General features: G+C 43.8%; 3 protein-coding genes across 3 annotated transcripts; 2 read left to right on the forward strand and 1 right to left on the reverse strand.

Moving 5' to 3' along the window:
* Positions 1–1,228: 1,228 nt before the first annotated feature.
* On the forward strand, positions 1,229–4,978 carry ZNF594 (zinc finger protein 594). Its single transcript, XM_059908172.1, is given in 1 exon segment — positions 1,229–4,978. A coding segment is annotated over 1 exon segment (1,992 nt). The 3' UTR covers positions 3,221–4,978.
* Positions 4,979–14,398: 9,420 nt separating this feature from the next.
* ZNF232 (zinc finger protein 232) lies at positions 14,399–31,535 on the forward strand. Its single transcript, XM_059908171.1, is given in 7 exon segments — positions 14,399–14,912; positions 18,328–18,473; positions 26,809–27,134; positions 27,766–27,840; positions 28,190–28,667; positions 28,943–29,069; positions 30,732–31,535. Coding segments are annotated over 7 exon segments (2,277 nt in total). The 5' UTR covers positions 14,399–14,548; the 3' UTR covers positions 31,493–31,535.
* A 14,849-nt stretch (positions 31,536–46,384) lies between these two features.
* On the reverse strand, positions 46,385–57,252 carry ZFP3 (ZFP3 zinc finger protein). Its single transcript, XM_059908173.1, has 2 exons — positions 56,969–57,252; positions 46,385–48,122 (listed from the first exon to the last, which is right to left on the reverse strand). The coding sequence occupies exon 2, from the start codon at positions 48,112–48,114 to the stop codon at positions 46,603–46,605; it is 1,512 nt and encodes a 503-aa protein (XP_059764156.1). The 5' UTR covers positions 48,115–48,122; positions 56,969–57,252; the 3' UTR covers positions 46,385–46,602.
* Between the last annotated feature and the right edge of the window lie 2,089 nt (positions 57,253–59,341).

The following is a 59,341-nucleotide window of genomic DNA, read 5'->3' on the forward strand; positions in this document are numbered from 1 at the left end:
TACATAGTGCTTTCTATATGCCAAGCATGGTTCTAAATGTTTTACATATATTTAATTCTCATAACAACTCTATGAGGTAAATACTATTATTATCTCCATTTTAGAGATGAGGAAACAGGCACAGAGAGCTGCAGCAACTTGCCTAACATCACACAGTCAGTAAGTGATGGAGATAGGATTCAAACCCAGGCAGTTTGCCCGACAGTCAGTTAAGAATCCACACTCTTAATCTCTATGCTGTGTTGCCTCTTATTCATTGCAAAAAGATTACTGACTAGAGTGTTCCAATCCCCCGGGCCAAGGTGAAATGGCTCTCTCAAGGAGCTCAGAAATGTGTTTTTGTGACTGGGCAAGGTCAGGGATTTGATGATATGAACACTCAAAGGCAATAAACTCATCTGTCTTCCAGTTGCAGGAGGATACAAAATTGCCATACAAAGGAGGCAGTTCCACCAGAATACCAGAAAGAAAAATGCCAGGTCTGAGAAAGGGAGAATTGATTTCTATTAAAATGGCAGCCAAGCATTTTTATTCTGAGGCATAGTTTCATATTTGTTTAAATATGTCATGATATATTGGGAGGAATGGTTAGTGGATCAGTTATTAATTTATCATATCTCAACTCCAAATCTACCCTTCTTTGCTTTGCTTAAGTTACGGGATATGGACCATTTCTCCTTTGCCAGCTGGTACAAGATTTAGATTTTGTCAATAGAGGATGCTGGAGGGAAATGCAAGGCCATAGGAAAAGGAAGGAACTTCTTTTCCTGGTGCTGGTGTGCTATTTTATTTTATTTATTGGTGTGGCTCCCAGCAGATCAACTTGTGGGAGGCCTGGTGGCAATCACCCTAGTGAGTTGCTTCCTGTGAACCCATTCTGGCCTGGCCTCAGGGCCCAGCAGGTTCCTACTCCATCAAACAGGCCACTTCCAGCTCCAGACTGCCCACCTCCAGTGAATTCTTCCACCACCCTGCAGGCCACCCACACACACCAGCTCCAGCCTGCACCCCGGCAAGTTTCTTCTCCACCAATAGGGTGTGTGTTCCTGTGGTAGCCACAATCCCTCTGAAAAACGTCTGAATCTCAGCTCCAGCAGGGAAGAGTCTTCTTCCAAGTTCCTTGTTCCTCCCTCTGAGACTTCCCAGTGTAGGAAAGAGGTGAAATTTTGTATTTTAGGAATTATAGAATGGTCTACTTATTATTTCAGATTCTGAGACCAAAAATAAGATGAAAGATTGAAAGACAAAGATGGAAATTTCTGAAGAAAAAGATTCAGCAAGGGCTGTATCAGAAAGACTCCAAAGACAGATCTCCCAGGAATGTGGGTTAGTTGAAACTGGTGATCCTGAGGACAGGTTATTGAGGTATTGGGTAAGCCCCTTAGAGGATGCAGTGGGACATCCCCCTTCCCAAGAGAGAGGTATCAGGGAAGTGAATCTGATCCCCAAGAAAGCCATTGCAGGAGAGAGAGTCCATGGATGTAAGGAAAGAGAAAAAATACTTTCTGCAGGAGAAAGATCCCACAGATATGAAGTCTGTGGCCAGAGCTTCAAACAGAAGTCAGAAATAACTGAACATCAGAAAACTGGTAATATAAAGAAAACCTATGAATGTAAGGAATGTGGAAAAACTTTTAATCGGAGCTCAAACCTGATTGTACATCAGAGAATTCATACAGGAAAGAAACCATATGTATGTAGTGAATGTGGAAAAGACTTTAATCAAAGTTCAAATCTTATTATACATCAGAGAATTCATACAGGAAAGAAACCTTATATATGTCATGAATGTGGAAAAGACTTCAATCAGAGATCTAACCTGGTCCGACATAAGAGAATTCATAACGACGAGAATCCCTATGAATGTAAAGAGTGTGGAAAGGCCTTCAAGGGAAGCTCAAACCTTGTCCTGCACCAGAGAATTCACAGTGGAGGGAAGCCATATGTATGTAATGAGTGCGGGAAGGCCTTCAATCAAAGCTCAGATCTTATTATCCATAACAGAATTCACACTGGAGAGAAACCCTATGAATGTTATGAATGTGGACAAACCTTCAGTCAGAGTTCACACCTTGTCACACATCAGAGAATTCATACTGGAGAGAAACCCTTCAAGTGCAACACCTGTGAAAAGGCCTTCAGGCAGCGTTCACGCCTCACAGAACACCAGAGACTCCACAGTGGGGAGAGACCCCATGAATGTCGCAAATGTGGGAAATCCTTCAGTGGGCGCACAGCCTTTCTTAAACATCAGAGACTACATACTGTAAAGGAACCTGAATGTGAAAAAGCCTGCACTTCTGACTTAGCTCTTATCCAACAACAGAAAATTCACAGGGAAGAAAAACCTTATGAATGTACTGAGTGTGGAAAAACTTTCCGGGGAAGTTCGGATCTAATTCGGCATTGGATAACTCACACTGGAGAGAAACCCTATGAATGTAGTGAATGTGGGAAAGCCTTTAGCCAGAGGTCGCACCTTGTTACACATCAGAAAATTCACACTGGAGAGAAACCCTATCAGTGCAATGAATGTGGGAAAGCCTTCCGGCAGCGTTCACTCCTCGTCCAGCATCACAGAATCCACAGTGGTGAGAAACCCTATGAATGTAAGGAATGCGGAAAAGCCTTCATCTGGCGCACGGCTTTTCTCAAACATCAGAGACTTCATACTGGAGAGAAACTTGAGAAAGGTGAGAAAACATTCAGCAAGGAAGAGTTGCTTAGAGAAGAGCGGAGAATTTGCCAAGAAGTGAAAGCTTATCCGTGCAATCAGTGTGGTAGAACTTTCCGAGGCAGCTCAGACCTCATCCAACATCAGGTAACTCATTCAGGAGATAAACCCTATGAATGTAAAGAATGTGGGAAAACTTTCAATCAGAGCTCAGACCTTATGAGACATCACAGAATTCATAGTGGAGAAAAACCTTATATGTGCAATAAATGTGGGAAATCTTTCAGGGGCAGCTCAGATCTCATTAAACACCACCGTGTTCATACTGGAGAGAAACCCTATGAATGCCCTGAATGTCGGAAGGCCTTCAGTCAGAACTCACACCTTGTTAGTCACCAGAGAATTCACACTGGAGAGAAACCCTTTGAATGTAGCAACTGTGGGAAGGCCTTCAGTGGGCACACAGCTTTTCTTAAACATCAGAAACTTCATACTGGAAAGGAGCTTGGGGAACACAAGAGTGTCCACATACAGGACTTATTCTAATAGGTAACAGAGATCTAATGAACATAGGAAAAACCGGATGGAGACCACATCATATTGCACAATAGAAGGTTTTTATTGCTGAAAACTCTTTGAAGGTAGGAAAACATTAGAAGAGCCCTACTGGATGGAAAACATATAAGTGTAATGTGGGAAAGCTCTTGGACATAATCACCTTTTTTCTGCCTCAGAGTTGACACTGGAGTATGGTTCCCAGGATAAAATTAATTGAGAATGTTTTACGGTACTTCCATTGTTAATAAAATCATTAGAAATCACTTTGTCAGCAACCCCCAAACTAAATTCTTCATGGAAGGAGCCATTTCAATCTCAACTACCTAGTCCAGTGACAAGTATAAATCTGTTTTAGGTACTTTAGAGTGATTAAATCTTTCTCTGGGATGAGTTCTTCCCGTTAGATATATATTTTATACATATTCCCCTTTTATCTCCTTATAAAAATATGCTTATGCATATGTGATAATACTAATTAGAATGATCCATTAATTCAGGGGTCCCCAACCTCTGGGCTGCGGATGGGTACTGGGCCGAGGCCTGTAAGGAACCAGACCGCACAGCAGGAGGTGAGCATCGGGCGAGCGACTGAAGCTTCATCTGCCGCTCCCCATCGCTCGCATTACCTCCTGAACCATCCTCCTCCCCCTCCACCCCTGATCCGTGGAAAAATTGTCTTCCACGAAACCGGTCCCTGGTGCCAAGAAGGTTGGGGACCACCGCATTAATTGAGAGGAAACAAAAAATAATAGAAATGACTTGACAACAGGAGAGCTGAAGGCCAGGACACAAGAGCCAAGTGAGGTATTCCCCAGAGAAAGAATGGTGATGATTAGGAGTATCAGGAAATGAAAGAGCAAAGAAAGGACAGTGGGTGTTGGGAATAGGAATAGACTGAGTGCCAGGGAAGAGCATTTAGGTGACCTGAGTTACTGGGAATTAGAAGAAAGCAACAACTGTGAAAGGTCAGGTGATTAGAGGAGAGTGGTTTTATCTTGAACCAGGGCTTTGTAATTATTTGAGAACTGGAGAGTCTAAGTAGAACTCTGAAAGAGATCAGTGGGGGGTGCCTTCAAGATGGCAGAGAAGTAAGACGTGGAGATCACCTTCCTCCCCACAAATACATCAAAACTACATCTACATGTGGAACAACTCCTACAGAACACCTACCGAACACTGGCAGAAGACCTCAGACTTCCCAAAAGACGCCCTCAGGCGACCTACACACAGAGGTGGGGCCAAATCCAAAGCTGAACCCCAGGAGCTGTGCAAACAAAGAAGAGAAAGGGAAATCCCTCCCAGCAGCCTCAGGAGCAGCGGATTAAATCTCCACAATCAAATTGATGTACGCTGCATCTCTGGAATACCTGAGTAGACAACAAATCATCCCAAAATTGAGGTGGCAGACTTTGGGAGCAACTGTAGACTTGGGGTTTGCTTTCTGCATCTAATATGTTTCTGGTTTTATGTTAATCTTAGTTTAGTATTTAGAGCTTATTATCATTGGTAGATTTATTGATTTGGTTGCCCTCTTCCTTTTTTTATTTTATATATATATTTTTTTTTTTCCTTTTTCTCTTCTTGTGAGTGTATATGTGTATGCTTCTTTGTGTGATTTTGTCTGTATAGCTTTGCTTTTGCCATTTGTCCTAGGGTTCTGACTGTCCGGTATTTTTATTTGTTTTGTTTTGTTTTTTTGTATAGTTTTTAGCACTTTTATCATTGGTGGATTTGTTTTTTGGTTTGGTTGCTCTCTTCTTTCCTTCTCTTTTTTTTATTACTTTTTAATTTTTTTATTTTTAATAATTTTTTCTATTTTAATAACTTTATTTTATCCTTCCTTTCTTTCTTTTTCTCCCTTTTCTTCTGAGTTGTGTGGCTGACAGGGTCTTGGTGCTCTGGCCGGGTGTCAGGCTTGAGCCTCTGAGGTGGGAAAGTCAAGTTCAGGACATTGGTCCACCAGAGACCTCCAGCCCCCACGTAATAGCAAACGGCGAAAGCTGTCCCGGAGATCTCCATCTCAACGCTAAGACCCAGCTCCACTCAACGACCAGCAAGCTACAGTGCTGGACACCCTATGCCAAACAACCAGCAAGACAGGAACACAGCCCCACCCATTAGCAGAGAGGCTGCCTAAAATCATAATAAGTTCACAGACACCCCAAAACACACCACTGGACGTGGTCCTGCCCACCAGAAAGACAAGATCCAGCCTCATCCACCAGAACACAGGCACCAGTCCCCTCCACCAGGAAGCCTACACAACCCACTGAACCAACCTTACCCACTGGGAGCAGAAACCAAAAACAATGGGAACTACGAACCTGCAGCCTGCGAAACGGAGACCCCAAGCACAGCAAGTTAAGCAAAATGAGAAGACAGAGAAATACACAGCAGATGAAGGAGCAAGGTAAAAACCCACCAGACCAAACAAATGAAGAGGAAATAGGCAGTCTACCTGGAAAAGAATTCAGAGTAATGATAGTAAAGATGATCCAAAATCTTGGAAATAGAATGGAGAAAATACAAGAAACGTTTAACAAGGACCTAGAAGAACTAAAGAGCAAACAAACAATGATGAACAACACAATAAATGAAATTTAAAATTCCCTAGAAGGAATCAATAGGAGAATAACTGAGGCAGAAGAACGGATAAGTGACCTGGAAGATAAACTAGTGGAAATAACGAATGCAGAGCAGAATAAAGAAAAAAGAATGAAAGAAATGAGGACAATCTCAAAGACCTCTGGTACAACATAAAACTCACCAACATTTGACTTATAGGGGTCCCAGGAGAAGAAGAGAAAAAAAAAGGGGACTAAGAAAATATTTGAAGAGATTATAGTTGAAAACTTCCCTATTATGGGTAAGGAAATAGTCAGTCAAGTCCAGGAAGCACAGAGAGTCCCATACAGGATAAATCCAAGGAGAAACACGCCAAGACACATATTAATCAAACTATCAAAAATTAAATACAAAGAAAAAGTATTAAAAGCAGCAAGGGAAAAAAGCAACAATTAACATACAAAGGAATCCCCATGAGGTTAACAGCTGATCTTTCAGCAGAAACTCTGCAAGCCAGAAGGGAGTGGCAGGACATATTTAAAGTGATGAAAGGGAAAAACCTACAACCAAGATTACTCTACCCAGCAAGGATCTCATTCAGATTCGACGGAGAAATTAAAACCTTTACAGACAAGCAAAAGCTAAGAGAATTCAGCACCACCAAACCAGCTTTACAACAAATGCTAAAGGAACTACTCTAGGCAGGAAACACAAGAGAAGGAAAAGACCTACAATAACAAACCCAAAACAATTAAGAAAATGGTAATAAGAACATACATATCAATAACTACCTTAAATGTAAATGGATTAAATGCTCCAACCAAAAGACGTAGACTGGCTGAATGGATACAAAAACAAGACCCGTATATATGCTGTCTACAAGAGACCCACTTCAGACCTAGGGACACATACAGACTGAAAGTGAGGGGATGGAAAAAGATATTCCATGCAAATGGAAATCGAAAGAAAGCTGGAGTAGCAATTCTCATATCAGACAAAACAGACTTTAAAATAAAGAGTATTACAAGAGACAAAGAAGGACACTACATAATGATCAAGGGAATCCAAGAAGAAGACATAACATTTGTAAATATTTATGCACCCAACATAGGAGCACCTCAATACATAAGGCAAATGCTAACAGCTATAAAAGGGGAAATCAACAGTAACACAGTCATAGTAGGGGACTTTAACACCCCACTTTCACCAAGGACAGATCATCCAAAATGAAAATAAATAAGGAAACACAAGCTTTAAATGATACATTAAACAAGATGGACTTAATTGATATTTATAGGACATTCTATCCAAAAACAGCAGATTATACTTTCTTCTCAAGTGCTCAAGGAACATTCTCCTGGATAGATCATATCTTGGGTCACAAATCAAGCCTTGGTAAATTTAAGAAAATTGAAATCATATCAAGTATCTTTTCTGACCACAACACTATGAGACTAGATATCAATTACAGGAAAAAGTCTGTAAAAAATACAAGCACATGGAGGCTAAACAATACACTACTAAATAACCAAGAGATCACTGAAGCAATCAAAGAGGAAATCAAAAACTACCCAGAAACAAATGACAAAACACAACGACCCAAAACCTATGGGATGCAGCAAAAGCAGTTCTAAGAGGGAAGTTTATAGCAATACAGTCCTACCTCAAGAAACAAGAAACATCTCAAACAACCTAACCTTACATCTAAAGCAATTAGAGAAAGAAGAACAAAAAAACCCCAAAGTTAGCAGAAGGAAAGAAATCATAAAGATCAGATCAGAAATAAATGAAAAAGAAATGAAGGAAACGATAGCAAAGATCAATAAAACTAAAAGCTGGTTCTTTGAGAAGATAAACAAAATTGATAAACCATTAGCCAGACTCATCAAGAAAAAAGGGAGAAGACTCAAGTCAATAGAATTAGAAATGAAAAAAGAGAAGTAACAACTGACCCTGCAGAAATATGAAGGATCATGAGAGATTACTACAAGCAACTCTATGCCAATAAAATGGACAACCTGGAAGAAATGGACAAATTCTTAGAAAAGCACAACCTTCTGAGACTGAACCAGGAAGAAATAGAAAATATAAACAGACCAATCACCAGCACTGAAATTGAAACTGGGATTAAAAATCTTCCAACTAACAAAAGCCCAGGACCACATGGCTTCACAGGCGAATTCTATCAAACATTTAGAGAAGAGCTAACACCTATCCTTCTCAAACTCTTCCAAAATATAGCAGAAGGAGGAACACTCCCAAACTCATTCTATGAGGCCAGCATCACCCTGATACCAAAACCAGACAAAGATGCCACAAAAAAAGAAAACTATAGGCCAATATCACTGATGAACATAGATGCAAAAATCCTCAACAAAATACTAGCAAAAAGAATCCAACAGCACATTAAAAGGATCATACACCATGATCAAGTGGGGTTTATCCCAGGAATGCAAGGATTCTTCAATATACGCAAATCAATGTGATAAACCATATTAACAAATTGAAGGAGAAAAACCATGTGATCATCTCAATAGATGCAGAAAAAGCTTTTGACAAAGTTCAACACCCATTTATGATAAGAAACCCTCCAGACAGTAGGCATAGAGGGAACTTACCTCAACATAATAAAGGCCATATATGACAAACCCACAGCCAACATCGTTCTCAATGGTGAAAAACTGAAACCATTTCCACTAAGATCAGGAACAAGATAAGGTTGCCCACTCTCACCACTATTATTCAACATAGTTTTGGAAGTTTTAGCCACAGCAATCAGAGAAGAAAAAGAAATAAAAGGAATCCAAATCGGAAAAGAAGAAGTAAAACTGTCACTGTTTGCAGATGACATGATACTATACATAGAGAATCTTAAAGATGCTACCAGAAAACTACTAGAGGTAATCAATGAATTTGGTAAAGTTGCAGGATACAAAATTAATGCACAGAAATCTCTTGCATTCCTATACACTAATGATGAAAAATCTGAAAGAGAAATTAAGGAAACACTCCCATTTACCACGGCAACAAAAAGAATAAAATACCTAGGAATAAACCTACCTAAGAAGACAAAAGACCTGTATGCAGAAAACCATAAGACACTGATGAAAGAAATTAAAGATGATACAAACAGATGGAGAGGTATATACCATGTTCTTGGATTGGAAGAATCAACATTGTGAAAATGACTATACTACCCAAAGCAATCTACAGATTCAGTGCAATCCCTATCAAACTACCAATGGCATTTTTCACAGAACCAGAACAAAAAATTTCACAATTTGTATGGAAACACAAAAGGCCCTGACTAGCCAAAGCAATCTTGAGAAAGAAAAATGGAGCTGGAGGAATCAGGCTCCCTGACTTCAGACTATACTACAAATCAAGACAGTATGGTACTGGCACAAAAACAGAAATATAGATCAATGGAACAGGATGGAAAGCCCAGAGATAAACTAACCACATATGGTCACCTTATCTTTGATAAAGGAGGCAAGAATATACAATGGAGAAAAGACAGCCTCTTCAATAAGTGGTGCTGGGAAAACTGGACAGCTACATGTAAAAGAATGAAATTAGAACACTCCCTAACACCATACACAAAAATAAAATCAAAAAAAATAAAAAATAAAAAAAATAAAAAAATAAAAATAAAATAAAAATGGATTAAAGACCTACCTAAATGTAAGGCCAGACACTAAAACTCTTAGAGGAAAACATAGGCAGAACACTCCATGACATAAATCACAGCAAGATCCTTTTTGACCCAGCTCCTAGAGAAATGGAAATAAAAACAAAAATAAACAAATGGGACCTAATGAAACTTCAAAGCTTTTGCATAGCAAAGGAAACCATAAACAAGACGAAAAGACAACCCTCAGAATGGGAGAAAATATTTGCAAATGAAGCAACTGACAAAGGATTAATCTCCAAAATATACAAGCAGCTCATGCAGCTCAATATCAAAAAAAAAAACCCAATCCAAAAATGGGCAGAAGACCTAAATAGACATTTCTCCAAAGAAGATATACAGATTGCCAACAAACACATGAAAGGATGCTCAACATCACTAATCATTAGAGAAATGCAAATCAAAACTACAATGAGATATCATCTCACACCAGTCAGAATGGCCGTCATAAAAAAATCTACAAACAGTAAATGCTGGAGAGGGTGTGGAGAAAAGGGAACCCTCTTGCACTGTTGGTGGGAATGTAAATTGATACAGCCACTATGGAGAACAGTATGGAGGTTCCTTAAAAAACTAAAAATAGAACTACCATATGACCCATCAATCCCACTACTGGGCATATACCCTGAGAAAACCATAATTCAAAAAGAGTCACATACCACAATGTTCACTGCAGCTCTATTTACAATCGCCAGGACGTGGAAGCAACCTAAGTGTCCATCAACAGATGAATGGATAAAGAAGATGTGTCACATATATACAATGGAATATTACTCAGCCATAAAAAGAAATGAAATTGAGTTATTTGTAGTGAGGTGGATAGACCTAGAGACTGTCATACAGAGTGAAGTGAGTCAGAAAGAAAAAACAAATACCGTATGCTAACACATATATATGGAATCTAAAAAAATGGTTCTGAAGAACCTAGGGGCAGGACAGGAATAAAAATGCAGACATAGAGAATGGACTTGAGGACACAGGGAGGGGAAAGTGTAAGCTGGGACGAAGTGAGAGAGTGGCATGGACATATATACACTACCAAATGTAAAATAGATAGCTAGTGGGAAGCAGCCACATAGCACAGGGAGATCAGCTTGGTCCTCTGTGACCACCTAGAGGGGTGGGATAGGGAGGGTGGGAGGGAGATGCAAGAGGGAGGAGATATGGGGATATATCTATATTTATAGCTGATTCACTTTGTTATAAAGCAGAAACACACCATTGTAAAGCAATTATACTCCAATAAAGATGTTAAAAAAAATCAAGAACTAAAAAAAATAAAATAAAAAATAAATTAAAACAATAAAAAGCTTGTGAAAATGTAAAAAAAAAAAAAAGAGATCAGTCATCTTTAATCTGATAACTGATATTGGTAATTAGGCCCTGCATTTATATCTGTGCATTGCATATCTGTGCAATCAAACTCAATCGTCAAATATTTCTTGTACCCTGAGCTACTGGTGGATTGTATATGAACTTACACAAATCAGCAGATAAGAAAGTTACTGAATGGGACAGTGTAAGGCAAGAATTTCAACCTCATATCTTTCCTCAGTGGGAGTGGCTTGTGAGATGCACAGAGGTGATCAGTGGTTCTCAGGGGGGGTGATTTTGCCTCCGAGAGGACATTTGGCAATGTCCAGAGACATTTTGGTTGTCGCAACTGAGAAGAAAATATTGGCATCTAAGACCAGGAATGTTGCTAAATATCTTACAATACATAGGTCCTCCCCAGCAAAGAATTATCTGGCCCTAAGTGTCAATAGTGCCATGGTTGAGAAACCCTGCCCTTGGATATTTAGAACACGTCACCTGGGGCCACTTAAGCAAGCACTTCAGTGTGATGTGGGTGGTGGCAGTGCATCCCAAGGGGAACCCAGAGTCTGATAGAAAACTGTAGTTTGATGAACTGTTTCAGGAGAAGCAACGTGGTGTAGTAGAGGGAGCACAGACGTGGGTTTGAATCCCAGTATGACATATTGGCTTCAGGACCTGGAACAAATTATGTAACCCTTCTGATCCTTATTTTCTTAATAAAATGGTGATAAAATTATCTACCTCATGGTGTAATTGTGAGGTTTAAATGAGAAAACTGAAATTACTGTTGACACATAGAAGGGCATCTAGAGCGTCAATCATTTTAAAACAGAAGATGAAGTATTTACAAGCAAAATATATAATGTGTAAGATACAGTGGTGTCCCATGGCTGGTGTAAAGAATATGACCCCCTGGGACTTCCCTGGTGGCACAGTGGTTAAGAATCCACCTGCCAATGCAGGGGACACAGGTTCGAGTCCTGGTCCGGGAAGATCCCACATGCCGTGGAGCAACTAAGCCTGTGCGCCACAACTACTGAACCTGCGCTCTAGAGCCCGAGAGCCACAATCACTGAGCCCACGTGCCACAACTACTGAAGCCTGTGCGCCTGGAGCCTGTGCTTCACAACAAGAGAAGCCACCGCAATGAGAAGCCCGCGCACCGCAATGAAGAGTAACCCCTGCTCGCCACAACTAGAGAAAGCCCGCGCACAGCAACAAAGACCCAATGCAGCCTAAAATAAATGAATAAATAAATAAATTTATTTTAAAAAAAAGAATATGACCCCTTAAAGTTCAAAGCACTGGGGGCTATGGCTTCCCCAGAGGGGCATCCTGAACAGTAGTGGGATGTCTTGAAGTGGAGAAGCCTATCCACACCATCCCTGAAAGCTGGCTGCTGGGGAATTCCCTGGCGGTCCAGTGGTTAAGACTCGGTGCTTTCACTGCCCTGGGACCAGGTTCAATTCCTGGTTGGGGAACTAAGATCTCCGCAGGCCGTGCGGTGCAGCCAAAAAAAAAAAGAAAGAAAGAAAGCTGGCTGCCTGCCTGTGGATGAAGTATGGCACAAGGGGTCCAGGAGTCTGCCTGCCCCCATCACCTGCCTCAAAGGTTTAAGCTCTTTAGCATCTTCACATAAACTGAATAATCTTTTTATATCAGAATATCTTTAAATATATTTGAGATGCAAAAGGAATTCAAAATAGCTATCCTCAGTGATACACTTGGATTAAAAATTAAAGATACTTAAATTTTTTGAGTTATCCCAGATTCTAACTATTCAAAACCTTTAGCTAACCAGAACATATTTGCCTTCTATTTTTATAAAAGAAAGGAATTAGGAATTTATTCTGAAAAGCCTTTCACTGTCTCCTTTACCTGTATTTATAGTGCTGTACAGTGAGAGTGATGTTTTTTAGGATAAGCAGGATATTGAAAATGGACTTGAAGGTAATCTAATGCAGTGGTTTCCAACTTTTAAACACCAAAGCCCTCTTTTTTAGTCCCTTGTGCCCTGTGTTTCAAAAGCTTTTGTTTGCCAAACTGCATTTATTAAAGAATAATCCTTTTATTTTTTGTTATTCAAATTCATGTATAACCACTAATCATACTTCTGATTGGTATGACATAACCAGACTTAAGTATTAAAATTCCTGTCCAATTCGTAAACCTGAGTGCTACAGAATAAGATCTACCTGTTAGGGAGTAGCCTACACTGGAACTTTGGGAAAAGAGCCTGAAGGATGAAAATTTACCTTCATGAGACCTTAAAAATCTAAAGAACTAAACTCAGGACCAAAGCTGAGAGAGCGTCAAATCTCTTTGAGGAACAGGGGTGATTGGAATGTGGGTTAAGCGTTTGCTCCATGTAAATATTTCATAGGAAACAAGACTGCTACAACCTGGGGACAGAGTGTGTGAATATAGTAGAGGAAGGGAATGTTACCCAGTAATCTGCCAATTTAGTCCACTTTTCTTAATTTTTGATGCCCTTACTTACAGAAGCCACCATCTTCATCTCGTGTTATTACCACAGCCTCCCTGCTTCCATTTCTGTACAGAGCAGCCTGAATGATCGTTCTTTAGAATAAATCTGATAGTGCCACCCTCTCCAGACTTCTGCAGTGGTTTCCCACTAACCTGAGCCTGAAATCCAGTCCTTAGCGGGGACACATGTGTTCTGATCTGGCCCCATTCACCCACTCCTTCGATAAATATTTATTGAGCTTCTAATATACCACAAGCACTGGGGGGTATGAAGAGCAAAAACAGACAACAGTCTCTGTCCTGGAGCTTATTTATAATAGCAGAGGAGAGATTAATTAGAATCTTAAGTTAAATTACAACCATTGCAAGTGGCACAAAGGAGAGGCATGATACTGCAGTGGGGACCTTTCTGCAAAGTGCTCACCTTTCTAAACCCAACATTTACCCCTGAACTATCTGCAGTTCCCCAAAGACCTAGGCACTACCCTCCTGCCTTTCCACGAGCTGTTCCCTCTGCTAGAAGGGCTCTCTCCCTCCTTACTAGCTCCACTATTTTTTTAGTATTTCCCATGTGTTGGGTACTGTGACAAGGACTTACCACCAAGTAAGTTTCCTCTTGCATTCTTATTTCCTCTTGCATTCTTTGGCTCAGTCTTAATTGGTGGGTACTACTGTTATCCCCGTTTTCTAAACAGGAAATTAAGGTCAAGAAGGCAACGTAATTTGCCCAGAGACCCGAAACTAGTACGTGAAGAAACTGGGATTCAAACCCAGGACTGCCTGACTCCAAAGCCCATTTTCTTAGGCACTTAAGTACTGTGTCTCCCAACTCCTTCACGTTCGCCTCATTACCCCCCAGTCGCCTTCCCTGACACACACCCAGTCGAGTTGAGCGCTTCCACTCTGTTCCCACTGGCCACAGCCACCACAACACAGTAATTTTAATTTTCTAGTCGCACCACTAGACGGAGCCCACCCTAGACAAAGACGCGGTCCGCATCTTTGCAAGCTCAGCGACTGGGGAGGAGACTACAGCTCACGTGGGCGGAAGTGTGGCGCCCCTCCCCCCCCCCCGGGCTTGTCTAGGAAGACCGGAGGACTGGACTTGGTGGCCATCCGGTTCTGGCGCCCTGGGTGGGGCGGGGCGAGGGGCGGGCTGGCCTGGCCCCGAACCTCCCCTGGCTGGCCGCGACTCCACCCGTGACAAGTTGCTGGGGGGAACACAATGGCCGAAGCGGCGGAGGTAGCACTAAGTGATGCGGACACTGAGGGTGGCCCGGCGGCGAGGCCCCGCAGTGGCGGTGTGTACGGCGCTGGGCTACTGGGCCCAGGTCTCTGGCTCCGCCAGTCTGGCCCAGCCGCCAGGGCCCCAGTCAGTCACGGTCCCATCCCGTGGTCTCCCGCTCGCAGCCCCAGCCTGCAGCTTTGAGGTCCTCCGGGCGGCCCACCCAGCCCGGGTAGGCAGGATGGCCCTTCCTGGCTCAGCGCCTCCAGGGCTGTTATCTACGGGAGCAGAGCCCGTACGGGATGCGGCCAGGCCGGGTGCGCTGCCAGTCCACGCACAAGGCGGTCTCCGAGAGAACCGAGTGCAGGAGAGTGAAGGGGACCAGGTCATGCTGGGTAAGGAGCTTCTTCAGTGACTCCAAGAGTTATTTATGGGGACCTTGTGACCTTCGCAAAACGAAGTTTCTTCTGGGTTGGATGAGGGTCAGGGTGTTGGCTTCTTGGATTTGGAACAAGCATCACAGACCTCTGAATCCCTCTGGGATACAGAACTGTCTCTGTTCCGTTTTGAACTATTATCTAAAAAGTCAGGCTCACTGCGCCAGTGCTCGTCCCTCCCACCCCCACCCCCAAAAAATGCCTCTAGCAAATAAAATGCGACATCCTGATGCCTTGCAGTTATTCCTGCACTCAACTAAAGTAAGTTAGATTTGGTACAGTAATACACAGAATTAAAGGTTTCTGAACAGTGATTAACATGACGAAAGTGATGCATAACTAACAGCATTGTCCAGTCTGAACTGAAGCGGGAAAATCTTGGTGTCAAGATCATTAACCAAGTAACAAAATTTAAACTATCCATTATTTATTGAGCGCTAACTCTGCCAGGTGTCATTTTAAGCACTTTACATGTATTTAATCCTCACAAAACCGCTTTTAAATGCTATTACTGTCCACATTTGACAGATGAGGAAACAGAGGCACAGAAAGGTTAAGTAACTGAAGGTCACACCGCAAATAAATGGTAGAGGCAGACAAGGCAGCCTATGTCCAGAGCCCATGTTCTTAATGACTATGCTCCAGTCTTTATGGTAATCTACTGAAATCCGGAAAGCCATGAGTGGTGCCAGGGGGAAATTACAGGAATGGAAAGAATGACATTTTTTTCTGAAAAATTAACTGGACTTCATAGTAAGCGTATTAGTTTCCTAATTACCACAAACTGAGTGGCTTTAAACAACAGAAATTTATTCCCTCACTGTTATGGAGGCTACAAGTCCAAAATCAAACTGTTGGCTGGGCCATGCTCCCTCTGAAGCCTCTAGGGAAGGATCCTTTCATGCCTCTTCCAACTTCTGGTAGCCCTAGGGGTTCCTTGGTTTGTGGCAGCATAATTCCAATATCTGACTCCATCTTCATATGGTTGTCTTACTTCTGGTTCTCTGTCCAAATTTCCCTCTTCTTATAATGACACCAGTCATATTGGATTCAGGGCCCACCCTAATGACATCATCTTAACTTGATTACATCTGCAAAGACCCTATTTCCAAATAAGGTCACGTCCATAGGTGCCAGGTAGACATGAATTTTAGGGGGACACCATTTAATGCAGCACAGTAGGGAAAAATTATTCAAGAATAATGTAAGATTAGGAACTTGGGGCAGGGCATTACCAGAGACAAGAATATTAGAAAAACATGCCAGTTTCAGAATTGTAAATTTAGAAATAATCTGGTTTCCAAGAGAAAATTTTCACCATTTCATTTGGTTGTGAGGTATAGATTTTGTCCAGGAAGTCCAGCTGGCTCTTTAGCTGGGCCTTACGCTCTGATCACCAGATTTCAGGGTCTGGTCCTACACTTTCCAGGTCCAGAAATTTTACTTTGTCAGTGTACCTATCCAGAATTATTCAGGCCAGGGAAACAGACTTACCCAAACCACAAGAGAGTGGTATAAAAAACAGGGGAAAATACAACTGCCTGATCAGAAATTGAGTGGGCTGTCAACACATTTTCTATCTAGGAAAACCTATAGAGGAAGGTAAATTCTAATCAGAAGTTTGCTTAGGGCTTCCCTGGTGGTGCAGTGGTTGGGAGTCCACCTGCCAAAGCAGGGGACGCGGGTTCAAGCCCTGGTCTAGGAAGATCCCACATGCCATGGAGCAACTAAGCCCATGCACCACAACTACTGAGCCTGCGCTCTAGAGCCCGCGAACCACAACTACTGAGCCCAAACGCCACAGCTGCTGAAGCCCACATGCCTAGAACCCGTGCTCAGCAACAAGAGAAGCCACCCAATGAGAGGCCCACACGCCACAACGAAGAGTAGCCCCCGCTCACGGCAACTAGAGAAAAGCCCGCGTGCAGGAGCAAAGACCCAAGACAGCCAAAAAAAAAAAAAAGGAAAGTTTGCTTAGTGGGCATGGAAGCAAAGCAAGGGCATTGTCAGGTAATATTAATGCAGATGTCATCCTGCTCTGATCACTTGGTATATCTACGTGCTCTTGGGAGGAGGGCAGGTGTCTGCCAAGGGGACAGAGAATACCCCCATGAGCTGGAGTGAGCACCCTCCCCTGAACCAGTGCTGGAGGCACAGGCACATTTTTGCTCTCTGAGTCCATCTTTTCTAGATGTAGAAACCTAGTGTTTCTTCATATCGGGTTTAAAACAATTGATTAAGTTCCCCTGTCTTGATTATTATAATCATACTCTATCCAGTGCTCCTCTGAAACCAGGTCCTGGTAACCGTGATTGGACTTAGGAATTCCAGGATTTCCTTACCTCTTTGAGTTATTTCTACATGTGGATAATTTCAGCCATTATATGTTGATACTTGCTGGTTTATTATTAAAGAGTAATCTCTTCCAAGTTCTATTGGCATCTTTACTTTGCTCCTTTGAAGGGATAGCAAGCCCACCCATCCTTCCTTTACCTCCACTACTCTCTATACTTCCCCACAGACTTGTGTAATCAGGCACAGTGCTGTGTTCTTACTGGGCCCAGAGGCAGCCTCTGCATTTAAAGTGGTGCTTTGAGGCAATTACTTTTCAGTCCTTCATGGTTGACAGTTGAGATAAAACTACTTGCCATTCTTCTCCCTATTTATTGGGTATATCCACTAAATGGCCAAGAAGATGAAACTGTAACTAAGGGTCTCACCTCTCAGGCAAAAATATGTCATAAACAACTCTTGAAGTATCAAGGCTGCTCACCATGATCCACCTGACTGCCCTTCTCACCTCCAGAGGTGGGCTCCCAGCAACCAAGTTTATCCCGTGTGATACCCCCTAGCCCCTACCACCACCGATTACAGTCAAAGTCAACACTTGACCTAAACTGGGACAACTGATCCTCTTTTCTAAGATTTTGGAAGTGGAACTAAAGAAATCTAGTTAATACAGGGCTGGTCTTTTGCATAAAGGAAACTTTAAGATCCAGGAGCTAAGGTACTAAAGGAAAAAGACAGTTTGCCGAGAGAATGATGTGGACTCAAAGTCTGATTCAGTAGCTCTCCCGTGTGTTTCTGACAATCCGCCGAGTTTGGGAACTGCTTTTACAGACCATAGAGACCAAAGTTAGGTTTAGAAGCCTTTCTCTTTCCCAGATTATAACACCATTTTTGAGAATCTAGAAGCTCAACCCAATCATAGAAATGTTTTACTTTGAACATTTGTTTCCCCTTCTAAGAATTTCTTTTCTCCTAGCATAGTGGAGGGAAGCCATATATATGTAACGAATGTGGGAAAGGCCTTAAATCAAAGCTCAGATCTGATTATCCATCACAGCATTTATACTTTTAACTTATGTTTCAGATAATGAAAAGAAAACTGAGAAGGAGGAATGGAAGCTAAAGCAGGAAATTTCTGAAGAAACAGGATCAGGACACCCTGTACAAATACCCCATGGATCTAAATTCTTAGGACCCAGTGAAAGTGAGAACAGCTTGGAGAGGCAACAGGTAAACTCAGCAGAGGCTGGACTGCTACACTCTTCTTTTGAGGAAAAGGGGTTCAGCCAAGTGAGCATTACCCTTAAGAAAACCCTTAGAGGAGAGGGAAAGCTTGACATTAATAAGAAAGTGAGAATTTGTGATCTGACCCCAACCGTTACACATCAGAGAGTTTCAACAGAGGAAAGAACCTATAGGTGCAAGGCATGTGGCCAGAGCTTCAAATAGAAGTCAGGACTTACTCAGCATCAGAAAATCCATACCATAAAGAGAATCTATAAGTGCAACAAATGCGGAAAGGTCTTCAGCAGGAGCTCTAACTTGTTTATACGTCAGAGAATTCACACGGGAAGGAAACCTTATGTTTGTGGTGACTGTGGCAAAGACTTTAGCTGAGCTCCAATCTCATGCGACATCCGCGAATTCATACCAAGGAGAACCCGTATGAATGTAATCAGTGTGGAAGAGCTTTCAAGGGAAGCTCAAACCTTATCCTGCACCAGAGAATTCATAGTGGAGGGAAGCCATATGTATGTAATGAATGTGGGAAGGCCTTCAGTCAAAGCTCAGATCTTATTATCCATCACAGCATTCACAGTGGAGAGAAACCCTATGAACGTAATGACTGTGGGAAAGCATTCAGTCAGAGCTCCCATCTTGTTAACCACCAGAGAATTCATACTGGGGAGAAACCCTATGAATGCAGCGAATGTGGAATAGCCCTCAGGCAGAGTTCCCTTCTTATTCAGCATAGTGGAGAGAAACCCTACAAATGCCCTGAATGTGGGAAAGCCTTCAGTGGGTGCACAGTTTCTCTTAAACATCAGAGACTTCATATTGGAGAAAAACTTGAATATGAGAAAGCCTTCAGTTCAGATTCAGAACTTAACGGACAGGAGACAATTCACAAGGAAAAGAAATCTTATGAATGTAATGAATGTGGAAAAACCTTCCTAGGCAGCTCAGATGTTATTAGATATCAAACAATTCACACTGGAGAAAAACCTTTTGAATGCAGTGGATGTGGAAAGGCCTTCAGCAGGAACTCAGTCCTTATAGAACATCAGAGAATCCATACTGGTGAGAGGCCTTATAAATGCAGTGAATGTGGGAAAGCCTTTAGGGGGAGCTCTCAACTTATTCAGCATCAAAGAATTCACAGTGGGGGGCTTCCCTGGTGGCGCAGTGGTTGAGAATCTGCCTGCTAATGCAGGGGACACGGGTTCGAGCCCTGGTCTGGGAAGATCCCACATGCCGCGGAGCGGCTGGGCCCGTGAGCCACAACTGCTGAGCCTGCGCGTCTGGAGCCTGTGCCCCGCAACGGGAGGGGCCGCGATGGTGAAAGGCCCGCGCAACGCGATGAAGAGCGGTCCCCGCACCGCGATGAAGAGCGGCCCCCACTTGCCGTAACTGGAGAAAGCCCTCGCACGAACCGAAGACCCAACACAGCCAAAAATAAATAAATAAATAAATAAAGTAGCTATAAAATTAAAAAAAAAAAAAGCACAATGTGAGAGTTGCAAGTTAAGTTTAAAAAAAAAAAAAAATAGTGGAAAAAAGAATTCACAGTGGAAAGAAACCCTATGAATGCAATGAATGTTGCAAGACTTTTAATCAGAGCTCAGACCTTATTCGACATCACAGGGTTCATAGTGGAGAAAAGCCCTATGAATGTAATGAATGTGGAAAAGCCTTCAGGTGGAGCTCAGACCTTGTTAGGCATCAGAAAATTCACACCGGAGAGAAAGTTCATGAATGTAATGAGTATGGAGAAACTTTCAGTCAGAGCTCAGGTCTTAGCATCAGAGACACCACACAGAATCCTAGGAAGACAGTAATGATAAAATGTCTATATATATATATATATATATATATATATATATATATATATATATATATATTTGTTTTTAAATACTGTTGTGTCTACCTTTAGCCATCGTAACTATAATACTTGGAAAATTCTAAGCTTCTTAAGAGCGATTTTCATCTGATTCAGTTTTGAGTGTTCAGCCTCAGGCTGTGTGCAGATTTGTCCTTCCTAAACACTTTCCACAAAGACCTTGATGGGGTAAGCCTTTAATTACATTTTCACTCCTTACTTTATCATCAGAGGTTCCACACCACAGGGGAATCTTGCAAATGGAAGAACTTGCTTGTAAAGCACCTACATCATCACAAAATTGTGTCCTCGTGTGTCCTCTTCAGCAGCACCAGGAATCTAATAACTTTTCCCATCTTTTTATCCATAATATGAACTGTACCAAGGGAATATAAGATAGGTGTGATATCCTGAACTCTAGAATGAATGGTTCTTCCTGGGACAGAGTCTAATCCAAAAGTCTGAAAATGGTCCTGATGTTTTCTCATTAGAATAAATGTCAATATATAGAGTAGATTACGGAGTTTGAGCTTGTTCTTCCATTCCTAGTAAAATCAGATACAGAAGCAGCTAGTTTAATTAGGAAAAGGAAGTGACTAGTAAATCATAGGACAGTTACCTTCTTTCATATAAGGGTAGAAGTTGTGATGAAATCTCTTCTGTAGGATTTAAAAGTATAATGGCACTTTGGAGTCTGACATACTGAAATCCAGGTTCTGTCACTTTTGATCTATGTAATCTTAGGCAATTTTTTTTTGTTTCTGAGCCTTGGTTTTCTCATATGTAAAATCAAGATAACGATACCTCCCTTGGGCTATCTTGAAGATTAAATGAGACAATTTTGTTAAGCACTTAGCAAAGTTCTAGACACATAGTATACAACAAATGATAGATGTTTTTATCAGTAGTTCCTATGGGCGGTGATTATCTAAGGCATTTTGAAGGAAAGGAGACAACATATTCTCCCAGGCTAAAGTCTTCTGGAAAATTACATGATTCTGCATTTCCTGATCCTACTTTAAGTCAGAAGGGGCTTGGCTTAGTGTAAGTAAATGGTAAGGATTGGGGAAAGCGGGGGTGGGGGGGATTTATACAAATGTTCAAGGATGCTGTATCTTTTTTTTTCTTTTATTTTTTTTGTGGTAAGAACACTCAACATGAGATTTACCCTCAGCAAATTTTTAATTGTATGACACAGTCTTTTAACTATAGGCACAGTGTTGTACAGCAGACCCCTAGAACTTACTCATCTTCCATAACTGAAACTGCACCTGCCGAATAGCAACTCCCTATTTCTCCCTCCCCCCAACCCCTGGCAACCACCTTTCTATGCTTTGCTTCTGTGACTTTGACTATTTTAGGTACTTCGTATAAGTGGAATCATGCAGTATTTGTCCTTCTGTAGGATGCTGTATCTTGGAATAATAAAGTTAGCAGTGAATCTGAGAAAAGTTACTATAGCACTATAGAGTTGAATTAAGATTTTTCTTGGAGAGGCTAGCGTTAAGCTGAAAGTATTAAGAGGTCAAATCAATAAGTATCCTGCAAATATGATAGTGAACTTTAATTCCTGTAGGTGGCTTAACTGGTTTTGAGACAGTAATAATCAGAGAAAATAAGGAGGTCTCAACTTTTTCACATGATAGAAAGCAACAAACAAAAGTCCAGGACCAGATGGCTTCACAGGCGAATTCTATCAAACGTTTAGAGCAGAGTTAACAAAACCTTGATACCAAAACCAGACAAAGATATCAAAGAAAGAAAGGAAGGAAGGAAGGGGGAGGTAGAGAGAGAGAGAGAGAAAGAAAGAAAGAAGGAAAGGAAGAAAGGGAAGGGAAGGAAGAAAGAGAGAGGGAAGGGAGCAAATTACAGGCCGTATCATAAAAGGCAAATTGTAGTGAGTTGGAAAGGCTCTTTCGACCATCTGAACTATTTCAAAGGAGTCAAGTCACTGTTGTATGCTTTAATCTTTGTGTTCTTATAACTCATCAGGTCTCCAGTCCAGTGACCTTTCTATCCATTGTCCCTCCCTGGTTTTTACGCTTTCCTATTAGATACCTCTGTCCAACACTTCAGCCACTCTTTTACCAATATCCTTTTTGCCTCATTCTTCAGTCACGTGTACCTAGCCAAAACAAAACTACCATGGACAGTCCTAATTGTCCTTTCCTGAGCCTGCATCTGGGTTGAGGAAGAAAATCACAAACCTAGGGAGACTTATGCCTTTGAGCACTCAACACTAATGCAATCTCTAGTCGGCACTCTCTCCCATTACCTGTAATACCACTTAACACCTCCCCCTCTCTTTGCACATCTAACCACCCACCCACCACCCTTCTTAGCACGCAATCTCTTCACAAAGAAAGCAGAGACCTTTGCACAGAAACATTTTCAACTTTTTTCTTCCATTCCTTTCCCTCACACATCTCTCATATACTGTACCCAACTTTGCTCCCTTCTTAATAGAACTGCCTTTTCTCATATCTAGGGGGTCATCTTTCTGTCTGTGCTTCCTATCCCACTCCCTCTGGGACCTCACTCCATCCCATTATCCCATCTCCTTCCTGTATCTTCACCTCTCTTCTCCACTGCCCCTTCCCAGATGTGTACAAATATGTTCAAGTATCTTGCATCCTAAAAACCAAACAAAATTCAACCCCAACCCATTTTTTCCCTATATCATCTCCCTTTGTAGCCAGTTTTTGCAGGATCTTAGTTCCCCAACCAGGGATCAAAACCGGGTCCTCGGCAGTGAAAGCACGGAGTCCTAACCACTGGACCACCAGGGGGATTCCCACATTGTCTCCAATTCTTAACTCTCTTCCTCAACCCATTGAGGTCCCTCTCCCAACACACTGTCAAATCTGTCTTTACCAAGCACACCAGTGACATTGGTCACCAGATCTCCTCTTTAGCTGGCTCCTTTCCTCCAAACCATTTCTTCCCTGAAGCAGGATGGGTTTGAATGTAGCAGCTGAGGATGTTGAAAATAGAGCAGGTAAATATGTTGATGTCCTTTGGCTGCAGCTAGAGTACAAATAATTTCTCCTTTCAGCTTCTGAATCTCTCATGAAATAAAGATTTGGAGGAACTTTCTCCCTACTTCTGAAGTTTATGAGATTAGACGACCTAAAATTCTGGTCAGTCATGTGACGCTATGGCCATGTTTTGTATGGTTGGGCATGAGTTAAGCCTATGGTGAAGAGGGCCTTGAACAGCTGGGAACGAGTTTGGAAGGACTGGTTTCTCTGTCTCTGGAGTTTTATTAGAATCTTGGGTAAAATGATTTTTCCTCATTACCTCTGAAGGGTATCCATGACCATTTTTTTGGATGTGTGATCAAGGAGACTGTACCCCCATGTGCTTTCTTTCCTCTTAGCATAAAGAATCTCTGGATCAGATCTGGCAGCACCTTGAGATCCTGAGAGTGAAAGTGAACTAGGCTTCTCTGAGCTGTGGTCTTCCATTGCTGTTCTACTTGCCTCAGAACTGTTCACCTTTTTAATCCATCATACACACCACTATTTGATTCTCTTGAAATACTGCTTTTATTATCTCACACACAAACATGCAAACTCACATTCAAAAAGTAGCCAGTGGGGCTTCCCTGGTGGCGCAGTGGTTGAGAATCTGCCTGCCAATGCAGGGGACACGGGTTCGAGCCCTGGTCTGGGAAGATCCCACATGCCGCGGAGCAACTAGGCCCGTGAGCCACAACTACTGAGCCTGCGCGTCTGGAGCCTGTGCTCCGCAACAAGAGAGGCCGCGACGGTGAGAGACCCGCGCACCGTGATGAAGAGTGGCCCCCGCTTGCCGCAACTAGAGAAAGCCCTCGCACAGAAACGAAGACCCAACACAGCCAAAAATAAATAAATAAATAAATAAATAAAAATAAAAATAAGGGAATTCCTTTTAAAAAAAAAAAAGTAGCCAGTGGCTGCCCGTTACCTAAAGTAAAAGTTCTTGGCTTGGCGTTTAGTTTGAGGTCTGGTCTAATTACTGTCCCTAAACAGCTAATGCATCGTCCTGACTCTTATCTCAGGCTCTCCTGATCCCCTGCGGCATTCAGAGTCCCCACCGCTTAAACTAACTTTTTCTTTAAACACAGGCAACGTGTCTGACAGGTTCTGACGGGCACACACTCAATTCTTTAAAGGAAAATGCCTTGTCGCTTTTTTTTTTTACATTGTTCATTGTAAGAAAAATTCAAACACTGAAGCATGACTTGTTTGAATGAACAAACCAAAGTCCTTTGTTTCTCCAGTCTCACAGCTTACAGGAAGCCATTATTACATTGTAAATCTTTTATGCATGTTCTCCTTTTTTCTTCACACTCCCTACACATTTAGCTTTTTGAAAGCAGGGAACTATATTTTTGTATCCCCTCTCCTCCAACCCAGACCTAGACTTACATATATATTTTTGTTCAATAAATGTTTGAATGAATGTCCGAGTTTATAATTTTCTAGTTTTGTAGCAGTTGTTGAAAACTATAGTCATCACAGGAGCACAGTATATGTAATTTCCTTTTTTTTCTTTCCATTCCAGATATAACCGTAAACTAGTCACTGCAGAAAAAAATTCAGGTTAAATTATATTTTGCTTGCTTGGTCAAAGTATCCATTTATTTCAAATTAAACTTGGTGACTGGTTTCTAGTTAAGTGTTTTTGTTGTTGTTTTGGCTGTGCCGCACAGCTTGTGGGATCTTAGTTCCCTGACCAAGGATCCAACCCCGGTTCGGAAGTGAAAGTGCCAGAGTTCTAACCACTGGACCTCCAGGGAATTCCCTCTAGTTAAGTATTTTAATGATTCCCATTTGAAATTCAGTTGTTTGCCAGAAAGTGGTGCTTCATGTTACATCTAAATGTAATTGCTCTCTAGCACTTTCTTGGGGTCTTCTTACCCGCCCCCTGCCACCCCTAGTCAGAGTTGTTTTATATACATTTGGCTGGTGCACACAATTTTGGTAATTTATATTTTGCCAGAAGATCATCCATTTCATCTAGGTCTTCCAATATCCTACCCTAAAGTCCTACCCTAATGAAATGGTCTGTAATTCTTTTCATCTCTTCTGATTCTATGGTTATGTTCTATTTCTCATTCCCATTCTGGTTAATCTTTCTTTTTCTTAATAAGGCTCTAAACAAGTTTATCGGCTTTATTGCTCATTTTAAAGAAATTAGCATTTGAATTTATCTCTTCTTTTTAATTTTTCCTTTTTTTAAAAAAGTATTTATTTATTTATTTACTTGGCTGCACTGGGTCTTAGTTGCGGCACGCAGGATCTTCTTTGCAGCATGTGGGATCTTTTTTTTTTTTAGTTGCAGCACATGGGATTTTTAGTTGCAGCATGCAAACTCTTGGTTGCGGCATGTGGGATCTAGTCCCCCTGCATTGGGAGCACGGAGTCTTAGCCACTATGCCACCAGGGAAGTCCCCGTTAATTAGTTTTTATCTTTACTGATTCACTCATCTTTGCTTCTTTGGGTTTATTTTACTATGATTTTAAAGTTTCTTGGGACTTCCCTGGGGGCACAGTGGTTAAGAATCCGCCTGCCAATGTGGGGGACATGGGTTCGAGCCCTGGTCCGGGAAGATCCCACATGCCGCGAAGCAACTAAGCCCGTGCGCCACAACTACTGAGCCTGCACTCTAGAGCCCGCGAGACAGAACTACTGAAGCCCGCGCACCTATAGCCCGTGCTCTGCAACAAGAGAAGCCACCGCAATAAGAAGCCCATGCACTGCAACGAAGAGTAGCCCCCGCTCACAGCAACCAGAGAAAGCCCGGGAGTAGCTACAAAGACCCAACACAGCCAAAAATAAATTAATTAATTTCAATAAAAAAAAAGAAAATTCAGCTTTAAAAAAAATAAAGTTTTTTAAGGTGATTTAAATTGTTTTATATCTGTTTTCATTAACAAGTGAGGTAGTTAAGGTTATACATTTTCAAGCATGGCTGTTGCTAGGTCCCATAGATTTTACCACGAAGTGTTCTGTTTATTGCCTGTCCCTAAACAGCTAATGAATTGTCCAAATTCTTATCTCAGGCTTTCCTGATCCCCCCTGCAGAATTCAAGAGTTTGTAATTTCGCTTTTGATTTCCTCTCTTGATCCAGTTGGATTTTCTTTCTGATTTTTACTAGTTTGCTCAAGTTCTAGTGCATCCTATTTTTTCCCTTGTTAATTTGGACGTTCTACTGTACTTTTCCATTCTCATAATGGTTACCTTCCCTAGAACTCATAATCAGACGCCTGTTTCTCTCATCATTGGAAAAGAAGATGGCAGTGATTTCCTCTATCAACAAGTCCTTTTTCCCCCACCCCAGTAAACTGCAACCTTACATTTCTTTTTATTCCTCCGCAGGAATTGATTTTATTTACTAACGGACACGCATAGGCTGGTGGTTGGGAATATTTTCTCCCTGGGGCTAACTTCCTCCTCGGCTGTGACCCTCTAATCAGGTCTGGGAAGATGTAACTAGAAAACAGAACGTAGAGGAGGAAATGCTGCAAAGAGGCCACGCACAGGCTGGAATTTCCCTGCCGTTTAAATCGGCTTGGACGGCCCCTGGACCTACAACTGAACAGAAAAGCGAGGCACTCCAGCCGTTAAGCCAAAAGGCCCGCTCACACCGGCCCCGCTCCCCTGCCCGAGGACTGCGATTCCCAGAGCCCTCCGCGACCGGAGAGGCCGCGACCGCGGGTGCGCAGGCGCACAGCTGGCCCCGCGGGTGGGCTGGAAGCGCGCTGCGGAGAAGTGGTCAGATGGGAGCTCCGGGTCCTGCGAGGTGAGTCTTAGCGGCGGCGCCCCGGGTGTCGCTCTTTGGCCCGCGCTGCTATGGCCAGTCCCGGGAGGCAGCGGCGGTTTCTGCAGTGAGCACATCCCTCAGGCAGCCCTGTGAGGAACCGAGGCCAGACCGCGCGGAACGGGGTCTGGGTCCCCACGGTTCCCGCGCCCGGTTGCACGGATTACGTCACGCGTTGTGGAGGGCGGGGGCTGGCCCGGTGCCCCTCTTCTCTTCTCTGGAGATCCCAGGGGTTAAAGTGAAGGGTGGGGAATTGTAACTGGTATGGAGGACAGCCCCCTCCCCAGGCGATCGGGCGGTCCCCTGCAGTGCCGTGCGCAGAAGTTCAGCTGGGGGCTGTCGCCGCCGGAGCATCACCCCCGAGAAACAGCCTTCTGCGCTCGTCTTCCGCGCTTCCTTTGTCCTCGGCCAGCGCCCCTGTTTGTGTGCCTTTAATGGCCTTTCGGTGCGTCCCACCTCCTTCCCTTTAGATTTTCCTGACGCTGGACACCTTACCCGAGACCACGTCTTGCCCATAGCAGCCGCATCTCAGGACCCTGCTACAGATCCTGGGCGTTTGAATAAGATTGCCTCATAGGAAATTTAAATTTTTCTTTTGTTGTGGCCACTACAGAAATTTGAGAAAGAGTGGAGGGGCCATCTGGGAGGAAGCTGCCTCTTCAGTACCTCTGAGAGTAATTGAAAACAGGCAAGTCACCTTGCACTGAAAAGTTACTCAGCTCTGAGCTCTGGAAACTTGGGTTTTGCTTAAGACTTGTTTCTTCCAGTGGGATCCCGGAACACATTTTTTTTTCCTGCTGTTTTCTCCTGCTATAGCATTTATCTAGTTGTATTATCTAGTGTAGCAAACTCTTTACATATCTGTCTACCAGATTGTAAGTATCTCAAAGGCAATGACTCTTACTGGAATAGGAATCTGGAGAGGAATGGAGAAAAAAGTATTAAAGGGTATAGTACAGGGTTTGGCTCTTGGTAGATGCTGAGTGTGTGTTAATGAATTAAAAAAAAAAAAAGAATGATTTCTACTTATGTTACAGGGTGCCCTTGAAAGACTCCTGCTAGTATGGGCCGTCTACAGAGCCAGTCCAGGCTAGGATGGCTGGATCACTAACAGCAGCTGAAACTCTGGCCCTTCAGGATACACGGGATCAAGAGAAGATTATGATGATGGAGCCAAAGGAAGAGGAACAGTCTTGGGAGTATGAGACCAGGCTACATGGGAACCACTCTCCCAGTCAGGAGATCTTCCGCCAACGCTTCAGGCAGCTCTGCTACCAGGAGACTCCTGGTCCCCGGGAGGCCCTGAGCCGACTAAGGGTACTCTGCTGTGAGTGGCTAAGGCCCGAGAGGCACACCAAGGAGCAGATCCTGGAGCTACTGGTGCTGGAACAATTCCTGACCATCCTACCGGAGAAGCTCCAGTCCTGGGTGCGGGGACATCACCCTAAGAGTGGAGAGGAGGCTGTGACTGTGCTGGAGGATTTAGAGAAAGGACTTGATGAACCAGGACTGCAGGTGGGAAGGGGAACGTATGATCTGTTGTGGGAGCCAGATCAATGACCTTCAGGCTGGACAGAGGGGCAGCAGTAGGGGGAGTTGCCAAGTTCAAAACTCTTTTTTGAGCCAGGTAGAGCAGTGAGTGTGTGTTTCTGTGTGTTTTTTCTGCCCTCAAGCCCTGAATAAGACTCTAGCTCCTCTTCCTGCCCCTGTGCTGACTCTGAGGAGGCTCTCTAAAGTCTCCTTGGAAGCTTTGGCTCCACAGAAACCGAGTGGTGCCTGATCACCTCCAGGTCCCAGGCCCGGCACACGGACCTGCACAGGAAGAGCCGTGGGAGGAGAAGGAAGCTGTGGGAGCTGCCCAGAAGAAACCAAGCATCCAGCTCCAGCCTAAGGAGACCCAGCCTTTCCCAGAGAGCGGTGAGGAGCAGGATTCTGTGGGGAAGGAGAGGAGGAGGAGAGAGGATAAAGGGCACAGAGTAGGTGGTCAGAAGTTGGCTCTCCTCATCTTGGCCTTACTATTCTTACCTCTTAGGTGAGAGACTTAGCCTGTTTCATCACTCACAAAATTAGGAATAACGATAACCTACCTCATGTAGTAGCTGTAAGGATTAAATTTCAATCATATCTGGCTGTAAAGCCTCACCAGCATCTCCTTTAGGGCTTTAGAGAGCCCTACAACAGGACCAGAAAATACTTCATTCACTTCCTGCCTCATCATCTCCACTGCCCTGGGCTACAGGCCAGCCTGGAAGTCTTTTCTCTTTTAACTTTCTCATGACTCCCAAAACATACTTTTTAAGCCATAACACACTCCGCGTGAGACACAGCCTGTCATCACCTTTATCTACCACCTACCCCCCACCTAAAAGCCCTATTTGATATTCTCTTCCGTCTACACTTCTGCCCTTCAGATTCACCACAGAAACTTCCTTCCCGGCCTGCCTTCATCCCCACAAACATGCTCTCCTCTCTCCTGCGGCAAACTCTAGAGTGAGAGCCTCAGGACCACGCACTGTCCTTGCTGAGTGCTGTATGACCTCATGAACCATCGGGAACGTGACATGAATATGTTGCTAATCAAGAAGACTCTATTTAATAACTTCGTTTTACACCACAACCCCACCACCTCCAGACAAAAGCATATAAAAATTCAAATTCTTGTTAGCAACAAAATGGGAAAAACCAGAAATGGAGATTAATCTTAGTTTCTGCTCCATAAGTATATTTTCCAGCACTTCCTTGACTTTCTTGCAGAGTTCTCCTTGTTTTCTTTACTTCTGTTTTGTAAGTCTCTGTACAAAGCTAACTACTGTTTGACATTTTTTTTCAGCAAGCATGTTTCAGATTTCTTTAACCACAAGCATTTAACCTGAAAAAAAATGTATTTTTAAAGTCTTGCATTACCTTATAGCAATTGCTTTTTGTCCTCTTTAGACTACAGAAAGCGTTACAATTAAAACACAAAAAGCGTTAGAGACGTTTTAAAAACCAAAACGCAAAGCACTCTTCTCTTCATTTTTTAAGGAGCAGCTCAAAGGGAAAGGCAGAAAGCACCAAGAAGGCAGTCGTCCCTTCAGTAAAGGAGCCAGCTGCTTGGGGATCCTTTTCTGTGGCTAGAGATTTGTGGGGCAGGGAATGACTGGGAAGAGGTGAAGGTCACGGAGTCAGGAGGAGCAGGGTCTTTGTGCGTTTAGGAACATCCCTTTTCCCTCAACCTGTGATTCTCATTTTTCCCTTCCCACACAACATCACTCCCCAGTTTCTTGAAAATACTATTTTTGCTCATATTTTTTAAGAGTAAATCCTAAAAAAGAAGGTCCTGCCTTGAAATTTATTTTTCAAATAACATTTTTGCAGTGTTCCATTAAAGAAAATTTAGAAAAAAACAGATACGGGGGAGGGGGGAGAAAAAAGGAGAAACCTTCTCCCCTACACAATCCCATCACCAACAGATGACCAGTGTTCATATTTAAATGACTTCCCTTCTGAATTTTGTCATGTGTGTATATTGAATATTTTTTAAGCTTTTATTTTCATGCCAGAAATCCTAATCCAAGTGTCATTTCTCCATACATCCAGAACAGGTATATTTACATTTTCCATCAGTTGTTGCAGAAGATGATGCAGAGCCCAAGGACAAAGGGTCGTTGCCAGAACCACCCATTACTGACGTGGAATCACAGGTGCTCAGAGAAAAACTCACCACCAGCACCTCTACATTTGAAGCTGCCTCTGAAGTTGAGGCCCCTTTAGAGCAGCAGCAGAGAAATCTCAAGGGGGAAAGACTGAAGCAGTCCCCCGCTCAGGGGAAAAGCTTCAGGCAGATGGTTGTCACCCTTAAGACAACTCCCACAGGGAAGAAAGACCATGAATGCAGTGAATGTGGTAAAGCCTTCATTTATAACTCACACCTTATAATCCACCAGAGAATCCATTCTGGAGAGAAACCCTATAAGTGCAGTGACTGTGGGAAAACTTTCAACCAGAGCTCAAACCTCATTCAGCATCAGAGAATTCATACAGGAGAGAAACCCTACGAATGTCATGTGTGTGGGAAGTCCTTCAGGTGGAGTGCTCATCTTGTTCAACATCAGAGGGTTCATTCAGGGGAGAAGCCCTACGAGTGTAATGAGTGTGGGAAGGCCTTCAGTCAAAGCTCATATCTAAGTCAGCATCTGAGAATCCACAGTGGAGAGAAACCTTTCCTATGTAAAGAATGTGGGAAGGCCTACAGATGGAGTTCTGAGCTTATCAGACATCAGAGAGTTCATGCCAGAAAAGAGCCTTCCCAATGGACTGTGGGTGAGAAAGTCTCCAGGCAGAATTGTACTTTTGTCTAATCAGTTTTAGGACTATATTCCATAAAAGTTATAAGCACCTTAAGATTTTTCCTGTGTCTTTCTTGATTTAGGAAAAAATGTTTACCTAGTCCCACCTGCAGCTCATCGCTTCATGCCCTCTGTTTGAGATGACTGTATCAACTAGCATGCCTTTGGCTGCGAGTAACAGCCAAGATGCCGACTTCATTAGGGTTCCGGGCCTGGCACAGAGCAGCTGTGCAGGCAGTGGCCATCCTGTATTAGTATTATTGTGAATGGGTCTTTGGTCCTGGCCCTTCCTCAGCCGCATACTGAGCTGCCTCTTGGGACAGGGTCACATCTACAAGTGTCCAGGCATGAGACAGAAACCACACGTGTTCTTTGAGCAGGGAACGTTTAATACAAAGAAGTGCTAGCTAGTAAAGGGGGATTATCTGTTAAAGGAGGTAATGAGATCTTAGTATAGGAATAGCAGCATGGGGAACAGCTACTACCTCTAGGACTGAGGGAGAGCACCAGAGGAAGAAGCAGACCTAGGAGAGCCAACCCTCCCCCACCCACCCACCCCACCCCCTGCACTCCCAGCCCAAGACTCTGCACAGGTGAAATTCAGGCCTGACTGGACAGGTGTGGCTGCCCCAGGGGTGTGTGCGAGCTGGTCTGTACGGGCTTGCAACAGCCAGTTCTGCACTTCTTTTCGCCAGCCTGCATTGAAATTGGTCATGGTGAGAGTATTCATGCCATGGAAGTCAGGAAACGCTACAAATCAGGGCTTTTCTTTTTTAACTAGTTGTTAAATATTGACACTGGCTGGTGAAGTTCATCAAGGCGCTTCAGAGCAGGAAGCCACTGGTCGAGGTGCCCGCAAACACCAGAGGACGGGTGCTGCGCTGTAAGGACAAGAAAGAAAACTACCAGAAGGAGAAGCCCCTTCCTCTTTGCTTTGTCCCTCCAGTGCCCTTCACTGGCAAAGCCTGACACTGTGCCAGCTGGCAAAGGGGAGATGTCGACAGGTCCAGCTCCAGTCTCACAGAGTACGGCAGGGGACGGCAGACTTGGCGTGAGGAGGTGATTACTTGCTAACTGGCCCATGTTATAAGCTCCTTTCCACCTCAGGACCTCTGTCCTCATTCTCCACTCCCTAACTCCATGCTCTCCTCCCAGGTAGTTACATAAGTCACATTTTACTTTGTCTAGATCTCCACTTAAGTGTCACCTCTTGAGAGAGGCCTTCCCTGACTCTGAGATACAAGTTTTATTTCTCTCTCACATAAATGTCCAGACATGAGCAGGTGGTCAGCAAACAGCCCACAGGCCAAATCCATCTTGCGGCCTGTTTTTTAAAGCCCACAAGCTAAGAATGGTTTTTACATTTTTTTAAGTGTAAAAAGCAGGAAAAAAGAGTGACAGACTGTGGCTCACAAAGCCTAAAATATTTACTTCTGGCCCCTTACAGGAAATTTTTTTCAAGCCCTGGTCTAAGGGACAGCTCAGTTTAATTTCACCAGGTACGTCAGGGACCCACCTTGCTCCTCTGTCCCCTAGATTAGGATGTGTTTGTCTGCATGGTTGATGCTGGATCATTACCGTATCCACATTCCAGCTCCCAGGAGGAGTGACGTAATGGTCTCAAGGACAGGCAATTTCCTTTTCAGCAGGTGTCACAGAAGGTGCCCCAATCCTTTGGTGAAGATTCAACTACACAGCCACATCTACCTACCAGGGAGGCTGGAAAACACCTCTAGCAGGGTGACAATTTGCCCAATTAAAACTGGAGAAGGAGAGAACAAATTTGGGAAGACCATGAGCAGTGCTCCACCCCACAGAACATCTCCCCACTTCTGCAGCCTGGTGCTGAGGACTGACTGGGGAAGGAGAGTCCTGGTCCCTGAAAGGGCAGAGCAGGATCTGGGAAGCAGAGGATGTGGTCAAGACGTCAAGGGTATGGATTAGAGCTTTGGTCTTGGTGGTGGTCACTCCAGAAATAGCCATCATTTTGACTGCAGCACCCTGTATTCGTCACTGAGAAGAGCTGAAACCAGAATATTTCGTAGGCAAAATGTTGACCTGAGGCCATCTCTTTTGACTTCGTTAGTGCAAAAGAAGCTATTCCAACAGCAGAGGTTCTGTATACTTAGTCTGGTTGTATTACAGGAACTAGTTCCGTATCCAAGAGGGGCTCCTGGGAGTTAAAGGTGCCATACTGGTCCAATCATAATCTGTTTGTGTTTCTATGTATGAGTGCCCTGCTCACATGTGCATTTTGGAATTCACTGATAGCAAAAAGTTCCCCTAGCTGTGCAGCTGAATAAACAAAAGAACTTGTACCTGCTAACGAGTGTGGTCTTTTGTCCACAGCAGGAGATAGAGGAAGAAACAGATTGTTCCCCGTCTCAGGAAGCTGACAGGCAGCCTGTAGTTGAGAGAACCCTTTCAGCAGCAGTGGTCAGTTCAGCGGTGGTGGGCTCTGGAGGCAGGCAGCCAGTACAGATCCCAAAGCTCAGGACTCACTAGCTGTGGTGATCCTGTGAGTTCATGACGGCTGCCCTAACAAAGTACAATAGACTGGGTGGCTGAAACAATAGAAATTTATTTTCCTAAGATTCTGGAAGCTGGAAGTCCAAGATCAAAGTGTTGGTAGGGTTGGTTTCTTCTGAGGTCTCTTTCCTTGGCTTGCAGATGACCATCATCTCCCTGTGTCTTCACATGGTCTTCCCTCTCTGCATATCTGTGGCCTAAATTCCTCTTATAAGAGCACCAGTCATCCTGGGTTAGGGCCCACCCTAATAACCTCATTTTAACTTAACTACCTCTTTACAGACCCTATCTCCAAATGCAGACACATTCTGAGGTACTAGGGATTAGGACTTCAACATGAATTCTGTGGGAGACACAACTCAGCCTTGGGTAAATCACTCTCCTAGTCTCAGCTTTCTCCTCTGTAAAATGGGGGAAATAATAGTACCCATCCATAGGTGGTGATGGGGATTAAATTCAATAACACCTAGCCCAGTGACCAGAACAGGTAACATTAAAAAATGTTAGCTTATATTAGTGATATGAAATTGTTGAAAGGCAGCAGTATCCTAAGTTATGTCTGAGTATTCCAGAATCTAAAATACCACCCAGGGAATAAGTTAAGTAGAGAAGGAAAAAGTATTTGATAAACACTTTTTATGTACCTTGATATTCCTGTTCATATGCAAGCAGTTAGAAGAGAAAAAGAAGTCTTAATTAGTGCAGTGGATGCCAAGGTGTGCCCCCCCACACTTCTGTTCGCAGCGGACACGAGTGCTGCCTGCTGACAGCTATCCCTGCCCAGGAACTGCCCTCGTCTAAAGGGAGCTGCCACACCCAAGTGTCTGTCCCCTCCCAGGAGCAGCCCACATCTACTCCATGGGCTTGGGGTTGGGGGTTGGAGAAAAGGAGACGGGTTCAAAGACCTGGCCACCCTTCTTGATGGGAGACATATCTGAAAGGTCCTCCCATACTTCTCTCGAGTTGAGAAGGCTTTCGTTGCAGCTGCATCACCATTTAACTTCTCCCTCTGCCCAGCCCATGGCCCCTTTTCTCTCACAGGTGTTCCCAAGAGCATTCCCTGGCAGACTTCCTGCACACTCTCCATTGCAGGCCTGTTTCCCAGGGGTCTCAACCTGTGAAAATTAGGCAGCATCAAATAAGCAGAGTAAAAACATGTGAATTGGGACTTCCCTGGTGGCACAGTGGTTAAGAATCTGCCTGCCAGTGCAGAGGAGAGGGGTTCGAGCCCTGGTCCGGGAAGATCCCACATGCCGCGGAGCCACTAAGCCCGTGCACCACAACTACTGAGCCCATGCTCCGCAACAAGAGAAGCCACCGCAATGAGAAGCCCGCACACATCAGCGAAGAGTAGCCCCCGCTCGCCGCAACTAGAGAAAGCCCGCGCGTAGCAACGAAGACCCAACGCAGCCAAAAAGAAATAAATAAATAAATTTTTTTTTAAAAAAAAAAAGAGAGGTGTGAATTGGGGGAAAAGTAAAAATTGCCTGGACTTTTAAGTCGTTAATTCTTAGAGAAGCCACAGATCCCTGCCTATCCTGCTCTTTTGTGTGTCATGCATCAATGCATCCGTTTATTTACATATCCATTCATCAAATTCCAGGTGCCTTACCAGGAAGAAATTTACAACCGTGGGGGAGGTGGAGAAACAAGTAAACAGGGGGTTGGGGTTGTTGGGGTGTGTGTCCCGGCAGGAAGCTGCTGTGGGAGCGCAGAGGAGAGAAGGTGCAGCCGGAGCTCAGTGCTGCAGCTGTGATGTGGAGGGTTAGCAAAGAAGAGGGGGAAAGGGGCTCCGGGCGGAAAGGCCAGGAAGGGTGAGGGAAGATTTTCTGGCATACTTGTTAAACTGAGTGCAAGGAACAGAGAGAAAGAGGCTGGAAAAATGAACTGAGGTTTAGCAGCTGGCACAGGCCTTGTGCGCCACCTAAAGGATTTTAAGAGGACAGGAAGCCGGTAGTGGGGAGTGACACCATCAGGGGTCTGGCTGTGCACTTCCGAAAGACTATTTAAGCTACAGTGTGGGAAACTGAAAACGTATTTTTCAGGAGGTTGCTGGGGTAACTCCAGAGTGACGTCACGGCTGCGTAAACTGAGGTAGTGGCACGGGGATGAAGAAGAGGAGATGGACTGCAAGGATGTGAAGCGGGCAGAATCAGTAGGACTTTGGGGGGTAGATCTGACTTTGCCAGGTGGAAACCAGCCCACTTTCCTTCCTCCCTTAGACTCTAGTTCTACTTATGCTCCAAGTAGTAGTGCATATGGCTCCAAGGTTTCCTCCCAAGAGCCTCAGACTCTGTCCAGGAGCTCCACTCCGCAGCCTTTCCCAGACACCTGCCTCTGCACACACTTGAGGGGACCCTGAGCAGCTGCCTGGGCCAGCCTCTTGGGTCCTGGTGGCAGAGGGGCAGCCCTATGGGCAGTGTGGGCTGGAATCTGGGGGTCAGGGAGGAGAGCTGCAAACCAGGGAGCAGTAGAAGGGGCCATGGCAGAGGGCTGGCCTAGGGAGTCAGTCAGCCTAGGGGCCTTCTTCTCTTCCTCCAGGCAATGAAAACCAATGAAGCAGTTTCTCAGTCTCACTACCAACCTTATAATACAATGTTACAGGTGAAAAAAGAGACTAAAAGAGATTTAATAATTTTCCCAAATCAAGTAACTTCCAAGTGGCAGAGCGAAAATCGGAACCTAAGTGCGCTCTTAAACCCTGTGCTCACAGAGCTCAGGTTGTTTACTCAGCAAAACTGCAGGGAAGTGGAAGAATAAGTGGGGATTTTTGCACGTCTAACTTAACATGTGAGGCAGGAAGAGCCACACTCACTGTTCTGGTCAGCACTGCTGCCAAGATAGGTGGGTGCTTGATCTGAGACCTGACTTTCTCTGCCTTCCAGGGACCAAGGCAAAATTAAATTATTTCTGGTTTACAAATTAATCCTATCTTCCTAATTGTATAATGGAACAATGAAAAAGGATGGTCTTTATTGCAAAGATGAAAACAACCTCGAAAGAGGTCTGTCACCCACACAATCAGTATAAACAAGAACCTTAGAGATCAAATGAACAAACCTAAATACATAGATAGGACTTCTGCTTCTGGCCATGATGGAGTAATGGGGACTGGATTTACCGTCTCCTCTTAAACAGCTAAAAAACCAGACAAAACATATGAAACATACACTGGACAACAGGCAGTGCAGGACAGGGAGAGAAGAAAAACAATTGAGATGAGTCCTGGGATTGGCCCAGCTTCCTGTCTGGAGAGTTTCCAGGCTGCAGTACAGGGCAGGCAGACTCCCTGAGGTGAAGGCACAGAGTTGAGAATTCAGAGAGGCCAAGGCAGAACACAGGACCAGAGAGCAGAGCAGAGCTCCAGAGATCTGCAGGAAGTTCCCCTCAGTTCTTCAGCTAAGGACTGATCAGCACATTTGTGTGAGGCAACCACCTGTAGCCAGGGAAAGAACCTCTGGTAAGAAGCTGGTAGAATCCTTAGAGCTCACACAGGTCTGGGAATAGTCTATGTTCTAAAGAACCAGAGTGGAGAAAACTTCTAATACACAGGGCATCAGGCAGAGCACTCCAGAGGGTATTGCTTCAGTGATGGGCCAAATTACCACTAGAGCACTGCTCTGTCCTAGCTGACAAGGCGTAAAATCAAAGCCTCAAAAGAATCAAACTGTTTCTAAATAACTTACTTGTGCCCCAGTACAAAGCTCAAAAATATTTAAAGGAATTAAATTAAAAAAAAAAAAAGGTACCCAACAACATACAATTTACAATGCCTGGCACCCAATCAAAAATTAAAGGCATGCAAGAAAAAGGAAAACATGATCCATAATGAGGGGAAAGATCGATAGAAGCAGATCCAGCAATGACATAGATGATAATTATTAGACAAGGACACTGAATGCAGCTATTATACTCCGTATGTTCAAAAAGGTAAAGGAAAACATGAGCACGGAGAAAGACAGAGAAGGGATATTAACAAGGCCCAAATTGAATTCTAGAGATAAAAGATATGTCTGAGATGAAAAATGTACTGGATAGAAACTATCCCAAATGAAAAACAGAGATTAAAAAATACTTTTAAAAAAAAAAATAGATGAACAAAGCATCAATCAGTAAGTTGTGAGACAGCTTTAATCAACCTAATGCATGTGTAATTAGAGTCCCAAGGGGAAGAAAGAGGAAAGCAGAAAAACATTTGAAGAAATAACAGCTAACAACTTTCCAAATTTGCTGTAAACTATAAATCTACAGATCCAAGAAGTTCAACAAACACAAAGCAGAAGAAACGTGAAGACAGATACACCGAGGTACTATCAAAATCGAATTGCTTAAAGCCAGTAATAAATACATAGGCAGCAGAATTGCTTGAGATATGGAATTTCATTTTAGAAACAAGAACTAAAACATATAAGCAGTAGAAAGAAGTATTGACTTTTCCTATAAGCACTTCATAATGGAATTCCCACTTGTAAAGGAAGAAATCTTCTGTGATAGACCTGCAAACATAATACATTGGCCCTGACAAAGAAACAGTGTTATAATGGTAATTAGATTCCCATGTCAACTCACAAGGGCTACTTAGTATCCCTAAGGTAGATGAAATAATGTACATTTAAAATAAAACACAGAAAGAAAAAAAAAAACAGGAAATAAAAATAAGTACAATGTAGTGGTTAAGATGCAATTTTTATTCTCTTTGAATTCTAACACTTTTGAGAAAGCATCTTTAACTTGGGGTAAATCAGAGGAGAAAGAAAGTGGGTAAAGGAGAAAAAGAAACTGCATTTATTGGGTTCCTACTATACACAAAGCAGTGGACTGTCAGATATACCATTTTGTACTATACTCCCACAAACTTGAAGGGTGGGTATTTTCCCCACTTTATGGATGAGGAAGTTGAAATTCAGGGAATAACCAAGATTAGACAATCCATGATGAATTCTGAAGGGACTTCTGGGTGTGTTTGGGGTCTTTACAGGCTGGTGGCACTGGTTATTTGGTTGTTTGCCTTAAAACCAAATGGCTACTTTTTCCTTGATTCACTTGCATTTCCTGCTTTACTACTGTTTCTTTGCCTAATTGGAATTTATTTCTAGCTAATGAATGGGTCCATGTGGCATAGAGAGAAAAAAGGGACACTTTTTCCCAAGGTACCTGAGCAAACATTTTTAAGAGAAAAAGAAGCTCTCCCGCTCTCCCTCTCTTCCTTCTTTCCTCTTTCCCTCCCTCTCCCTCCACCATGTGAGGACATAGTGAGAAGGTGGTCATCCACAGCCAGGAAGAGAGCTCTCAGTAGGAACCAAATTGGCTGGCATCTCAATCTGGGATTTGTAGCCTCCAGAACTGTGAGAAAATAAATTTCTGTAGAAAGGAAGGAAAGAAAGAAAGGGGGGGGGGGAGTGAGGGAGGGAGAGAGGAAGAAAGGAAGGAAGGAAGAGAGAGAGAGGGAGGGAGGGAGGGAAAGAAAGGAAGGAAGGAAGAAAGAAGGAAAGAAAGAGAAAGGAAGGAAGGAAGGAGGAAGGAGGGAGGGAGGAAGGAAGGGGAGAAGGGAGAAAGGAAGAAAGAAGGAAAGGAGTTAAAGAGGCATTGCCTGTATTCAATGGACAGAACATCCAGCCTGACAGGGTTCTGCTGTAGATAGTGAGGCTCCCAACATATGGTTTGTCCTGCAATAGATTCTAATCCTTTCAATAACAAGTCATTTAAAAACTAATTTTCATGGAATTCCCTGGCCATCCAGTGGTTAGGACGCCACACTTTCACTGCTGAGGGCCCAGGTTCAACCCCTGCTCAGGGAACTAAGGTCCCGCAAGCTGTGTGGCTCAGCCAAAAAAACAAAACAAAACAAAACACACAAAAACAACTAATTTTCAAGATTATCCTGAGCATACTACTACATATGAAGAAAACATAAGCCTGTGATGATGCTGAAGCAGCTGCAAAAATAAGAATACTGAATCCCAGCAAATACATTTAAGATACAGCTCACATGAAGAAAACAATATAATATATCCCAAAGGATGGAAATAATGTATAAAAACAGAAACGAGATCAAGAAGTAAACAAAGGCTCTTATGAAAGAAAGATTTTGAGGATGGTACAGGTGAAGTATCTGATTTGGGTTTTGTTTCAGTGCTGAAAGTTGCAAGGAAAAGAGGTGTGTTTAAAGCAATCTGTGGCTATCTTGTATTTGAGTAAATCGTATAGTGGATCAATTCCCTCAGCTAAAGAAAGGTTTTGGCTCAACTGTTTAACATTTTACGTGTCCCCATATCACATAAAGAGATACAATTTATATTAGATGGGTGATATAGACCTTTAATGCCATGGCCATCATTTTAGGGGATAAAGGATCTGCATGGAAAAATAAAGGACAGCAAAGGCATTATGATTCTACATTCAGTTAATTAAATTTGAAATGTCCAATTCATCATTTATGGCCTCTTATTTATTTAAGTCATTCATTGGTTAATTTTTGAGTGGCAACCCTGGGCTGAATGCGATACGCTCTTCTACAACAAGGTAGCCCTGTCCTCAAGGAGCAGGATAAAATCAGCTGACGCAAAGGGCATTTCCAGTCTAGTGACATCAGTAAAGAAGAGGAAAGGTCAGAGCGAAGTTTCAGGCTGGAATGAAAGTGTCCTACAGTGAGTAAATCTCCAGATCGCTGTGCACTGAGGATGCTCTGATGCTGAAATTGGTGAGAGTTCAGATCAGAGGTTTTTCCACATTGGTATTCCAAGGGCTTCTCCAATACAAGTTTTCTGATGAACTCCAAGGTGGGAATGCTGTCTGAAGGTGGAATTCATTACATTAGCAGCGTTGCTCACCAGTGTGAACTCTCTGATGCAGAGAATCTCAGCTCCACCCGACCCCATGAAGACCTCTCGGCTCTTCCCCACATTCGCTGCACTCCTGGGATTCCTCCCACTTGGGAGTCAGTGGAGTGGAGTGTGGATTATAGCCCTCCTGTGACTAAAGTTCCGCCCTGGTCCCAGCACAGCCCAGCTCAGAGAATGCTGACATAACCAGCAGATCAGGGGCACAGAAGCATTTTTCTCCTTTCTAGAGGATGTTTTGGGTAATCTGCCCACTCCAATGCATAATCACCCTTCTTAGCAAAAGGCCTCAAATGATCAACTCTGCTGGCCACCCTGCGCTCATTCCCTCCACATCTGTCGTCTTAGTTCCTCCAGCAGCCTCAGAGGACAGTGCTTTCTTCCTTCTTTCTGAAGCCAAGCCTGCCTTCTGTACCTTGAGTATGTCCTTTCCCACAGCCACTAAATTAAATTTTAATAATTAGTTATTAGATAAGTATCTTAATAGGCCTGGTTGGAAGTTCGAAAGAACCTGGGCCGCGGCAAGGACTCCATGAACATCTGGGAACGGCGGAATAGATCCCACCCTGGGATGTGAAACGTCCTCACAAACGACAAATCACGGCGGCCTGAGAGACACCAGCCCAGGTCCCGTCCGGCGGGCGCCCCAAGACTTGACTTCGGGGTCAGCAGCGCGCAGCGGCCCACTCTCGGGGCCCTCCCGCCTCAGCCTCCTGTCCCCACCGGTCACCAGCAAAAAGGCACCCCGGGCCTCGACCAATCACGTCGCGCGCCGCCCCGGCCCGCCCCCGCCCGCCAGGTGGCGCACGGACAAGGGTCCCCAGGCTTCCGAGAGCGGCCCCAGCCTCAGGGCTCGGTGAGGCTCCTATCAATACCTCTTGGTCCCGGAGGCAGTGGCGGCCGAGCGCGTTCGATGACTTAGAGGTTCGTCGGTGTCGGTGCCGGCAAAGTTGGGTCCACCGATGAAAACACTGCCTGCAAAGCGTAGTACAAATAAATAAAACATCAGCATTCTCGTCGGCGGCACCGCAGGAGAGATGCGAGTCGCGGCCGAGTCCCAGTGCGAGGCCCGGGCTGGAGACAAGGACGTGGCAGGGACGGCCAGCGGGTGCAGAGGGGTGAGCTCGCGTCCTGGGGCTCGAAGAGGGGGCCGCGCCTGCCTCGTCGGCCGCCGCTCCCCAGCTCTCAGGGAGGAGGCGGGCTTCCTGCTCCGTGGGAGAACCGAAGCCTTCTCGCCTACTCCCCCCTCCGCATCGCTGACCTCTACTGCATAGCTCAAGTCCCCACCAGCCTCGTAGCGCTTAGCCCCCGCGCCTCGCACAGGTCCCAACGCGTCGTAGGGGCTCAGCAGGTGGTTGATGAATGTGCAGGGGCCCCGCTATTGAGGCTCCTTGCCTCAGGTTATCACCAGAATCACCACGCCCCGCTTCCCACTGGATTTTACTGAGGCTCCAACTCCCGTTCACTTTCAGGGGTTCACCCAGGCGGATGGTCCTGTCATAGCTTCATCCCCAAAGCTGAGGGATGTGATGAGGGAGAGGTTATTGCGGGTTACTTGGTAATTTGTTTTATAGGTAAAAGTTTGATTTCAGGACCGTGTAAAGGACTACAGGGGTCCAAAGATGAGTTTCAGATGGTCCATGAATTCCCTGAATTTGCATGCACATTTTTCTAGGTAGAGCTTTCCTGAGTCTCAAAGATCCCGTACCTAACAACCTAAGGAAACTGCCTCAGACCAGGAGTCACTCAGGAGAACATGTTAAAACAAAACAATAATAAACACCAGCACAGAAATCTCAGTAACATTTTTTTAAAATCCAGAATAGCTTTTTTTTTTTCCCCCCTGCACCGCAAGGCTTGTGGGAACTTAGTTCCCTGACCAGGGATCGGGCCCTCAGCAGTGAAAGCACGGAGTCCTAACCACTGGATCACCAAGAAATTCTAGATCCAGAATACCTTACATTAAGTTGATAATCATGAAAAACTGTATCTAGATAAACAAAGTAAGTAACATTTGCCCTGTTATGAAAGATAAAAGACCTCACCAAGCAAAGCAGAAGATCAAGGACCGAGTAAACAGGACTTCCCTGGCAGTGTAGTGGTTAAGAATCCGCCTGCCAATGCAGGGGACACGGGTTCGAGCCCTGGTCCGGGAAAATCCCACATGCCGTGGAGCAAGTAAGCCTGTGTGCCGCAACTACTGAGCCCGCGTGCCACAACTACTGAAGCCCACGAGCCTAGAGCCCGTGCTCCGCAACGAGAAGCCACTGCAATGAAGCCTACGCATCGCAACAAAGAGTAGCCCCTGCTCACCGCAACTAGAGAAAGCCCTCACGCAGCAATGAGAACCCAACACAGCCAAAAATAAATTAATTTAAATAAATAAATAAATAAAAGGACAGAGTGAACAGCTTACATAAAACCGGAAGCTACCAGAGCACATGTTGGGGTACTAAGGTGAAATTTATAGGATGGCAGGAAAATGGCATACAAAGTCATATTAAGACCATAATGAAACAATGTACTTTGGAATATACTTAGAAAGGCATCAAATCAGTAAAATTGTAAAGAAATACTTTATTTACATAAAGTGTTAATATACCAGTAAAACTGTTTAATTAGGGAAGGATGAAAATGTACATGGTTAAGTCTGCAAAAATTCTGAAGGGTATTTCTGGGTATTTTGGTAGGTTTTTGAGACTGTGAGGCCTGGTATTTTTAATGGGTCTAAAATTAAGAAAATTCACATCTTTTCTTTCCTTGATAGAATTCTACTTGCACTAGATTATGACTACCAGTCAATTATATTATGGTCAGATTTTGGCTCCCAAGAAAATTGAGGGGGAGGGGGCAAACAAGGAAAAGAGAGAAATATTTCTGAGCTAGCTGGGTGTAAGGTGGATAAGGGCAGGTAGTGAGGTTACAGGATGTGTGTATAGTGTATATAACAAGGTGGAAATAATTTCATTCACCAGAATTTCTCTTGGGAAAGCACTAATATATGTTGGAAAATTCTTCTTAGAATGAGAGGTGAGAACTTCCTCCCTTAATATGATCAGGCACAACAAAAATTGGTCACTAAATTGCCTTCTAGTGTTCCAATGAGTGGTCTGTTATTGAAGGGCCTAAAAAGGAGCTGAGGTGGCAGCCCTCTCTGAACCCCCTTCTCCACCTCTTACACACCAGAATCTTGAGTAAAGTCCGTATTACTCATGTTTGTTTCTGTGAGGGGATCCTTTCTGGGGAGCTTGAAGAGGTGCTGAGTTCTATATTAAGGGCTGGTAAGGGGTGAATGTGCAAATAAAATATTCAAACACAGGAATAAGAAGTTAAGGGAATAGGTAACATCCAGGTTTCACGTGAGAAAGATATGTTCGGGTATAATTCAATTTGAGCTTGAGTGATGAAAAAGGAATGAGAGCACACTGCACTTGTAAACACCCTATGGAAAGAGATAAGTTAAAGAACTTCTGCCAACGTCTAACTACTAGAGACAGAGGTACCTGGAAGGATTTGGAAACTGTGTAATCAGCTGTTTTCTGTTTGTTTTGATATGGACTTTTTTTTTGTCTTTATTGAATCTGTTACAATATTGCTTCTGCTTTATGTTCTGGTTTTTTGGCCTTGATGCATGTGGGATCTTAGCTCCCTGCCCAGGGATCGAACCCACACCCCTGCATTGGAAGGCAAAGTCTTAACCACTGGACCGCCAGGGAAGTCCCCATCAACTGTTTTACTTGTACAGCCCTTTTCTCAAGCCAAGGGCATGAGCCCGGGGGTGGGGCACATATTGGGGTACAGAATAAACCCACTTGATGGGTTTTGGCTATGACCAATTATGTTTCCAAGGACATGATTTAAATCCATTATATTCAAATTCATGTAGTAATTAATAATGAAGAGAAAATGTACAAAGGATTTCGAATAAGGCAGTAGTAATGCATGCACCTATTCACAGTACAGCACAGTGCTTAGGAGCACAGCTCAGGGCTGGAGTCTTGGCTCTAGCACTTACCAGCTGTGTGATCATGGGCAAGTTACTTGACATCTCCCCTGCCCCTCACCTTTCAAATTGGGGTAAGAGTACCCACATCACTGATGGTTGTGCAACTCCGTAAATTAAAAAGCATTCAACTGAACACTTAAACAGGTGAATTTTATGGTATGTTAATTATACCTCAATAAAGCCATTTTGTTTGTTTGTTTTTAAAAAAAGAGTACCCACATCATAGGGAGGCTGTGAAAACAAAAATGTAAACTGTCTGGCACTGTGCCTGGCACATAGTAAAAATTCAATAAATACTAGTGATTAGTATTAGTGTAATAAAGAGATTAAAGAATAAAACACTGAAGATATATAAAGTTAAATTTTTAAAAAAAGAAAAAAGGAATTATTGGGCCAGTTGAAACTTGAGATCATTTAGTTCAACTCCCCTCATTTTACAGATGAGGAAATTAGGGATCAGCAGGTGAAGTGCCTTATTCAAGGTCTAATTCTAAGACCAGACTCCAAGCAAGCTGGATCCCCGTTAGTGCAATTCCCACTACCACTCACTGCCTCAGAAACACTGACACATGAAAAATCGAGGATGTGTTTCCTTGAAGAAAAAAAAAAAAAACACGTAAGAGAACACAGAAAACACATGTAGAGATGCTGAAGAAAGAGAATTCCAAAGCCAAGGGCAAACTGAGAAGAGGCTGTCACATCCTGGCCTATCAGCCAGGGACCCCAGCAGTGGGGCCCAGGCCATGAGAGCCTAAGTGCTTCGGCAGGGCAGGGTCCTGGTCAGTCAGGTGAACCAGCTCGTCACTGTGGCCAGGAGCCTAGTGACAATGAAGCTGCAGTCCTCTTTGTTATTTCCTGACACAGGATCTGTCAGCAGCAGCAGAAGCTGGGGCCCAAAGTGAATGCAGCGAGTTCTTGGGAGCAGTCAGTCTGAGTGGCCCTGAAGTGGGAAAGAGCTGCAAAAGAGCTGCTTCTGCAGTCAGTCTGAGTGGCCCTGAAGTGGGAAAGAGCTGCAAAAGAGCTGCTTCTGCCCATGCTGAGTAGTCTGGCCTCACTTGTTTATCCCCTGGCCTTGCTAATCAGCCCCTCTGGATTCTGAGGGCCTTCACTTACAATCCTATAAATTGCTTGTCAGTTTCCTCCATCATGGCACCCTCTCAGATGACTGAGGAAGCCTAGCAGGAGATGGGAAATGACCCAAGCTTCCTGCTTCTTCATTAATGCTGCCATCTTCCAAGGGAACTTGATAGAAAGTTTGGAAGATTTTGAAGCTAATAAAAGCTTACTAAATTCCAATGCTAAACAGTGGGAAAGAGAGAGGTGTGTCTTCTAGGCCATGACTTTAACATTTCAGGAGATAATATTCGAAGGGTCAACTCTGTCATTCCTAGGAAGTGATGGTGGAATGTTCCTCCATTTTTCCTGAACAGTAACAATTTGGGCTAGATGGCCAGTAAAGACCCCTAATGTTATGTGATCCACTAGTGGGGAGGGAGGAAGGAAAGGAAAAAGGGATAGTGGAGACTTAAGGCCTGAAACAGCTTTTATGATTTAACTCAGTACACTGAAACTTCTCAATGAATAGTTCATAAAAGTGCCTCATCCTTTTTGACCAACTGTTTAAATAAAAATCAGTAAAAGGACAGAGGAGGTTCTGTCCATTCATTTGATCTGAGAACCTGGGGTACAGACTGAGAACAGTAAGTCTGACTTCAGCTTTTCCACAGAAGGCTTTCATGTTTTGCAGATCATTCCATACAGTGAACACTTTGATGTCGGAGGAGGTGAGAACTCCGACTAAAGGTCTTCTGACATTCTTGGCACTCGTAAGGCTTCTCTCCAGTGTGAATTCTCTGATGTATGATAAGTTGGGAATGCTGGCTGAATGTTTTCTCACACTCATTACATTCATAAGGTTTCTCTCCAATGTGAATTTTCTGGTGGAGAAGCAGCTCAGAGTTATCCCAAAAGGTTCTGGCACATTCATTACATTGATGAGGTTTCTCTCCAGTATGAATTCTCTGGTGGACAATAAGGTGAGAGGTCCGCCTAAAAGCCTTTCCACACTCAAAGCATTCATAGGGTTTCTCTCCAGTGTGAATTCTCTCATGTCTAAGAAGTTCTGAGTTTCCCCTAAAGGCCTTCCCACATTCCTTACATACATAGGGCTTCTCACCAGTATGAATTCTAATATGTCTAATAATCTCTGAGTTCTGGCCAAAAGTTTTCCCACATTCATTACATTCATATGGTTTGTCTCCTGTATGAATTCTTTGATGCCGGATGAGCTCAGAACTCTGACCAAAGCCTTTCCCACATTCATTACACAGATAGGGTTTTTCTCCAGTATGAATTTTCTGGTGTCTAATGAGGCCTGAGCTATGCTTGAAGGCTTTGCCACACTCATTGCATTCATGGTATCTTTCTTCAGTATGAATTCTCTGATGCTGAATAAGCTGTGAGCTAACCCTAAAGGTCTTCCCACATTCATTACATTCATATGGTTTCTCCCCAGTGTGGATTCTCTGATGTAGAATAAGGGCTGAATTCTGACTGAAGGCTTTACCACATTCTTCACATTTATAAGGTCTCTCTCCAGTGTGAATTCTGTGATGGTGGATGAGATGGGAACTCTGAATGAAGGCCTTTCCACATTCATTACAAGCAAAGGGCTTCTCTCCAGCATGAATTCTCAGGTGCCTTCGAAGGCTTGAGTTAGTTCCAAATGTTTTTCCACATTCTTTGCATTCAAAGGGTTTCTCTCCACTATGAACTCTCATATGCTGAATAAGATGTGAGTTCTGATTAAAGGCTTTCCCACATTCTTTACATGTATGAGGCTTTTCTCCCAGAGGACTTCTATATGTTTTATTAGGTCCTAAATTCTCTATGAAGTTTTGGCCAGAAGCAGCAAATGTGCTAACTGCCTCTGCCGTAGTATCTCCCTGATATGTGATCAGGTTTGAGCTAGGACTGTAGACTCTCCCACTTTCATTATTCTCATGGTCTTTCTCACTTGAGGGTGATTTCTTAAAGATAATCAACCCTGATGCAAAGTCTCTCTCCTCAGGAGACACCTGCTCCAGAATCTCTTCTGTGGACTCTCTGGAATGCTCCTCCAGTATGTCTTCTTCACATGCTGCTCCAAACTCGTGACCCTGATAAACCACCTTTGGAAGTTCTTCTAATATTGCCCCATGTGGTTCAGATTCTTCAGAAATTTCTTCCTTGGGAATTACCTCCTTGTTCTCAGTCCCCATCTCACAATCTGAAATGAGAGAGGGTAAGTCTGTGAAGTGGCTGTATCACAGCTAAATGAAGCCAATACTAGGGAGTATGGAGCTTGACATGGTTCTGACAGCACCCAAAAGCACCTCTGTATCTGGTGAGATTACAGGACGCTATTGAAGAGAAGAGAAAGATTTAGGATTATGGTGGACATGCTACACAAAGAGCTGACGCTGACTGAAAAGAGTGAGGGAAATTATCAGAGGAAGAGATTTAAGGAGAGAAATAGGAAATGGATGGTAAGAAGATGCTGATAAAAGTTCCATAATATTAACAGTGAATTGAGGCAGAACCTGAGGTTGGTAATAAAAACATTTAAGGAAAATTGTGGCCATATTAATAGATGGCACATGGAAAAGGTTGGGAAAGGGACAAAAATGACTAATATAACCTTTGGGTTTATAGAGGAAGAAACCAGAAATGAGTAGCAAGAAGAACTATTTTTAGCCCAGTTCTGTGGTGCTCACCAGCTCTAGAGAATAGGGGATTGTATATGTTGTAGGGGTTACCTATTCAAAAGGTTAATGTGACTTAGTTATAACAGGGACAGAAGGAACCACCCTTGGCTCCCGTATATTTGGATGAAGTATGGTTCTAGCTTAATTTTCTCCAGATGGTTACTAAATTGTATCAATACCTAATTTTCCCTACTAATTAGAAATGCCTCCTATACCATAGTCTAAAATTCCATATATATCTGGGTCAATTTCCAGGCTCCATTCAGTTCTATTGATCTATTCCCTCTCTAATACCAAACTGTTCAACCTACTGTAGCTTTAAATTTTTTAATATGTTAGAGAAAGTGCTCTCTCATTAGTCTTCTTTTTCAAATATTCCTGTCTATTCTCCTATTTTTCCAAATAAATTTTAGTATAATTTTGTAAAATTTCCAAACTTACCCTGATGTTTTTATATCCATCACGTTTCTGTATGTCTTCTCTTTTAGTGAGTTTTTCTTATATTTTCTAACTGGTTGTTATTATATATATATATGTGTGTGTGTGTGTGTATATATATATACACATATATATATACATACATATAGCAATGCTGTTGATTTTTACTTACTAATATTGTAATTGGTCTCTTTATGTAATTTTCTTAGCACTTTTTTTTTTTTAGTTTTTAAAAAATTTATTTTATTTATTTTTGGCTGCACTGGGACTTCGTTGCTGCACGCGGGCTTTCTCTAGTTGCAGCGAGCAGGGGCTACTCTTCACTGCGGGGCGCGGGCTTCCTCTAGTTGCAGCGAGCGGGGGCTACTCTTCGCTGCGGTGCACGGGCTTCTCATTGCAGTGGCCTCTCGTTGTGGAGCACGGGCTCTAGGTGTGCGGGCTTCAGTAGTTGTGGCACGTGGGCTCAGTAGTGGTGGCTCGCAGGCTCAGTAGTTGTGGCGCACGGGCTTAGCTGCTCCACAGCATGTGGGATCTTCCCGGACCAGGGCTCGAACCCGTGTCCCCTGCATTAGCAGGCGGATTCTTAACCACTGCGCCACCAAGGAAGCCCCTCTTAGCACTTTTTATAAATCTTAAAGCCTATACTTTTTTAAAACTTCTAAAAGGCTGTGGCAAGGATTTTTAGTTGTCTATCCCAATCTCCACTCTTCCCCACCTCATCAGCAACAGAATAATGAATTCATTTTTGTAGCAATGAGGCTGCCTAAAGAAATATATTCTCAGCCTTCTTTGCAGCTAGATTTGGCTATGTAACCAGTTTCTGGCCAATGAGACAGTAAAATGCAAATGACAGCACAAGGGACTTCTGGGATATCTCCTTAAAAGTAAGGGGATACATCTCTTCACCCTCTTCTTCTATGCTGCGCCTGGGGCATGAAGTGATAGCTGAAGTGCCATCTTGGACCATGAGTTCACCAGCATACCCTACAGTGGGACAAGAACAGGAAGGAACCTGGGTCCCTGATGACTCTGTGGAGCTGCCATACTTGCCCTGGAATGCCTGCCTCTGGACTTCTTTTATCTAACAGAGAAACAAGCTTTTTCCTTGCTTAAGCTATTATGGTTTTTTAATTTATGAAGCCAAACTTGCTCCTAATTGGTACAATGGCCCCAGGGATTTATCTATCCCCTCACAGAAGTAAGGTCCAAATGCTGGGGAAATGAGCCCAGCTTCTGTTCAGGTATTAAGCAACCGGGAGCTAATATTGAAGAGAAGAGGCCCTTTGCCTAGAGCAGTGCATCTGTGCACCACAGCAAATCTGAGCAACACAATCCTCCCATCAATAAAAGTGTTAATTGCAGAAGGTGATTCTCAAGGGGGAATGGGGCAGCTATGGGACTTCATCCTTATATTGCAGAGTCATGGAATGGTTTTTAAGCCAAGGCATGACACAGTTCACGGTCAGATTAGCATTTCAGGTAGATGCACACAAGTGGCCATTTAGTGGCTGAACCAGAAAGCAGCAGCCCAGGACATAAAGGAGATCAGTTAGAAGTCTGATGCAGTCATCAAGGCAAAGGGTGATGAGATCTAACTAGGGTAATAGTGGTAGTGTGAATGAAGAGGAAACAGACTAGAGAAGTGCTTGAGAGGACAAATTCTCTAAGACTTGGGGTATGATTGGATATAGGTGTAAGGAAGGTGTAATTAGATGGATAGTGATACCACCAAGGTTGGGAATACTGAGGAGCAGCTAGTTTAGGGGGAAAGATGATAAATGAGCTGTGTTTTAGACAAGATGAGTTTCAACACACCCATACAGAAGAACCAAGGAATCAGTCAAAATATACTGGTCTAAAGCTTAGAGCAGTCAGGACTAGAGATACAGACTTGAGAGTACTCAGCATAGACAATAATGAGTATAGTTGTGACAACTGTCACATAATGAAGACAGAAACCTAGAAAGCCAAGGCCAACATTGAAGAGTACTCCAGTTAACTTCCATGTTCCCCTCCAGATCTTTCAACTTTTCTTCACCCTGCTCTCTGCCCTAGAAGGTAACCTATATAGCACTCATCAAGAGGCCCTCTGGCTTCCAGTTGTGTTCTGCCAATGGGGAGCCCCAGCAGGGGGCTGGAAGGAGGGAGGAGAGTGAGGTCAGAGTATTTATCCTCCTGGTTCCTTCCCATGAGATCACCTTGGGTTCATGGTGTCCCTCAATTGAAGTTCATTACTCCTCTCAAGGAGTCATCCTACCCAGTTGTCTCTGTGGGTTCCAGGCCCTCCACTACCTCTTGTCTCCTCTGGCCTAGGGCTGGTGACTACTCTGCTATTGCCAATCTCAGCTTCCTCAGTACCCTGCCTACACCTACATCTTTTATATTAACTTCTTTGCAAATAAACCCTACTCAAATTATCCTAATTTGAGCGAAGTACCTGTTTCCTGTTAGGACCCTAATGATAAAGGGGTAGGTAGAGGAAGAGAAGCCTGCCAAGAAGAGAAAGAATGGTTAGTGAAGTAGGAGAAGAACCAGGAAAAGTGTCATAAAAGTCATCAAGGCAATGGCAGAGGGAATTACAAAGCGTCACACACAGTTGATAGATCCAGTAGGATAAGAACTGGAAAACGTCTGCTGGGACAATTAGGTGGTCACAGATGACATGTGAAAACAGAGTCAATGGAATGACAGAAGCAGAAGCCAGGTGGCAGTGGACTGATTAATTTGCTGCTTCTTTCAAAAAATTTGGGTGAAAGGAGAGGACCAAGATGGGCAGTAGTGTAAAAGGTCAAAGAAAGTCAAAGAAGGATTTTCTCTGATGGTAGAGATTTGAACATGCTTATATTAGAAAGGATGGTGCCAGTAGAGAGAAAGGTTAAGAGGGAAGAAAAGATGAGATTACTGAAGAAATGAAGATCCTGAGAGGCAGGAGAGACTGGGGTCAAGTGGCAAGGGAAGGGGAAAGGGGTGATTTTGGGGTGCCCTTTGTACTGCCCTTTTTCTCTGCCCAGCCTCCAGTCATCCACAGGACCATACCCTGGGGCCTCCCTAGTCACTCAGGGGTGCAGCCCTGGTAAGCCCTCTTTCCTGACACCTGGAAGGATCTCCTACTGAAATCCTGAAGTGTTGGAAGCTCTTTGTGCTACCCCTAAAAATAACCTGGAATCTTCTTCAACTTTCCCCCTCTCAGCGCCTTCTCTAATTTTCCCTTGGCATAAGGGCAGGCACCCAAAAACTGGATTTCTCCTTTTCACTGAAATTTTTGAAAATTATAGATAATGTGTACCTATGTAACTGTAAGAATCCATTGTAGAGAATTTAGCTATCTTCATCCATGGTACTATTTGAGTTAGAAAGCACTGTCTTAAATAAATTTCTCTCTAATGCTCAGCCAAGAACAAGTTCCACAAGCTGGTATTTCAGTCCCTATCTACTTCTGACCCCCTTACTGGCCTTTCCTTTTCACCAGCATCTCTCCTATAGTTACTTCTTTTCCAGCATCAAGCTCCATACAAAGTCAGCATTCATAAAACCCACATCTGTCCCACACCATATGGAAAATCACGTGTCCACGGTAAAACAAGATGCAAGACATAGAAGTTAGGTATGTATATCTATCCCCAACTTCAACACCTGGTTCAAAATTCTAGTCCAGAAAGTCTTCCCCAACTAAAATTTGCCCCCTGATTATTCTTTTACTTTGCATTCCACCAGTGACATGATATTAATGCCATTTGTTAAATATTGTTTTGTTTAATAGATACCTTCTCATATACCAATCAATGCCATCCTCCTTTTTTTTTTCTTTTGGATGCACTGTGTGGCATGCAGGATCTTAGTTCCCTGACCAGAGATCAAACCCATGCCACCTGCAGTGGAAGCGCAGAGTTCTAACCACTGGACCGCCAGGGAAGTCCCAAAGCCATTCTCCTTTTGGCTGATTTTCCAGAGGCACAGATACACATTAGACCTCATCCTCATATGGAAACACTCTACTACTCATAGCATAAATTTAAATTCCCAAACATAATTTCCTATTTTGTCACTTCTTCACGTTTCTAAATTTGAAATTAGTTGTTTCTGGAGAGAGATAAGATGGATGTGCCATCTTAGAAGTAGGATGACCACTCCTGGTCCTCAGTCTGGGGGATGACAAGCATCTACTGGGTCTCCATAGTTCAGAACAGGGTCTTCGACTCTGCAGATCTGGAATTTTTTTTTTTCAATGCACTCAGAAATCCTCATTCACAAAATACTGATGCATAAACCAAATATCCGCCTATTAATTAACCATGAGAAATAAAACTTCAAAAGGACCATACTGTCTACATGAGAAGCCACATAAAACCCTAAAAATTGTTTAGATGGCTTACAATCATAGCAGGAAGATTTTTTTTTTTTTTTTAATGAACGATTCTTAAATAATGATTCTTGGCCTGGAATTAGGTTAGATGCAGAAAAGTCAACTGGAAAACCTCTAAAAATACTAACTTCCAGGTCCCACAACAGACCTCTCAGAGTCAGAATCTCCAGGAGTAGGCAAAGAAATGTGTATTTTTAACAAGTGCCCAGTTGATTCTGATGCCCTATCAGGTTTGGAAACCACTGTGTTAGACAGTCTGAGTGACTGGAGTTATCTAACTCTCAATCTGGTGCATCTATCTCTACCAAGGTCTGGTCCACCAAGCAGATCAACACATGTGCAAAGCAGCAGGATTACAGATAACACTGCCAGTTCTTGCTCTGCATTCTTTTTTCCTGCCCTCCAACTTGACCCCTCCCCCACCCCTACCCTAAACTTCTGGGAGCAGACAGGGAATATAATACAACTAACTAGGTCACATTTCCATTACGCTTATCAGACTGACCCTAGTTACTGTGACTGGACCTGAGTTTGCCCAAACTGCCTAAATCAGAGTTTACAGCAATCTCTTGGGATAGCAATATCACTTAGTCCTCTGAACTTATCTGCCAAAAACATAGTGATTTTTAGTAAAAAATCATTAAATAATCTATCAGCTGACAGCCTGATTAGGTCTTTTTAAAACGTTGTTAAAACCAAAGATTGGGACTTGAGTTATAAAAGGTCCAAGAATCATTTACTTCCTCAGTAAACTGTCCCCCTGTGTGGCACTCCAGAGGTTTTTCCACCCCAGAGTGATATGCCATAGTAAAATTAAGGAGGGCATGGGTGAGAGGTATGTCTTTCTTTTGTAAAGGAGGAAAAGAGCAATTGTGAAAAAGGAGGTGGAAAAGAGAAAGCTATAGGCCACAGGTCCACTCCCAAGCACACTGGTGGTGGGCAAGGGTACAAACTGAAGTCAAGGATCTAGAGACTGATTTCCATTCAACAATCCATGCACTTACAGATGTTATAGAAAATGTTTGTGGACTCCCTCCATGTATGTCATTTGAAGACTACTGCACTTAACAGCATTCTGGGCAGAGCATGGGGTGAGCAAAGCCTCAGAGACTAGGAAGTACAGGAGGAATAAGAAAAGGAACAGAAAGAACATTCTGACCTCAATGTAGCATGTGCAGAGCTGGGGTAAAGAAGGAGAGAAGATAAGTGAGGATGCACTAACCTTCTGGGGAGTAATGAAAGCTCTTACTATGTGCCAAGCAACTTACACACATTCTCTTGTTACACCCTTACAATCTCTTGCTGAGACAAGTATGCTGGAGGCATCAGTGTAGAGAGGAGCGAAATCAGCCAATTGGCGTGCTTTCCTGACTTTCTCCAGCAACACTTCTGACAGCCCCAGAGCAGGCTGGGAATCTGGGGACACGTGTGGTAGAAGAATGAGAGAGTGAGGGACTTGAGGATGTTAGCCAGGACACAGCTGAGATGACCAAGTGAGACAGAGAGACAAATGAAGTGCAGGAAAGAGGGAAGAGTGGAGGTTACAGACAGGGTGAAGGATGTGGTGAGCACACGGATCCAAGGGCAGGAATCCTGCAAATTGGCACGAGGTTTAGTTTTGAAATGTCAAAATTTATAACATACCAAAAGTAACATCCTCTGCAACTATTCAAATTCATGATGAAAAAATGATGAAACATTTTGGATGTCAACTTACAAACATGTAAGGAGATACACAAAGCTTTTCAAATTATTTTACGGGATATTTGAGCAAGAAAGGTTGCAGTGGCCTCGCACTCTTTGCAGGAGATCTGACCTCACCCAAGAGCTCCAGGAGTGAGCTCCAAGTGAGTTAACCCAGTTAAGTTAATACCATTCCCCTTGCCAGTGACTGTTCAGAACAGTACGGATTGATTCAGGAATGGACAAATGCCTTCATCTGGGTCAATGACACTCTGAGGAAGTTTGCTGGGAACTTCTGGGAATAGTTTCCTGCTGTCCTGAGAGAACCACGGAAGAGACTTCTACATATTGTTGCATGGAACCGCTGCTGCCATTTCACTACCAGCTGTGGATGAAGGCAGGACAAGCTGAGAAAATCGAGGGGAAATGGAGCCAGCAAGGCCACTAGATTCAGTCATTCCTGAAACCACTTTACCTCTTGACTTCCAATAATGAGAGCTTATACACTTTTATTTTTTAGGCCAGCTTGAATTGTATCCTGTGACTTATGGACAAAAGCATCTTAATTCATAAAAATACTTTCCCTTAACTTCTGAAAGGTCAGATCCTATTAAATACTCAGTATCCAGTACAAGGATCACCTCCTCCCCAAAGTCTTCACTTACACCTGCAGGAAGGAGGTTCTCTCTTGGTCCTCTGAATCAGCATTTCACTCACCTCTTTCTTTGTACTACAGTTATCATGTCGCTTCCTGTTCACTGCTCTCCAATGGCTACAGAATAAAAACTTCTTAACATGGCTCATCATGTCTTCCTGGTCAGGCCCCTGTCTCCCTTCCCATCTCCTGTCCCATGCTCTCCAGTGACGGGTGGGAGCTGCAGTCATGCTCAGGGTGCTGCAGTTCAAACACTTCTTATTCTTCAAAGCTTCTCTGCCTTTGAGAACAGGTTATTCCCACTTCCTGGAATACTACTGCCCACCTTTTACACTTAACAAACATCTACAAGACTCAGCTCAGACACAGACAGTCCCCTCTGTCTTCTTCTCTGTCCCTAGGACTCCTTCACCTTGTTGCAGCTACCTCATTGTACTGTTACTCTATTTTCATCTCTGCTTCCTTCTTCAGACCATGAACAAGGATGATGTTCTATTCATCTTGATATTCCCAGCGCCAAGCACATTTCGGGTACCTGCTAAATATCTGTTAAATGAATCTGTGTAAATATCTTATTTACATAACTAATCTGTGACACCCTTGAGGACTAACAGGATATTTCATTCATTTTGTATCTAAAGAGCCTAGATCGGTGTCTGACACATAGCTGACATCAATAACTATTTGTAAAAATAAGTTCCTTCTCCCAATCTGGATGACATTTAATTTGAAGCACTGTTATCCTCTTTTCCTCTGTCCTCCTGGTTCCCACAATCAAGAGGGCTCTATTAACTCTGCACTGAAACCTGTCTCCTTTCCGTAACTAACCCTCTTAAACCAATATCCGGCCCTGGGCACAGTCTGCCAGGAGGCCTGAAGTTTATGACACTGCCCGCCATTTCGTCCTCGCAGTTTACTTGGGGATGGAATGTCAGAGGAAACCACAGCTCCCATCATCCCCCACGTAAGGACCGCCGAGGGGGGCGTCCCTGCTGCTCCCGTGCTCGCGGCTGACAGGCAGGGAACCAGGGCGGAGACGGGCCCTGGCCGCGTCCAGGGTATGTGCCGGTGGGGACCCGATGGGGGGTGGGGAGACCATAAAGTCCAAGGTCACAGAGCGAACCCGGGTCAGGCACGGGCCTAAACGTCGGGTTTCCGCAGGGCTAGTGGGCCAGGGGTTCGGGAGCGCAGCACCCTCCACCCCCCGCCGGGACAGAATGAGGTCTCACCTCAGGCAGCTACCGCCCCACACGCGCTCCTCTCGGGCTCCCCGCGCTGCTCCGCCCGCTGCCTCAGAACCCGCAGCTGTTGTCTGGGTTTCACTGGCTACGGGCATCGGCCACTTCCGGTACCCGGGCTGCACTCCAGCCAATCAACGCGCGCCGCACTCCCAGGAGGAACAGGTGGTCGGCAGGCCGGGGTCTCCTCACCCTTTCCTGGCTTGCTTTGCGCCGGTTCTCGCGCTCACCCGAGCCCCATCTCGCCGCTGCCTGCCACACCAGCTCTCTGAAGTGGCCCTGTGCGCCTGGCGATGCCCACTTCAGCCCCAGGATCACTGACGAGCTAGGTCCTCCGAGTTTCCTAGAAAGGCTCCAGGGATGCACTTCCGCCCTGGGATCGGCCGCTCTGCGCGCTGCTGTCACTCCCCAAGCATTGATCTGGACTTCAGAAATTGGAAGTTGGCTTCGCTTTCTCACCGGGCAGAGATCATGCGACCCCCTTAACGCCCCCACCTGCATCCCTTATCCCGTCACTCCCTCCCTTGAACTACACGAGTCTGGTAAACACAGACCCCTACATCCTAGAAACAGGCCAGTCATCTGCTTGGGGCGAAGGGAGACCCGCTCTTGAAGTCAAGGAGGGATTACTGGAGGGAGTGATGTTTGGGCTGAAATCTGAAGGTTGAGCGGGAATTACCCGTGTCAAGAGCGAAGGGGACAGCGGTTCCGGCAACGGGAACGGCATTCTCCCCTAGCCTCCTTATTTCTTGAACAGCTTGACCCTTCTCAACTCAGCACTTTTGTGCTTGTTACTTCCTCTGCCTTTCTTTTGCGCAAAAAGCTTCTCGTTATTCGTGTCTCACTTCAAAGGTAACTGCATAGGAGAAGCCTTCCATCCTATCTAATGTTGCCTCAAACTATGATACCCCTCCCAAATATCAGTTACAGGGAAGGACTATGATTGGCCTTGTTTACGTCTGGTGCTCACCCCTGGACTAATCATTGTATTCAGGGGAAAGGGATAGTAGGTTTAGCCAAATCTGGGTCACCTGTCTGCCCCAATTGTGGGGGCAGGCTTCTGTGTTTGCCTCACCATAATCCTATGGAATAGGGAAGGGAGTGACTATTCACAGAAAGTGATATTATGTATATATCTAGTACACAACCTATCAGAAAAAAAAAAAAGAAAAAAGAAAGAAAAGGGGAAAAAAAGCTTTTGCTTGAGTTCATGGGATTAGGCCCTAGACTATAGGGTCCATCACTTTAGCCATTCTCACACCAATATCCTTAACTCCTTTGCCCTACTGTCTGCAACTGCCTTGGAAGTTTGTTAACCCTGGATCAGTTGAAATGTCCATTTTCCTTGCCCAGGCTGCTGACAGCTAGTGGGGAAAATCATACATTTTGGAGAAGAACCCCAAAATAAATTTATGGTCTCCCAGAGGTCTTTCACTTCTGCCTAGAAATCATCTTCTGTTTCCCTAGTCAGCTTGTCTACCATTTTCATGATTGCTATTTCAACCTTCTTCATTCTGCTTGAACCTCTGTCCAAGCCATGACCCACCATCACAATCACTGCCACCTGCATTCATCCCAAGGAAAGATGTCCATACTACGAGAGTATCCTGCCGCAGACCAAGAATGGAAGACATTTGGTTCTACTGTCTTTATCTAGTACACCTACATTAACAGTCTTCTGTCTCAAGAACCTAGATCAGTAATTCTCAATCTTGGCTGCACATTGCAATCACCTGGGGAGCTTTTTTTTAAGTATATGTTTTTATTAGTGAGCAGTATTCAATTATTTGAATACACCACATTTTTTTATCTATTCACTTATTAATAGTCAGGTGGTTTCTTGTTTATGGCTATTACAAAGTTGCTAAGAACATTTGTGTATACTTCTTTATATGCACAGATGCATAAGCTTTTATTTCTCTTGGATAGCTGCCTAGGAGTGGAATGGCTGTATCATATGGTAAGCCCATATTTAACTCTTAAAGAATCCAGCAAACCATTTTCTGAAGTGGATACACATTTTACATTTTCACCAGCCGTGTATGAGTCTTTTTCCTCCACATCCTCGCCAACACTTGATCTGATCAGTTCTTTTTTTCTTTTTCTTTTTAAATTGAGCATTACAATAGAGATCTAGTGGCCTCTATAGTGGTTTTGCTTTGTGTTTCCTTACTGACTAATTCACCTGGGGATCTTTAAAAATATTGATGTCTGGTGCCACCCACATAGATTCTGTTGAAAATGATCTGAGATATAGTCTGGGCTTTATTGTTTTGTTTATTTTCCAAGCAATTCCAATATGCAGCCAGCAAGGTTGAAAACCAATAGCTTAGGTCAGTGATTCAAAAGTGTGGTGTCTGAATC

Source organism: Balaenoptera ricei, chromosome 20 (assembly GCF_028023285.1).
Source record: "Balaenoptera ricei isolate mBalRic1 chromosome 20, mBalRic1.hap2, whole genome shotgun sequence".
NCBI classification, from domain to species: Eukaryota; Metazoa; Chordata; class Mammalia; order Artiodactyla; family Balaenopteridae; genus Balaenoptera; species Balaenoptera ricei.

Excerpts from the sequence above, each read along its gene's own strand:
- ZFP3 (XM_059908173.1), bottom strand. The coding sequence starts at position 48,114 with ATGGGGACTGAGAACAAGGAGGTAATTCCCAAGGAAGAAATTTCTGAA.